The 65,757-nt window shown below is 42.0% G+C and overlaps 1 protein-coding gene across 1 annotated transcript; it reads left to right on the forward strand.

The window, feature by feature from the left end:
- The first annotated feature begins 23,167 nt into the window (after positions 1–23,167).
- YWHAQ (tyrosine 3-monooxygenase/tryptophan 5-monooxygenase activation protein theta) lies at positions 23,168–54,601 on the forward strand. The gene is made up of 5 exons (XM_052648519.1): positions 23,168–23,527; positions 49,749–49,872; positions 51,701–51,864; positions 52,495–52,590; positions 53,532–54,601. Exons 1-5 carry the CDS (start codon positions 23,234–23,236, stop codon positions 53,589–53,591), a joined length of 738 nt encoding a protein of 245 aa, XP_052504479.1. The 5' UTR covers positions 23,168–23,233; the 3' UTR covers positions 53,592–54,601.
- Positions 54,602–65,757: the final 11,156 nt, after the last annotated feature.

Here is a 65,757-nt window from a genome sequence, read left to right on the forward strand (position 1 = left end):
CAGATGGCAGAGGAGGCTGGCTGTATCAGTGGGGTCCGGAGATAATCAGGATTGTGAAGCCAAGGAAGAACGTGGGGCAGAGGAGAGGAGGAAAGAAAGTGGAAGGGTCGGATAAGGAAGGAGGGAGGACCAATGACTTGCCACCAACGCTTGCAGGCTGTTCCTACCGCAGTTGCTGCTAGTGCCTCCCCTGCCCACCTGTGAGAGGCTGGGTCAACCTATCCCGGCCCCGGGACCCCCACTCGATGCCCGTTTGCTGCTGTTCGGGGAAGGCTAACTCCTGATGGATTCCTCGGCATCTCTGCTCAAGCTCCCAGGGAACTGGGCCCTGGAGGCTGAGCAGTGCAGGGTGACTGAGTGAAGAGCCGGTGGACATGCTGCTGAGTCCACAAGCTTGGAGCTAGACCTAGGCAGGGAGTCCCTGGAAGCTTCTGGCTCTGGTGCCGGTTGTGGGACATACCTCAGAAATAGCCCCTGAACTTCCACCCCTCATCCTGGAACCAGGGGAAAGAGACACAGGAAGATGGTGGAGTGATGGCCAGGCCGATGGACAGACACATCTTAAATAACAAAGCACTCTTGTTTTCATTATTTTGTCTAGTCTCACTGGGACTTCTGTTCTCCCTTTTCACTTATGTACAAACAGAAGCTCGGAGAAGCTTGCTCAAGGTCAATCCCAGCATCACACAGGAAACATATTATAGTTAACGCAGACACATACATAGACTATACACTCTAAGGGTCAAAGCCCAGCCTGTATCTCATGGAATCTTCTCCCTGGCCCAGTGAGATAGATGCTACAGTCCTCACTGTGCAGAGATAGATGCTGAGGACCAGAGAATTAGGTAAGTGACCCAAGGTCACACAGCTAGCGAGGGTCCCAAGCCTGGTATCTTGGGCTATACCACCAATGCTGTGTCTACTCAATTTACGTGGGAAATTTTCTCCCACACAGAGAACACCCCATTTAGATAACAACACAAATAATCTGTAAGAAAAGTCTGTTCTGTTCTGTTCTGTTTTGGTGTCAGCTCCTTCGTCTGTAAAACCCTGAACAACAAATCATTTCACAGACACCCAATCAAGCAAGGAAAACATCTCTTATCGTCATTAACAAAGATTGGCCTCAATTACAGCATCTATATGAAAGAACAAATGCTTTTAGGGAAAAAAAGGCTTTGTAAGCAGAATACAAAATTTTCTGTCCACTGTGATTACCAATGAGTTTAAAAATGCTGCATATAGACAAAAGCTGGAAGGGAAATGTGAAAATTAAGTCAGTGCTGTGGCCAATGGGTGGTTTATTTTTCTTTCTTAAAAAAATAGTATTTAGTGTTTTTATCATATGTGCCATAACAAAAGATTTTGCCATCGTGCAAAGAAATTCATAATGTGAAATACTAAAGCCCTTCCCACCATCGTTTAACCCAAGATGCAGCTGCTGGAGTCCCTGGGAGTATTGCTGTTTGACTGACCATGTTTGACCTTGACCAGTTCTAGTAATGGTCACCATAGAGACAGACAAAGAGAGGGGTGAGAGAGGAGCCTTGTCACTGGGCAGTTCTGCTGATTGCTTGTTACTGTAACTTTTTTTTTTTTTTTTTAGTATTTCTCGCTCTCTCTCTCTCTCTCTTTTTTTTTTTTTTTTTGCAGTGAAGTAAGTCAGAAAGAGAAAAACAAATATCCTGTATTAACACATACTGTAACACGTTTTGAACGCTGACTGTCCCCTACCTCTTCATTTGTGTAGGGCCTCCTCTTGACAGTAGAATCAATTAAATTCTGCAGTTCATGGAGTCCCTTCTAAGTACTGAACCCCAAGAGATCACACCCAGCTCAGTCCTTGGCATTTTTTGGAGCCTATGGAGGGTGAAATCACAGTCTTCTTAGAACCCCTTCTCCAACAGCCTTCCCTTTTTGCCCCCCAAAAGCAAAGCCCTGCAGAATTAGAGGCCCTCTCTGCTCTCTTGTCCAGTACACCTAGAAACCAGACAATGCCAGGCATGTGGTCAGCACTCATTACATATTTATCGAACAAATTTCACCCCTGTCTCAAAACTACCACCCACTGATGGCTGTATGACCTTGGGGACGTCTCTCAGACCCCACTGGGCATCACTCATTACAGCTAGATGATGAAGTTGCGGGGGGCAGGCTGGGACCTTATCCTTGTATCACCAAGCCTGAAAGGATGAATCACTGTTCCAGGGACTCAGCTGAGGCCTGCTGAATTGACTCAACTTGACTCATCCTTGGAGGAGGCTCAGCTCCTTGGTGGGCATCTATGACACTCTCCCATCCGCTCAGCCCCTTACAGGTTACACGGGACCTGTTCAAAGAAGCCATTGTAGGAGCTTCACCATGAATCCAAATTTCTCTGGCTGCACCCCTTTCCCTTGTTCCTGTGTTTGTTCTCAGAAATTGCCTCCCAAGAACAAAGAGAGAGCTGCCTCAGGGGCCCAAGGGAGAGCAGTCCTCCAAAGACATGGTCAGGGGACAGCTGGCTATCTGGAAGCCTCTTTCAGAGGGAGATGTTGATGATCAACTCTGCGCTGTCTCTCTCTCTGTCTCTTAGAAGACAAACAAAATTTCAGACCCGAACTGCTCCAAAATTTAAAAACAACAGAGCCCAGAATGTACCTCCTCAGTTGTCTCCCTAATCCTGCTGAGTAATTCTCCAGGCATTTTTTTCCCTCTATGCTCCCTCCACCCCCGCTAGATGCAGATAACTATTAGGAAATATGGTCTGTATGTTATATTCTTATCCCTGGACTGTATCACCAGCTTCCAGAGAATAGGGACTGTGGTTTACCACATTCCTGGCACAGGACCTGGCACTTTCCAAAGAGCTAAGGCTCAGTGTTTGCTGAATATGTTGAGCATCCACAATGAACTGTGTGTTATGCAGAAAGCTGGAGTGGGTGGATGGACAGGAGGAAGAGTAGATGGGTAGGTGGTGAATGGATGAATGGATGGGTGGGTGGGTGGGTGGATGGATGGATGGATGTTTGGATGGGTGGATGGATGGATGGATGGGTGGATGAGTGAGTGGGTGGATGGATGGGTGAATGGATGGATGATGGATGGATAGATAGGTGAATGGGTAGTAAGACTCTGTGTCAGGAAACAGATGTACAAATTAGGAAATTGAAGGAGAGCTTACTTAAGAACTATTTACAAAGTAATGAGCAAGGGCTTAGGGCAATCAACAAGAGATGGATTCAGTTCAAAGGCAAAGGGGAAGAATGATTACCAGAACCTAGAGAGAGTAGCTGACAGGAGAGAAAGATGTGACTTCCAGTAGAGGGAAGTAGCCAGACAAGGGAGCAAAGAACAGACCTTGATTTCAGCTCCTTCTGTTAAGTTCTGGGTTGGATTGTTCAGCTGCTAAGTTGTGTCCAACTCTTTGCAACCCCATTAACCACAACACACCAGGCTTCCCTGTCCATCACCATCTCCTGGAGCTTGCTCAGACTCATGTCCATCGAGTTGGTGATGCCATCCAACCATCTCATCCTCTGTTGTCCCCTTCTCCTCCTGCCCTCAATCTTTCCCAGCATCAGGATCTTTTCCAATGAGTTGGCTCTTTGCATCAGGTGGTCACAAGATTGGAGCCTCAGCTTCAGCGTTATGGGTTGAATCATGTCCTCCTAAAAGATATGTTGAAATCCTATCCCCTAGCACCTCAGGATGTGACTTTATTTGGAAATAAGGTCTTTGGAGATGTAATTAATTAAATGAGGTCCTACTGGATTAGGATGAGCCCTTAATCCACTATGATTGGTGCTCTTATAAGCGAGAAGAATGTTATGTCAAGACAGACACACAGGGAAAAGATGGCCATGTGACAACAGAGGCAGAGATTGGGATGATGAATCTATAAACCAGGGACCATCTAGCAGAGGGAGAAAAAAATAAAAAAGGCCTGGAAATCACTTAGCAACAGCCCTGGGAGCCCAGTCTATTTCAGAAGTGAGGAAGTTTAGGTTTGGAAGGAGTACCTATCCAAGGTGCCCCAGACAGTGGGTGGCAGAGCCAGAACCAGAAACTTCATTGGCACCATCTACACCTCATTGTTCCCCAGCATGGCACCCCCAACCCATGACGAGTATGGGAGATGGAATGTTATCTCTCATACCATGCCACAGGCGCACCAGGTGCAAGCGAGGCTGGGCCCCAAGAGGCTGCCAGCTGCAGCATGCACTTGGCCTCCCAGACTTCTGGTGCCCCCATACATGTGACTGGTAGGGAGGAGGGCCTTCCATAAAGGCCTCTCCAGAGATATGTAGGCATCCATCCCAGGCTTCCTTGGGGCAAGAAAAATAGCCCTCCCATCAGCATCTCCAGTCACTGTGGATCTGGCAGGGGAGGAAATCCTGTGTGTATTTTACACTGTCGGTACATCTCAGTTTGAGCCAGCCACATCTCAAGTGCTCATGAGGTTATGTTGTGTTCTATGCTGTACTCAGTTGCTTCAGTCATGTCCAGCTCTCTGCAATCCCATGGACTGTAGCCCACCAGGTTCCTCTTCCCAAGGGATTTTCCCAGCAAGAATACTGCAGTGGGTTGCCATGACCTCCTCCAAGGGATCTTCCCAACCCAGGAACTGAATCCATGTCTCCTGGCGTGCAGGTGGATTCTTCACCTGCTGAGCCATCAGGGAAACCCATTCATGAGATTAGCGGCTACCATGTTGGACATTGAGTCTACACCCATTTCAGAAATAAAGGCTCAAAAAAGGCAGGTAACTTTTCTCAAAGTCACACAACTAGTAACTATAGAGACAAGATTTGCATTTTGCCTGTCTGACACCCAACCTGGGCACAGCCCATGGCCTCCCACAATTAGGATGCCCAAAAGTCAACATCTGGAACTAATGCCAAGAGGTGCCCTTTGACTTACAGTTAAAAAGATGGACCCCTGTATTGGGATAGGGGTAGAGAGGAATGAACCAGGGGCAGGAAAATACAGTTACAACCTTGGGCTGGCGGGGAGGACTCATGTGACAGCAGCCAAGGAGGCTCTAAGGGCTGAAGCTGTCATCCGGAGACCACTCACACAGGCAAGGCCTTCTTGCCAGCTCTGCCCAACCGTCAGCCTCCATCTGCCCCTTCCTTGTATCTCTGCAAACCCCGCCAGGGGCAGGGGCCAGCACTTTCCAGAAAAGCCAGGAGCACACAGCTTCTAATCCCCCAATATTTGCTTTCTCTGCAGACCAATAACGCTGCAGCCTGAAAAGAATGCTGATGGGATCGATAGTGCCTGAGGGTGACTTTGAACAAGAACTGGAGTGGGCCTGAAGCAGCGCACTCATGATGGTGAGGTCAGCAGGAGACTCAGGAGAAGAATCAATGCCCTGCTGGTGGATTGTGTGCAAACTGACACATACATTCGAGCCGATGCCGGGCAGCCTCAGAAGTGGACTTTGGAAGACACCTGGAAGGAGGCTTGGTGCTTCTAAACACTTTTTTTTTTTTCCAAACTAAAAATTATGCTTATACAGTGGAAATCTGTTCAACCAGCCATGGGGGGCTTCCCTGGTGGTTCAGGGGTAAAGAATCCGCCTGCCAATGCAGGAGACATGGATTCAATCCCTGGTCCAGGAAGATCCCACGTGCCGCAGAGCAAGTAAGCCCGTGCACCAAAGCTATTGAACCTGTGCTCTAGAGCCTAAGAGATGCAACTACTGAAGCCCACGTGCCTAGAGGCCATGCTCTTAAGCAAGAAAAGACACTGCAGTGAGAAGGCTGCACACTACAGCTGGAGAGTAGCCCCTATTTGCCACAATTAGAGAAAAAGCCTGCGCAGCAGTGAAGACCAAGTACAGTAAAAAATAAATCAATAAAATTATTTTTAAAAGAAAGAAGAAAAAAAAAAAGTCATGGGTTCCACTGACTTTCTGAACTTCAGATAAGATCCTGATTGCTTCATCCCGAGTATCCTTTCATCGCCCGTTTCATTCGTGAATAAACAAGGAGCTGTGTCAGTTCTCAAGGGCTTGCTTTGCAAACGTGGGCCGAGGGACTGGGACCCAACACTGGGAAATGTGGAGAGCTGAGTTCTAGTCTTGTTGCTGCCATTAATTGGGAGCTGTCAGACATCACATTAACTAGTCTGAGTTCGGTTTCCTCATCTATAAAATGGGTCTAGACTGTGTGGTGTCTACGACGTCCCCACTAGATAGTAATGGAAGTATATGAGGATTGCCAAGAAGATCAGAAGATAAATATCTTGCATATAGAAAGAGCTCAATAAATGATGAGTTGCTGTAACACGTAACTCATAGATCTCTCTGTAAATATAAAATCTGCGTATGCCTCTCATGTGCTCACTCCTACCTCCCTTTCAGCCCCATCGCTCATCTCTCTGCTCTGTACTTGATTGAAACCCTCGGTTATGTTCTCCCCACCCTTAAATGCTGGCGGGGGGTGGGGCGTGGCTGAGGGCAGTAGGCTGGCTAGGGTAGAGGATCAGGACGAGGGGCTTGATGCTACACACCTAGGGGCTTGGTTTATCCTAGGGGATGGAGAGCTGCAGAGAGGTTTAAAAGAGGGAACATCATTCTCTCTTCTCTCCATTTCTCTAATCATTTCTGACGCAGATTCTCAGTTCTCTGCAGCACACAGCTTCCACTGCTGTGAATTCATGAATGCAGCTCTCTGGTGCATTGGAATCAAACCACACTGCCCAGGAATGGTATCCAAAGTATTTAGCCAGCCAGCATGTCAGGGTCCCATTAGCTGCCAGGCTGGATCCCTCTCCCCACGCTCCATCCCAGGCAGAGCGAGGGGTGGCTGGATAGAGGGGGGTAGTCTGTAGAGTCCCAGAGAGAAGCTGGACAACAGGGGGCATTTGGGAGGCCTAGCATGTGTGCGTGCTCAGTCGTGTCTGACTCTTTATGACCCTATGGACAGAGGGATCTGGTAGCCCCCCAGATTCCTCTGTCCATGGGGTTTCCCAGGCAAGGATACTGGAGTGGGTTGCCATTTCCTACTCCAGGGGATCTTCCCGACCCAGGGATCGAACCCGTGTCTTCTGCACCTCCCACATTGGCCAGCGAATTCTTGACCGCTGCACCACCTGGAAAGCTTGGAAGGCTTAGACACCACAGCTACTTACTCTTGGGGACAGACGTGCTTCAATAGGTCCATAACCTACACTGTTATCCTGCAGCACACACACACACACTGAGATTGGCCCCATGTGACCTGCTGTAACCTCATGGTTCCAAGGTGGAGACCTGGGAGAGAGGCTCACTGAAGCTCCTCCCAGCAACAGACAGTGAGGGCCCTGGTCTGAGTGAAACGGAGTTCAAGCCAGACTCAGCAAAGCAGAGTTGGAAGGAACTCCTGTTTGCTGGAAATATTCTTCCTTACAAACCAGGAGAATAGGTCTTTGTTCTCTAGATTCTGGCCCATGATGAAATTCACCTTAAAAGAACTCTGGAAAGTGTCATAGTTTTCCTGCCTGAACTTTTCCTGAAAGCTTGTCAGGAGCCTAGAATCTGGCATCAGGAACAGGAGACAAATACTTGCTATCATCAGAAACCACGGAAATGGTTACAAAGTGACAAAAGGTGCAAAAGGTGCAAAAAGGGCTTCTGGTGAAGCGTTGATCCCTTTAATACCTGAACCATATCCCCAACCATTAGTCAGCTACCTTGGAATCAAGGAGAATGCCAGTAAACACTTACGGTGTCTAACTTGCTTGAATCAAAGACTCAGATTGTGGCTGGGACCACGTGAAGGAGAGTCTAAGCTAAACTATCTGGAATGAATAATTTTTGCGATAAAGATTCCTGAGATTAATATTTATTGAATACCTTCTATGTGCAGGGAGAGAGATAAACACTGCCCCTACCCTCAAGTTGGCGAAGTATCAAAGCACATAGTGAACAACAAAGTACTTTAAAGACCCTGAGAGATGTAAAGACCTGAAAACTAAACTACATAGGGGGATATAGAACCTCAAGCCTCATAGCCAAAGTACTTTCAGATCTGTGATGTTTAACCTTAAGGAGAAATTTTTTTTAAAGCACCTTAAAGCTTTTTCCATCAACAAATGTTTGGTTCTCTAATCAATTGGTCAGTTAGGTACATGCCCAGCCCTGTGAATCTTGCCTACAAAACAGATGATCTGAAACTACACACCATGAGGAAGGCAGCACAGGTCTCCCTCAGAAAAAGAGCCCAGTCCTACGTGCACAAACAAGGCTGAAGCCATTGCCTATTGCTGTGAGCTTCAAAGCTGCCTCCAGCTCATGCCTCATCCATCGTCTCGCCAGTATCTTCTCATTCAGCAGAGTTCACACTGGCCCCTGCTTTGTCCTGGATGCAGTCTAGCACCTGCTCACACACCATCAGCTGGCTCAGAGCTCAAAGCCCCATCGTCCAAGGCTTTAGATGAGTTTCTGTGCCCAGAATACACCTTTCAAAAGGGCACCAAAGAGGAGTGCCAAGAGCCAAGGAAGGCAGAGAGAGGCTGTGTGCAGGCTCTGAGAAAGAACCGGCAGGACAGCTGAGCTGTGGGGGAAGACAAACGGCTGTGGTCCAAGACAGCAGAGAGTGAGGAGGGCCTGAGTCCTCCACCTCCTGTTCCCTCAGACCCGGCAGGAGATACAGACATCATCCGAACAAGAAAGGAAACATCTCAGCTGCTAAAGAAGACCTGGGCAGGGTGACCGGAACCAGAGCAAGTTGGGAGAAGAAATGAGAAGCTGGAGAGTGAGGCTGGTAGACGCATCATGTTCAATGTTTTCTCCTGCAGAACAGCTAAGCCCGAGTTTTCAGGGAGGGAGACCCTGCAGAGAACGGGCGAGTCCTTCCTTTCAGAACCACAAGGAATGGACAATTCCATCTCGTCCAAGAACAGCTGCCAGGCACAGGGTTTCAGCACTGCAAGAGGCCCCAGAAGCGATGATGCTGATCATCATCACCACCATCAGGACTGTAGCAATAGCCGCACAAACCGAGCACTTACTTAGGGCAGACGCTGCTGTGCTTTATACGAATCAGCTCATTTAATCAACAACCACTTTACTAAAGAGGACACAGAAATGCAAAGAGGTTAAGTAAATTGCCCAGGGCCACACTGCTGGTGAATGGCAGAGCTGGGCTGGAATCCAGGTTTTTTTTGAGATCCACTCCAGACTCTCTGAGTAGTCAGCTGTCTTTTGAACGCAAGCTTCAGATCATTTTTCCTAGCACAGAAACTGTTCTGAATTGCCACTGACCATTTAATGATCACAAACTATTCTTGTAAATTATTTCTCTTTAATAAAGTTGATCAAAGCGTGCAGTGATCAAATCTATTCCAAAGTCACAGCATGTATCCTACAGTAAGGATGTGGGAACGTACTCTGCCATCTACATAGGCTGTAATTTTGAAATATTTGTGAGCCAATAGGGTCAGAAAGGCTATTTAAATATCAATTTTATAGGATCATAAATCCTCTCTTTTCCTCACACAGGAAGGGGTGTGGGGGTCAATATAGAGAGAATAAAATAGAAAAAGATGCCTTGGAGTAATCAACTCCTACATCTAATCAATATCTCTGAAATTTAGTCTTCCCAGCCTGTCTGGTCACCATCGCATTGCCTCCATTCAGCCTTCTTGGTTCTTCTGGAGTTTTCTGCAGCTGCTTCCTACCTTAAGTCTTCTAAGCCATCTTTCATATTGTAGTCAGAGGGATCCTTCTAGAAAATTGCATCAGTTCATTCTCTTGCTTACAAGTATTTGATGAGGGACGTTCCTGGTGGTCCACTGGCTAAGACTCCACGATACTAATGCAAGGTACCTGGCATTCGATCCCTGGTCAGGGTACTAGATCACACGTGTGGCAACAGAGTCTGCATGCCTGCAACTAAAGATCCTGTGTGCCATCTTGAAGACCCAACACAGCCAAGTAAATAAATATTTAAAAACAAATAAATAAAAGTATCTGATGACATAGACAGGAAGTAGATGGGAGTTGCCTGGGCTGGGGGGCGGGGGCAGGTGGAATGCAAAGTTGTTGTCGATTGGGCACAGAGTTTCAGTTTGGGAAGATCAGAAAGTTCTGGAGATGGACGGTGGCAGCTGGCGCACAAAGATGTGAATGTACTTAATGCCAATGAAACCTAAGTTGCAAAATGGTTAAAATGGTCAATTTTATGTTATATTTATATGAATTACCAGAATGAAAAAAAGAGAGTATCAGATGATCCCTGATGTCTCAGGATACCGCCCCCCTTCCTGAGAAAGACATTCAAGGGTTCTCAGAATGTGGTCCCCTCTTCACTGGCAACTGTATCCCCCATTCGCTTGCTGGGTTGCACGTCCCACGTCCCATCCACTCTGTTTCCCAAACATACCACAACTTCTCACGACTCCTTGCCTCTGTCTACCCTGTTCCTTCTGTCTGGAAGGCACTACTTACCCCCACCCCCCAAATGGCCAAGAACATCTTAATCTTTGAGATCCATTTAAACCAGGTCAGGAGGCTTTACACCTCCACGTCTGCACCAGCAATGATCTTCTTTTCTAAGGCACAGGCCCTGTCTTTGTCCCCTCGGGCTCCCCAAGGCCTCACAGACGCTCAATAAATGTTTGTTGACTATTAAATGAATAAGATTTTTGTCTCCATCCTAGAGGAGCTTCACAAGTCATATATAAATGAAGTGATTCATTTCTAAAAAGTATGATGCAATCTAGAGGTGAAATAGCATTCTGGACCAGAGAGAGATCTTTGTGGATCTGGGAGGAGGTCAAGCTCGAATGGGGACAAGCCTTCCAGGTAGCGGTAATGATGACAGCAAAGCAAACCCCCCACCCCTTTTTTCCAGAGAAAGAAAGATGAGATCCCTGCAGGCTAAGGCTTCTCTCAGGCTCCTAATTTCATGTACCAGCACCACCCCCCGCCCCCAACAGCTTTTGCTTTTCTTCATCATGTGGACCTGAAGCTCCAGTGTAATTGCAAGCAACTGGGCTATTTTGGGAGCCACCCAGCATTGAAGCCTCTTCTTTTATTGGAGGAATTCTTCACTTTATGAATCTTATGGGGGAGGGGAGGTGGAGGCATAGCCCACTTTCCTCTTTGGAAGACATATACTTCAGATACCAACCTGCTAGCTTGTCTTGTAGCATGACACAGCACTTAACTCAGGCCTGGCCAGACAACCCCACAATGGGATTCTGAATCTCGGGTGAATGGCTCAAAGAAGCAGGGCTTGTGGAGAGTTCTTTCTGGGGGCAGTGGTAAAGCTGCCTTGGGATTTCTGTGAGGATGAACCCAGTATCCAGGGTCCAGGGTCTGGTGCCCATGAAGTCAGTGAAGCAGGGACCGATCAAGGTCGGGGGTCCAGCCGCAGAAGCAATGGGACTCCCTCTGGCTGAGGTCTGCGGTGAAATTTTGGCCGTGGTTCTGGCTGCACACTGTCCCCAGTGCCCGCCCATCTTGGCTGACTGGCTGGTTCCCCAGCCTTCTTCACAATTGGTCAGGAGTAATGGTCTTACAGCCCACTCCAGTACTCTTGCCTGGAGAATCCTAGGGACATGGGAGCCTGGTAGGATGCAGTCCATGGGGTTGCACAGAGTTGGACATGACTGAAGTGACTTAGCAGCAATGGTCTTACATTTAAGGCAGAATCAGTTTCTGTTATTTACAACTAAGGACTCTGATGCAGAAATCAACCTTGACCAAACTGCGTCCCTGGTCTTCAGGAAGGGAAAGGGAAGCATGAATTTTCTGAGCACCTCCTAGCCTTGTGACTAAATGTGCTTTTATGTGCAGAGGCTCCAAGGACCCTGGTGGCCCCCTCATGACTCCGTCTGGGCTGGCCAGACTTCTGAGAGCAGAAGGGCTGTCAGATTCCTGCCCCCTCATCATCACATCCCGGCTGAACTTCAGCATCAGCCCCCAGTCCCTAACCCTTCAGGGACTGCCTGTGTGGCAGCTAAAATTTTCTGTCCAAGACCGCAGACTGCGTACGTTGGCCCAGTGAGCCAAGTTCTCATTTCACCGACTTCCTGTATTTTTTTTTTTTTCAATCTCTCTTACTTGATCTCGTGTTCTAAATCCATTGGCTCAAGAGCAACAGGCTGTTGCTGCCTTTTCCCCTTTATTTCAGGAAGCTTGCTTGACAGCTGTAGCAGCTGCTGCTACCGTATTCTGTTTGAACACATTTCAACGATTCGGCTGCTATAGGATCCTTCAGAGTGATCCTGGGCTCATCAGTCTGACTGGCATGTCTCTGAGTTTCAGAACCAGGAGTAGAGAGAGCGGCTGGGGATCATTTGCTTATTCACATTGATTAGAATGCTGGCCACCTCCAGGCACTTCGTGGTCCATTAAAAACAGAGCAAGGCAACATCTGCTCCTTCCTTCCAGGGGTGGCTTTTGATAGAACAGGCTTTTATGTATTTTGTTTAGATATATGACATCGCTGGGGGCTTCCCTCATAGCTCAGTCAGTAAAGAATCTGCCTGCAATTCAGGAGGCACGAGTTCAATCCCTGGGGTTGGGAAGATTCCCTGGAGAAGGAAATGGCAACCCACTCCAGTATTCTTGCCTGGAGAATCCCAGGGACAGAGGAGCCTGGAAGGCTACAGTCCATGGGGTCGCAAAGAGTCGGACACAACTGAGTGACTAAACCACCACCACCACCATGATGTCCCTAAATTTCTTACCTGGGTTTTAAGGAAATCCAGAAGAGAAACTGTCCAAATAAATCAGGGGGTTATTCATTTTTGAAAGGGATTTCCCTCTGCAACATTTTCTTCACTTCTCACCAAGTCTGTGTCCGACTCTCTGTGACTCCATGAACTGTAGCACACCAGGCTGTCCTGTCCTTCACTGTCTCCCTGAGTTTTCTCATTGGGTTCTCTTAATCACCATCCTTCTGGAGCAACTGGGAGTTTGTCTATAGAGCTGGACAGGATGGAGGGAAGGGAGAGATTCTAGGGGTTGCCTGGGGCTTCCAGCCCCTCCCAGCAAGTCACAGGTGCCTCCAGCTGGGGTGTGGGCTCTGGCCAGAGCCCGAGGCCGTCCTGAGCCTTGTCCTCAGTTCGCCCTGTCCTGTGGCTGATGTACACTTATCTGTGACTCCTCCTTCCAGCGCTTGTCCATTTGTCTCTTCAGTTGTCCAGCTCTTGGTACCCAGTCTAGCCACCAAGCACCCTGCTGGGCACTGGGGCTACCTGGGCAAGTTACAGAGACATAGTTACAGAAATATAGCCCCACCTTCCTGGTGCAGGGGGTGGGGAAATGATGTCCCATGCTTCCTGCTTGCAGAGCAGGGAGGGGAGAGGAACCCAAGGACAGCCCCAAGAGGCGGTCATTTCTGCAGACTCAGGAGATGACAGGTGAACCAGGTGAAGATGTGAGGAAAGAGGGGATGGAAGGAGCAGAGCTCAGAAGAAGCTAAAGCACAGGTGAAGCAACCGATCAGACAGAAGAGAAACTGAAGTGCCATCACTGGGGGGTTTGTGAGTTATCTTAAGGATTTAGAGTTGATTGTATTCATCTAACAAACACATATATGAGTGTGCTGCGTGCAAAGCCGCTTCAGTCGTGTCTGACTCTTTGCAGCTCCATGGACCAGCTCCCACCAGGCTTCTCTGTCCATGGGATTTTCCAGGCAAGAGTACTGGAGTGGGTTGCCATTCCCTTCTCCAGGGGATCTTCTTGACCCAGGGATGGAACCTGTATCGCTTAGGTCTCCTGCATTGTCAGACAGGTTCTTTACCACTAGTGCCACTTATATGTCACGGTTCAAAGCACATTCTATTATAAATTCATTGAATCCTGATAACAACCTCAGAGCTATGTCATCATCCCGTCTTAAGAGTGGGGAGAGTGAAGCTCTGTGCACTTAACTAACCTCCTAGGATCCCCTATCCCATGGGTAGCAGAGCTAGGCCACCTGGCTTCTGAATCCAACCACTATGTTGAGCTGCAGTTCAACGAAGCTGAAGGGTTTTAAGCAGGAAAGTAAAGCAGAGACCTGCATTTTTTATGAGATCCGCCCTGCCCAATGGCCCAGGACATTAATGGAACCAGTCTCCCCAACTCGCCGTGCACTTGTTAAGCTGTCTGTGTGGTTGGGCTGTTATGCAGAGGGAGTTAAAGCGACCGACGGGGGTCCACCTCCACACCAGGCAGGGCGGAGGCCGAGCCCTCCTCGGGTGGTCTGCACTCCAGCCTTCTGTCCAGAACCCCCTTCTCAGGGCTCAGGCCTGTCCAAAGCTGACTCCCTCACAAAGAGGAGATGCTATGGCCTCCCTGCCCTTCCAGAGGCCTCCACCGGGACAGCAGAAGATGAGTATCCACACCATCATCATCTGGGTGGCACCCTCCTTTTACCACGACCCCCCTCTCTCTGGAGCCTTCTGAGCCCTGACGTCTTCTGCAACGGCTACGGCCCACACTCATGTCTCCCTGCTCTCCACTCCCATAGCTCTCATTGTGAGAGCCACACAATCAATACTGTGTGCATTGTTCTCCGGCTGTTGTGTGTTCATTCATCCATTCAACTGTCCTGAATTGTCTGCAGATGAGTCATAATTTGGGAGATGGTTGAAGACGTGCTGCTGTATGTACCCAAACTTAAAAAAAAAAAAATCTAAACACTGCATACACATACACACAGTGTTTATATTTTTAATATCTATACATATGTATATAGTTGACATGAGAAACAACAGCAAAAAAAATAACATAATGAGCATTTTTGGTGGTAATTGAGGCTCCTTGCTACTTACCTAGACCTGCCTAAGACATATGGGTTGCGTGCTCTTTCACTAAAGGGCACCAGCCTCTTGGGCTTTCTAATTTGTTTTTAAAATAAACAATCTTGAATTTTTATTATTTTCATAATAAAACAAAATAGGAAGCTCAAAACTGGATCACTTGGCCCTTACTCTTCTTCTATCTCCTCCCAGCTCAAAATGCATGCAGCTCTTAATAGCCTGCAGTCTCTCAGATCTGCCATTGGGCTCAATGCATTCAAGCCTCAGTACAATATTTGCAGTTTTAGCCTTTTTCCAGAAAGTCGGCTTCGTCTGCCCACCACAGCCACTCTGCTCTCTGTCCTAACGCTGCTTTCCCTGGGCATACAGACTCCTTGCCCTTCTTGCACTGGGTCACGTTGTGGGGCTGGTGCTTGCCACAGCTTTTACAGAAAGTCTGGTGGGCTTTAGGAAAGCTCAGCACATTCACGAGCATGCTGTCAGCACGGCGAGCTCACTAGCTTTTCATAGGTCTGTCGTCTCTATCTGTCAACTGATTGCCTTGCACAGACCTTCCACGGAGACCGGCTCCCAGGTCAGGCCACAGGGACAGGCCCAGGCTGGCCCTGGAGCCCCAGCGCTTCCTCTGCTCTGAATCATCTGATGAGAAAGAAGGTCGAGTGGATTTCAGAGGGGCTTTCAGGAGTAATTCTATTCTGAAAGTAATTTTACTTTCTGAACAGTCACTTTGAAACCACTGCGGCTGGGAAGTCAGGTCGCTGAGCAACTGAGAACTGAGAAGCCAGGGAGAACTCCCTGCCGCCCCTCTGAGCTATCCCACCTCCCTGCTCTCCATCAGGCTGTCACCAGGCAAACGCTGTGTCTTTATTCTTTTTGGAATCCCAGCCCCGAGAGTCGTGTCTGACCCAGGATAGAGCCTTCAATATTTTGTTGAATGAATAGATAGGAAGTTGAGCCTGAGTCAGGGGTGGGCAGCTCCTTGGAGAGTTCATTCACTCCGCCATGGGTGAGCGTTAGTGTGGAAACTTTAGGACGTTTTCTGATGTTCGGATCCCTTTGGGGTCAACCTCAAGGTTCTTGGTGTGCTTGTCAAAGCAAATGCAATTCTGTGTTGATGGAATCTCTGAGGGGTATACGGCTCTGCTTCACATGGTTTCCTCTGCGAATTTACTAAACTGCTAGTGATTTCGCATATGGCTGGAAACAAAGTAAGCACATAGCACCAACAATTGCCGGTATCAGAAATGTCCTCCTTAACGGCCCAAAAGCGTGAAGTGTGAACGTGTTAGTCACTCAGGTGTGTCCCACTCTTTCCAATCATAGTCTGCCAGGTTCCTCTGTCCATGGGATTCTCCAGGCAAGAATACTGGAGTGGGTTGCCATGCCCTCCTCCAGCGGATCTTCCCTACTCTGGGAATGAATCCGTATCTCCTGCCTTCCAGGCAGATTCTTTACCATCTGAGACACCAGGGAAGCCCCAAAACAAACCCTCTATGAATGTCTTCCATTAGTCAGTCACCAGGGTCATGGAAAGCAGATGAAACTCTGCCTGCTGGAAGGTCACAGACTTAAGGGCGCGCAGGGAGAAGAGAGGAGAGACAGACATGTAATTAATTAAAGGGGACAGATAAAGGATGAAGAGGTACCCTCTCCCTGCAGAGACAGAGAGGAAAAACAGAGGCTTCCACATGAAAATAAAATCAGCCGCTGACTCACCAGCAGATATATACTTAGCCACCCACGAGCCTCAGATAACTAAACATTGTTCCCAGGCCAGCAAACCCTGGAGTTTTCATCTCTCATGGCAGGTAGTGCAGTCTTGTTTATTGTTGTAGAAGAAGATTGAAATCACCCAGACTTGTTTTTTAATCTGACCTCTGTAGTTTAGCAATTGAGACTGGTAATTTAACCTCCCTGGGCATCAGTTTATTCACCCGCAGAAGAGGGTGGCTCACCTCTGTTGAGAGGGCACTATGGATACAAGATCAAAGAAGAAAACCCTAGCTCTCAGGAAGCTCAGAGGTGAATCTGATGTCACAGGCAAACACTTAAAGCCAGTTAAAGATATCATATCATTTGTTGAATGAAAGTATTACTCAAGATTCTCCAGAGAAAAATAATAAAATATATAGGTATGCTAAGTCGCTTCAGTCATGTCTAACTCTTCGTAACCCCGTGGACTGTGTAGCCTGCCAGGCTCCTCTGTTCATGGGGTTTCCCAGGCACTGATACTGGAGTGGGTTGCCATTTCCTTCTCCAGAGAATCTTCCTAACCCAGGGATTGAACCTGTGTCTCCTGCATTGTCACCACCATATATACGCTTCCCAGATGGCACTAGTGGTAAAGAACCCACCTGCCAATACAGGAGAACTAAGGTATGCAGGTTTGATCCTTGGGTCAGGAAGATCCCCTGGAAGGCGGCATAGGAACCCACTCTAGTATTCTTGCCTGGAGAATCCTGTATACAGAGCAGCCTGGCAGGCCACAATCCATAAATTCTCAAAGAGTCAGACATGACTGAAGTGACTTAGCATGCATGCATGCATATATAAGATAATAATAAGATAGATATATAGAGAGATTTATTACAAGGAATTAGCAAATCCAAAATTTCCAGGATCAGCCTGTAGTGGGGAGATCTAGGAGAAACTATTTCTGTTAGAGTCTGAAGTTTGTGGGAGACCCAGGGAAAGCTGACGTTACAGAGCAATTTCAAAGTCCGTCTGCTGGACAATTCTCTCTTGCTTGGGAAGATCATTCTTCTTATTCTATTCAGGCCTTCAACTGGTGGACGTGGCCCACTCATATTAGAGGGGGCAATCTGCTTACTCAGAGTCCACCAAGTTAAATGTTCATCTCTCCCTGAAACACTCTCACAGAAACATCTGGAATAATGTATGATCAAATACTGGGCACACTGTGACCCAGCCAAGTTGACACATAAAAATTAACCATTGCCCTGACAAAGTGAAGAATGTAATCTTACACATGTAAAACCACATGCATGTCTCCACATGAAACCAGCAGCTGTGTCTAGAAGGAGGTTCCTAAAATGCCTGCAATGGTCCCCCTGCAGGGACAGCTTCACAGGTTCTTTTTATACTCTTGTATGTTGTTTCATTTTTAACATGATGTGTGCTGGTGGTTTAGTCTCTAAGTCCTCTCCCACCCTTGCGACCCCATGGACTGTATGCGGCCTGCCAGGCTCCTCTGTCCATGGGATTTTCCAGGCAAGAATACTGGAGTGGGTTGCCATTTCCTTCTCCAGGGGATCTTCCTGACCCAGGAATTGAACCCAGGTCTCCTGTACTATAGGCAGATTCTCTACCAGCTGAGCTACAAGGGAAGCCATGACATGTGCTGTTACATTTTTAATCAATACTGTCATCATTACTCTTATCATTACAAAAGCAATCTTTTTTTTTTTCTTAAAGTACCTTATTGACATACAGGAAATGCTGGAGAAATGTCAGAATGCTGAAGTCCTTCCCCAAAAGGCTAGTGGACCAAATGTTGGTTCAGAATGCCTGAAATTCTACCAGTAAACTTTTTTCTTTTTTTGGCCATGTTACATGGCTTGTGCCAAGTCCTAACCATTGGACTACCAGGAAATTCCCCTACCAGTGAACTTTTATTCTTCAAATGTAAGAGCTTTCTTTCTTTTAAAATGCAAATCATGGCAGAACTTATCTGTTTTTTAATGATGGAATGATTTGATTAGATTTTTCTCCCTGAGAACACACAGTGAGAGCTGGAAAACAATACATAGCCCATGGGTGTCCAGGAGGTGCCAGAAACGGGACACCCACAAGCACAGACGGATGCCTGCAGATGGCAAGAATGAGCTTTGCCCGCTGCAGGGCTGATGGGAGACTGAGTTCCATCAGCCTGACCCCAGCCCTCAGCCAGGAAATGTGTGGGAAGACCCTGCCCTGACCAAACTGTCCTGGCTCTTAGTGAATCTCATTCACCCCTCCCAGTAGAGTGGACAGTCAGGCAGTTTTTCAACCACCCTCTCAACAGAAGCACTGATGGTGATTATACAGAAATCTGCAGTGAAAAGTCCCACTCACATGTTTGTCAGTGAAATACCTGCCACAAGGCTGGAGAGAAAGAAGTTCCTCTGGACGACCCACTACTCTGGGCAAATAAACCACTGAAACAATTTATGAGAGTAAACTCAACCAGAAGGACTCATTCATTCAGAGGTGTACACTGAGTGTAGCCATTCTGCAGACCATTAACTCCACTAATTACAACAGTGATTTAAGAGATAAGCCTTCGCTAACTTTTTATAAGGCTCCAAGGCTTATAACAGTGCTGGCACTTCCCTTCCTCCCCTGCACTCTACCACCAAGCAGAGGGAAAGAAGGGGAAAAAACCCCAATATTTACTGAACATCTGCTATATGCCTAACGTTACCCGTGGGATAGTTCCACGACCTCTTTGGGGTAAGGATTGCTTCTACAGGTTAGAAAACTGAGGTCCAGAGAGGATCATGGTGTTCAAGGTCAAATGTTAGTGGCTCAGTCGTGTCTCACTCTTTGGAACCCCATGGACTGTAGCCCACCAGGTTTCTCTGTCCATGGGACTTCTCTGGCAAGAATATTGGGGTGGGTTGCCATTTCCTTCTCCAGCAGATCTTCCTGACCCAGGGATTGAACCTGCAACTCCTATGTCTCTTGTATTGGCAGGCAGATTCTTCACCACTGAGCCACCTGGGAAGTTCAAGGTCAAACTGCAAATAAATAACAGAGCTGGGATTTAGGATCTTCTGGCTGGGATTTAGGATCTTCTGGCTTTAAGCAGCTTCTTCTCACCAAGCAATTTAGAAAAAATAACAAGAACATCAAAAAGATAAGGTAAGAACTCAATGCTTTCTTAGCTCTCTGTTCCCTAGAGTTCTTCCCAGCACGTTGAATGTGGATGTTTAACACGTTTTATATTAAGCTAGGATGAAACTCCTAGAGAACAGAGACTTAGTGTGGTCTTTCCTAGCGTCCCTACAGCGGTGAGCAAAGGGCTGGCAGAGCCATTACAGGGACGGGCTTTGGTCACCAGGCAGTGCACACTGGGTTACATCCATCCAGGCTCTGCCATTGCTAGCTCTTCCACTCTGTGCTCGATCCAAGCATCGCGCCTCAGTTTCCTTATCTGTGAAATGGAGAAGGTGATCATAAGAGTAGAGTAAGTCCCCTGTGTACGAATGAGTTCTGTTCTAAGAGTGCATTCTTAAGTCCAATTTGTTCATAAATCCAACAAAGTTAGCCCAATTACCCAACGAACTCAATCGGCTGTATAGTACTGTGTTGTAATGGGTTTTAATACTTTTCACGCAAATAATACATACAAATCAAACACAAACAATAAAAAATGTTTAATCTTTCAGGACAGTCCCATGAAAAGTACATTAGTACAGTACAACAGCTGGCATACAAGGGCTGGCATCGCGGGAACAGGCAAGAAGAGTTACTGTCTGGAGGAGGGAGGCGGCAGACTTGAAGGATCGTCAATAGGAGATGGAAGACAAACTTCGGTGTCACTCACGCTTGATCTTTGTCAAAGGCACATTCACATCTTTGCAAGTTTGAAACTTGAAGGTTTGTAGGCAGGGAACTTACTGTACTACCTACTTCATAGTGGCTTTAAGCAGATTAAATGCGTTAAGTCTTGCAAAAGACTTAAAATGGTGTTTGACCCATGTGATCACTCAATAAGTGTTAACTCTTTATGTGTCCAGGGGCTTCAAGTCCCCAGAGCTTTAATTTTCTCTGAGTTCTTTCAGGGGCAGAGGACTTTAGATTTAACCTACCCCTCTGGTCCCTGAGAGTGCCATTGCTTCCAAGCAGTTTTTACCCGTGAGTTCAGGTGATTGTAACTATATGAGCTGGTGTTCAATAAATATCTGATTGGATGAAAGCAGAAATTATAGAAACTGAGTTACAGAGAGAAGTAAACCTTGCCCAAGGTCACCTCGGGAGATGGCAGTACAGTCCAGGGTTTCTGATAAAGAATTAGTGTTCTTGCCCTTACCCTCCCTCCCTACAAGAGGTTCTATCCCCTGACCATCCTGTTCCAGGGTCTCCATCCCCCACTCACCTCTGCTCGGCTGTCTCTCCTCTCGCCTGAACTGTCTCTAATTCCAGTAAGCTCAAAATGCACTGGTCATACAGAAAGCATTTTATCTGCCCTTGCACATGCAAATTCTTTCCATGGGGATTTCTCGGTGTCCGGCTCCACCCCAGCCCACATGGCCATAAACACTCGTGTGTCTACAGCCTGGCCCCAGGGATTCCAGAAATAACAGCAGGGCCCTCCATTAGAACCCTGGAACATAGTAAGGCATTTCTGCACTAAGACACAAGCCCTTTCCAGCCCAGGCCTCTCCTGTCCGTCAAAGCACAAAGCAACCTTTACAAGTCAGGATAGGGAGAGGCAGCTGGGAGGGAGTTTAGATTTCTGAGAAGTTCGCACCTTCTCCTGCTATCTGTCAGTGCTCAGATCTTCCATTCTAGAGTCTCCAGATCTGCTTCTAAGACCTCCACTTAGAATGTGAAATTCTTTCTTGGCTGTGCATTCTTTGCTCTCAATGATCTGTTTTTCCCTGGACGTGCTGGAACTGGAATCACGGCAGTGTGAGCCCAGATGGCACAAACACCACTTTCCAGACACCCTGGACAGCCACCTTATTTGGAGTCTGGTACTGGGAACATTCCGGAGAGAAGGGAGTGGCAGGAGGGGAGCGCCCAGTTTAAAGGGAAGGGAAAGGGCTGGTGATGACCCTGAATAAAAGCCATCTGAAGTGATCGCTCTCATTTCAGAGGGGTGTTCACAAGGGAAAGTCAGCAGTCAACATCTAGGGAGAGAAGTTTAGCTTTTCGATTGTCCTCTCAAAAATAATACCAGAAGATAAAAAGCGTGTACATGTAAGACAGCAGTGATGTGAAAAATAAGTATTTAAATGCATGACCTGGAGAGTCTGGAAAGAAATATAAAAACAGTTGCTTTGGCGGGGGGGAGGGAGGATTAAATGTATGATTTTCTCCCAATTATCCCTAAGGTCATCTCCCACTTGAAAGAAAGTCATAATATCTGGCATTGCCTGGACTTTTTTTGGGGAGGGGGTAATTTTCCAAGGGAATTTCAGGTTTTAGGTGCCGGTCTTAAAATGAACGTGTAAAACCCAAGCTTATGCCACTTTCTCCAGGAACTAAGTCCTCTTTAATGGGGATGGGATTATTTCTAATTCACGGTCCCCATCGTAATGTCATTAAAGGCTGGGTTCAGTGTCTTGAGCTCCAAACCTTTGTCACGAATAGGAAGGTGGTGGAAAGACAGGAGTTTCGGTAACAAAACAGCCGATGGTGTCACCCCCCCAGGCCCGACCTCACCCGGGCCGACGAGAGCCGCAGCTGCATGGGGAGCCAACAAGATGCAGTGAACTGTCTGCAACACCGCAGCAGCATGAGAACCCGGCCGCCGCAGGAGAGGTCGTGCGAGCTTCCCGCTCCCGTGCCGCGCCCACGATTGCCGGGGGTGGCTGGGAGGATGAGGGGCGTTGGTAACAGCATTGCCATGGTAACAGTGACGTCCTTTTACCCTGGATCTAATTGGAGGAAACCCCGTGGCCGAAGCCGCAGCCTGCCGGCCAACCGAACTTGCCCAAGCCGACCCACCCTCCTAGCCTCCCCTTCCCCCTACCGCCCCGCCCCCTTCTCCTCCGCCCCCGTTTCCGCGCGCTCAGTCTTCATTGGCCAGAGGTGGGGAGGGAGGCGGAACTCTCGGGGACATCTCGGCGCGCCATTGGCGGCCTCGAGGGGCGGGCTGCGCGGTGGCCCCGCCTGTCGGTTCCGAGGTAGGCTGAGACGGGAGGGTCCTCGGCTAAAGCCAGAAGAGGGATCCAAGTGGTGGGACTCGCGCCGCGGCCGCGGAGACGTGAAGGTGAGCGCTGGGGTCGCCTCGGGGCGCGGGGCCGGGGGCGGAGAAGTCCCTCCTCGGGGGTCCGGCCGGGCCTGTGTGTCCGGCTGGAGGCCTTCCCCGGGGTGCGGTGGGGGAGGCGGGAGGGACAGCGGCGGGCCTCGACGCCCGCTCTCCTCAGGGACAGGCTCCGGCGGGAAGGTGCGGGCCAACGGCCGCTTCCATCTTGGGCCCCGGGCGGGCGCGGGAGCGGCCTTTCCTCCTCACCCCTGCCTCATCTCACCTCAGCTTCTACCTCAGGCCGCGCGGCCCGGCTCGGCGGGCGCCCCCCTACCCCCCAGGCCCTCCGGGGCGCCCCGCGGTGTGGGGAGCGTGGGCGGGGGGAGGGAAATTCAACTGGGCCGCGCGCGCGGGGACGGACAAAAGGGGCTGCCGGGCGGCGGGGCGCATTGTCTGACGGCGCCGCCCCCGCCCTCCTGCCGCCCCCCCACCCCGGCGCCCGCCCTCAGGCCTCCTCGCCGCGCCCCCCCACCCCCCGCCAGCCCCCCGGGTCCGCGCTCGACCTCGCTGTCCGCTCCCCCGGCCCCCATGGAGAAGACGGAGCTGATTCAGAAGGCCAAGCTGGCCGAGCAGGCCGAGCGCTACGACGACATGGCCACCTGCATGAAGGCCGTGACGGAGCAGGGCGCCGAGCTGTCCAACGAGGAGCGCAACCTGCTGTCGGTGGCCTACAAGAACGTGGTCGGGGGCCGCCGGTCCGCCTGGAGGGTCATCTCCAGCATCGAGCAGAAGACCGACACCTCGGACAAGAAGTTGCAGCTGATCAAGGACTACCGGGAGAAAGTGGAGTCCGAGCTGAGGTCCATCTGCACCACGGTCCTGGTGAGTCCCGCGGACCTTCTCCGGGTGCAGGGAGAAGTTGGGGGCACGAGGGGCGGTGGCGGCGGCCTCCTCTCTTCCCCTCCAGCTTTGTGTGAGGCCCTCTCTCGGAACTTTCATGGCAACGGAATGGGGGCCGGGGCTTGCCTGATGGTCTGCCGCTCTGTTTGAGGTGGTTAGCTTTGGCCTCTTTGATGTGTCACTTCAGTTCTTGAGATCAAGAAGCTTTTTTTCCTCCCCCACCCCTCCCTCCTCAGCGGTAAGTAGATCTTTCCTAGATAGTGGGTTGATGCATTTCAGTTTTTAAGATCAAGAAGCTCCCCGCCCCCAGCAGTGGTAAGTAGATCTTTTCCTAGATAGTGGGTTGGTGCATTTCAGTTCTTGAGATCAAGAAGCTTTTTGTTATTTTTTTTACCCCTCCCCACTGGTAAGTAGATCTTTCCTAGATAGTGGGTTGCTCCACACCAAATAATTTTGAAACGTGCGAGTAGGTTGGTACCAGACTGAAACTCGTTCCTCAGCTTATAGAGGCTATCTGGGAACCCTTCTTCACATGTATTTAATCAATTCATAGGCTCAGGCTTCCGTTGAAAGAAAGTGCGGGACCTTTTGGAGAGCGACAGTGTAAGTCGGTTCTCCTCCGAAACCTAGGAATAATGCAGATTTACTTCGAAAACCTGAATAGATTGTTCGTTTTTCAAGTAGAGTAGCTGTTGAGCTTTTTCCTCCTTAAAAACGGCGAATGGGGAGAGTTTCTTCAATGTGGAAAAGGCACAGCTAAATAAAAAGAATAAAGTATCCTGGTTAATTTCAGTACGGGATAACGTTCCCTTGCTGCTACATAGCTACACTTAAACCCTGAGGTGTTGAAATGAATTCCAATCTGGCCTGGAGCAAACCGGGAAAGCTGTCCAGGTTTTGAACTGTCCGGTCTTAGCAAGGGTGGCTTTTGGGTGGAGCAGCCTAACTGCTGTGATTCACACTTATTACTGAGAGAGAACATTTTAGCTTTGTCATTGTATGGATCTTTTGATTAGTAAGGTAAGGTTTTAAAATTTCAGTACCAGCATTGTAATTTTTGATGTGTTTGTTACACATGTTTTATGTGGGCTTATGAAAGACACATCTTTTGGATTGGTGATTTTTCAAGAGGGACTAGAGGGGAAAATACCTCTTGCTCTCCCAACCCTTTTTTCCTTGCTCCATCAGATTCGTGGGGCAGGATTTTTTTTCTTTCACCTGCTTTTGCAGTACAAATAATAGGCGATCTGAACAAAATCGGGCTGATGAAGATAGCTGGTAAAGGGGGAAAGGAAGCAATACTGAGAGTGTACAAAGTGGAGAAAAGCATACTGAGATTTTTTTGCTTTATGAAAGTCATATGTTCATCTCTGTCTTCCACTCCCTGTCTAGTGAAGAGGAGGCATGTAGGATTTTTAAACTGAATTACTTGTATTTAAAAAAATTTGCCAACTTATAAAAGTGATTGTAGACATCGGTAGCATGTGGTAGCAGTTGTTGGCAACATCCATTGTGTCATCAAGAAGACTGTAAGAACTCCCTCTGTTAACAAGAAGCTTTTCTGCACAGGTGTTGCTTTGGGGTGCTCTCACAGTATATTTCAGTCTCTTGTTCTGTGCTGTTACTTCTTTGCAGTTTGTTACTTAACCCTGCAGCAATTCAGAATGACCACAGAATATTTCCTGTTCTCTAGCAAGTTAACTGGGAATACTTGCTTTATTTTCTGGCTCCTATAAATTTTAGTTTTTATGATGGCTTAAGTAGAGGCAAGTTTGCTTAGTTGATAAGTGACCTCAAAAAGAGACCAAGAAGTTTCAATAGGCTAGATCCCCTGAAATTAGGACAGGTTTTCTGTTTCTGTATTTTAAACTAAGTGAAATAGAAGCGTTCAGATGCCAGGGTATAAATAAAACACTTTTATTAGTAAAATGGCTTAAGAAACCAATTGTGACTTACTGGCCAGCTTACCAAAAATCCCGAGAAAGCCCATCTTCAAGTTGGCTGTGTTTGAGAGCTTAGCATGTACCAAGGCACTGTGCTAAGCAGCAGGGGAAGAACAAAGCTGAGAACCGGAGATTTTGTCCTCCAGGAATTTATGAAAAGGAGTGCATGTGAAAGTACTCAAATATAAATATGTAATTCCCAGAAGACAGTTCTGAACAAAATGCTCTGTTGTTTGAAGGAAGCAGAAACCTCAGGAAAGGCTTTACAAGTAGTGGCTTTTGGAATGAGCATCGGAAGAGGAGGATGGCAGTGGGGGTGTCAATATTTCAGGCAGAACAGGCAGAAGGAATATACAGGATCGGCCTTATTCATGGAAAAGGGTTTGTGTGAAGAGCAGGATATGTGTAGAGCTATCGTAGTAGAAAAGCCTGTACGAGTGTAGGAACTATGCAAGAGAATGTCAGAGGGAATTTTCCTTATTTGATTGACAGTGGAAAGATTTTTGAATGATGTGTAGGTGGCAGCATCTAGAATTCATAGTTTGGGTGCTAATTACCAGTTTGTAATCTGAACTGATAGATAAGAAAGGGTTGGTTAGTGAACAAGTCTGATGATTGGTAAATTAGTGATTTAATAAGGAATCCTATCAAAATAATGGGGAAAGAAAAATGAAATCTAAAATTGCTGAATATGAGTGCTAAGATTAGGTTTTCTCTTTTTGACCCCCTCTGGTAAACAGGAAGAGGAATTTGGTGTGGAGGAAGTAGATGACACTGTTATAGGAGGCTAGTAGTAAAAGAGTAACATAGAAAATAGGCAGGATTTTGGTCATAAGTAGATATTCTCAGCCCTTTCTTTCTCTTTGATAGAGTAAGTTTTGGGTGGAATTATTTGGACTATTAACTCAAAATGAACATGGTGGACAACTCTCAACCTTTTTGATAATCACTGTATTGAGAGAGAATATTGAATTGTGGAGGCAGTAAAAAATGTTGAAATGCAAGTAATCTAAAGAGCAAACGAAGTAACAGGACCCAAATGGTCAAGGCCAAGTTCTTTGTAGAATCTAAGAGAAGTTAGAGAGGAAGCTGTCACCAAGTTATCTGTCTTTGTCATTTGTGAAACCAGAGAGTTGGGCTAAAATTTCTGTTTCTTCTAATTCTGGTATTCTCGGACTATTAAAGTTATATGCTCCCAGTTATTCCACCTGTGCCCTGACTTCAGACTCTAAAATGAGTAGTTTTTATAGTCCACGTTGAAGAACATGTTGTTAGTTGTTAAAGAAATGTTAAAAACAACTTTGTATAGCACAGGGAACTATATTCAATATTCTGTGACAAACCATAATGGAAAAGGACATGGAAAAAGAATGTATGTGTATATCTATAACTAAGTTGCTTTGCTGTAAGCAGTAATTAACACATTTTAAGTCAACTTTACTTCAGTAAAAAAGTAAAAAAAAAACAATATATACAATCCAAAAAAAGGAAAAGTGTTGAAAAGCTGACGACTTCAGTGAAATACCTTTAGGAAGAGGTGATGAAAAAGTCATTGATGATCCTATTAAATGTTGGAAATGGTAAAGTTTAAGTAAAAATGATTAATAAGTTGTATGACAGCAAGGCAGTGGTTAAAAAATTGAGTAAGGTGTTCAGGAGTCATCAAGAACTTGGGTGTGAGGTAAGGGCAAATTGAAGAAACCAAAGGGGTATACAGAGCCCTTCTGGGACTTGGGAACAAACATCATGTACAAAGTCCATGACCTTGGAGTAAGAATAGGACACCTAAGCAAATGCATTATACAAGGTAACCTCTGTCTCAAACAACCCCTTGTTATCCTTTTGTTTAAACAATTTCAGGAGTTAAGGTCTGTGTTCTTATTTTTTAAAGTAAGAATCGTTTAAAATGTATAGAAACTGAAACTTGTCTCTGTTGGTGTGTAAATCGTATTATCTTAATTCCGTAATACATTTGAATTCAGTTGTGTTCTAAATGAATGTCTTATAGAAAATATCTAGTGGTAGTTATTATTTAGCAGTAAGAAACCAGTATGTACTTGATAGTTAGTTAGTCTCAACGTAAGCTTACTGACATGACTGAAAAATCACAGGCTCTGGAGTCAAGACTGAATATTTTAGGATCACTGCTCTGTAACCTTATAATTTTGCGATTCTAGGCAAGTTTCTTTCAGCCTCTGTTTCTTTATCTATGAATTGGTGAAGATGATGTTTGTCTTTATAGGCTTGTAGTTAAGATAATAGGTAATAGCTGACATTGGGCTTCCCCGGTGGCTCAGACGGTAAAGTGTCTGCCTGCAGTGCGGGAGACCTGGGTTCGATTCCTGGGTCGGGAAGATCCCCTGGAGAAGGAAATGGCAATCTACTCCAGCATTCTTGCCTGGAAAATCCCATGGACGGAGGAGCCTGATAGGCTACAGTCCATGGACTCGCAAAGAGTCAGACATGACTGAGCGACTTCACTTTTACAGGGCTTTTACTATATGCCAAGCACTGCTTTAAGAACTTGATATACCCACTGTGTTAAGAAAACAGGGACATGAGGAAGTTAAGTAACTTTTGGTTGATGTCACAAAACTGAGTTTGGAAGAGCAAGGAATCCAGGTGATGTGACTCCAGATGAAATTGTGTGAAACACATTTAGCTCTAAATAACATAGTAACTGACTGAAAGATCAGTGTTTTGAGGAATTTGTACAGTTTGATAAATGTAAGTTAGGGAGGGAGGGTAGATCTGTCGTGAACAAAACTCACCTGATCTGTAATTTTGATGCCCTCCTCAATAAAATGCAGTAACATTTTAAAACGTTTGCATTTTTTTTGCTGTTAAAATGTAAGCTCCTTGAAGCTAAGAGTTCTTTCTGAAGAGTGAAATGGAGTGGAATATTGTATATACGGATATATAAGGCTTGATCAGTGGTTCTCAGTCAGGTGAATTTACCCACCAGGGGACATTTGGCAAGTTGTGGAGAGAGTCTTTTTGGTTGTCAAGACTGAGGTGGGAGTGAGGAGGTGCTACTAACACACTGTGAATAGAAGCCTAAATGCTGCTGATCATCACTTAATGCATAGGAGAATCAGTCCCCTGCCACAGAATTACCCAACCCAAATGATAGTAATGCCAAGATTGAGGAACTCTGGGTTAGGTTATAAATAAAACAAGCAGTATTAAGTTGTATTGAATTGTATGACACCTGTCCTTTAGGTTCTTACTAGTATATTAGCATCTTGTCAGAACCTTTTGTCTAAGATCTCAGTTATTTTTTGTTTCTTTGTCACTCTGTATGCTGTTTAACTCTACAGTTTCACCTTTCTGGCAGTTACTCAGGGGACCTTGTATTTTCAAAGTTCCACCTTAGGGTTACCTCTAAGGCCTTGAGCTTTGCTTTTTTTTTTTTTTTTTAAGGGAAAAAAAAAACAACCCAACCTTGGCATAGAGAAAAAGGATCCAACTGAAATTATAGTGAAACCTATTTAGAAAGTGTCCATTAGAATTGATGAGTGGCAAGTATTTCCCTCCCTTTCATAACTGCCATTAATAGTTTGGCATATGTGGTTCTAGATGTATACCCTGTAGTGTGTTTATTTGGATGTTGTGTAATTATACTAATGCCCTATTGAACATTTAGATTGTAAACAATTTTTCTGTTACAAACAACACTGAGAAGAACATCCTTGTTGCATGCTTTATGCAAGAGTTTACTTAGTTAAGTTTTTGGAAATGAAATTTCCAGCTTTTTCCCAGATAGCCCTCGGAAAAGATTATGTGTGTTTATACTGTCATCAGCTGTTGTTGAGAATTGCCATTTCCCCTTACCCTCTCCAGTACAGATAGTTGTTTGAGGTTAACAAAAATCTAGTTACTGAAAGGGTTGAAATTTTACCTCCTTGTTCACCTCCTAAGAATGTAATGAGTACTCCCTTTGTTCTCACAAAGAGCTAGTTATCAGACTTTTTTTTAAAGTTTCATATATGGTTTCAACTTGCTATGATAAACCTAGGCCAGCGTATTAAAAAGCAGAGACATCACTTTGCCGACAAACATCCATCTAGTCAAAGCTATGATTTTCCCAGTAGTCATGTATGAATGTGAGAGTTGGACTATAAAGAATGTTGAGGGCCAAAGAATTCATGCTTTTGAATTGTGGTGCTGGAGAAGACTCTTAAGAGTCTCTTGGACTACAAAGGAGATCAACCCATTAATTGTAAAGAAATCAAACCTGAATATTCATTGTAAGGACTGATGCTGAAACTCCTGTACTTTGGCCACTTAATGCGAAGAGCTGACTGTTTGGATAAGACATTGATGCTGAGACAGATTGAGGGCAGGAGGAGGGGGGGACAGAGGATGAGATGGTTGGATGGCATCACTGACTCAATGGACATGAGTTTGATCTAACTTAGGGAGATAGTCAAGGACAGGGAAGCCAGTTCATGGGGTCACAAAGAGTGGAACATCACTTAGCGACTGAACAACACCAGTTTCACTTATAAAATGATACCATGTCATGAGATTAGGTAATTCAAGGTGCTTGACAGTTGGGAAATCTGCTTGATCATATTGATGTTTATTTCTTTATGATATTTATCAATATTAGATTTTATGTTTAGCACTAGTTCTTTCAGAGTAACAGCAGAAGGTATCTTTGTGCCATTGACTTTCTAGGTATCAAGGAGGAATGGTAGAGAAACATCATTTGAAAGAACACTTAATCCATGGGTAAATCAAATGAAGTTTTCTTGATTATTTCATAGTAAATAATTTGACCAGATTATAAATGTATGTTTACATTTTGAAGTATTTAAAGACACAATGATGGTATCTACAACTTAAAAATAGTAGGAGGGGTTTAAGGTGAAACAGGTGTGTGTGTGAATTAATATAGTAGCAGCTGGCTTTAATGAGAACTCATCGTGCTGTTCTCTCTTCTTGTATATGTTTGAGATTTTCCATGATTAAAAGGTTTTTTCCCCTAGAAATTTTCTACTCTTACGTTTTTACACAAGAGAAAAAGCCCTGTACAAGAATGACCATAGTAGCTTTGTTCTAAGATCAGGAAACTGAAAACAGTCCCTTATTAGGAAAATGAATTAACTGCGGTATATTCATAGAGTACTGCTCAGCAGTAAAAAGGAATGGACTATTGATACATACTGTAATATAGATGAATTTCAAAAACATGCTTAGTGAAGAAGTACATAATGTCATTCTAGTTATATGAAATTCTAGAACAAGCACAGATAGTCTCTATGTGAAAAATCAGAAGAGTGGGGACCTGGGGGATAGAGGAACTTTCTGTGGTGATTGTAATGGTCTTTGTGCTGATACAGATTTGAGTTACACATGTATATGCATTTGTGGAAACTTAGCGAGTCTGTGCTTAATGTTTGTACATTTCGTAATATGTAAATTTTTACTTCAAAAGAAAATAAACATTGGTTAGTGACAGTCACATACTGATACCTTCAGTTTACACAAAAACAAATAGAATTGTATAGATAGTATAGATATGTGGTAAAGTAGGGAGAAGGCAATGGCACCCCACTCCAGTACTCCTGCCTGGAAAACCCATGGACAGAGGAGCCTGATAGGCTGCAGTCCATGGGGTCGCTGAGGGTCGGACGCGACTGAGCGACTTCACTTTCACTTTTCACTTTCATGCATTGGAGAAGGAAATGGCAGCCCACTCCAGTGTTCTTGCCTGGAGAATCCCAGGGACAGGGAGCCTGATGGGCTGCTGTCTGTGGGGTCACACAGAGTTGGACACGACTGAAGTGACTTAGCAGCATGGTAAAGTAATTTGGTCAAAGGTTAATTGTAAGATATGGGTAATGGGTAAGTAGGTGCTCACTGTTGCCATATGTTAGCGGTATAATATTCTATATGGCTGTGGTTGAATGCCTTTAATACTTACACTGCAAAAAAAGAAAAAAAAAAACAAACCTAAAACAGTGAAGCCCATGTCTTGTTGACCTCAAGATAGGAGAACCTATGGAAAGGTATTGCTGTCCACTTAGAAGATTGGACTGATAGACTGCACCATTGCTTTTGTTTTTATTTGGTGGTAAGTGCTAAGTAGATTAATGGAGGTAAAGAATGCAATGGAAGACTTACATAATTGGCTATACTCTGGTGCAGTGGTTCTCAAACTTCTTGGTCTTAAGACCCCTTTGCACAAACTTAAAAATATTTTGGAACAGCAACAACAAAAAATTGTGGAACCTAAAATCTTTTGTTTGTGTAGATTATACCTATAGATATTTACATTATTAAAATTTTAAACTGAAGATTTTATAACCCATTTTAGAATAATAAACACATTAGAAATTAATGTTACTTGTATTTTTTTTTTTCAGTTGTGGTAAAATATACCTGATGTCGCTTCCCTTGTGCCTCAGACAGTAAAGAGTCTTCTTGCAATGCAGGAGACCTGGGTTCAATCCCTGGGTCAGGAAGATCCCCTGGAGAAGGAAATGGCAACCCACTCCAGTACTCTTGCCTGGAAAATCCACGGATGGAGGAGCCTGGAAGGCTATAGTCCATGGGGTCACAAAGAGTTGGACACAACTGAGTGACTTCACTTATACCTGATGTCAGATTTACCATTTTAAGCATGCAGTTCTGTGGCATTAAGTACATTCACTTTGTTGTACAGTTATCACCAGCATTTCAGATCTTTTTCATCTTCTCCAGATGAAACTCTACCCATTAAACACTAACTCCGTATTCTCCCATCCCAGGAACCACTGTTTTACTTTGTCCGAATTTGACAACTGTAGATATGTCATATAAGTGTAATAATAACACTTTTTAAAAAGAAAATTGAGAATAGTGGCATTGTTTTATTTGTTGTATCACACCTTTTGTAGCTTGTGGAAAACTCCTTTCGTGAGAGCATGACAATAAAAAAGCAAATAGTATCTTAATATGTATTATGAAAGCGGTTTGTGCTTGGGCCCCACCCCACTCAAAAAAATGGGAGGAGGGATCAGAGTTCTCAGAAAAAAGCAGAGACATTACTTGGCTGATGAAGGTCCGTCTGGTTAAAGCTGTGGTTTTGCCAGTAGTGATGTATGGATGTTGGATCATAAAGAAGACTGAACACTGAAGAATTGATGCATTTGGGCTGTGGTGTTGGAGAAGACTCTTGAGAGTCCCTTGGATGGCAAGGAGATCAAACCAGTCAATCCTAAAGGAAATCAACCCTGAATATTTATTAGAAGGAACTGATGCTGAAGGTGAAGCTCCGATACTTTGGCCACCTGATGTAAAGAACTGACTCATTGGGAAAGACGCTAATGCTGGGAAAGATTGAAGGCAGGAGGAGAAGGGGACAAAAGAGGATGAGATGGTTGGATGGCATCACTGACATGAGTTTGAGCAAGCTCCCCGAGTTGGTGATGGACAGGGAAGCCTGGTGTGCTGCAGTCCATGGAGTCTCAAAGAATCGGACACGACTGAGAAACTGAACAAGAACAGAGGAGTGCTGAGAACACATTTCAAAAATTGCTGCTCTTGGATCATTTTGTGTGATTGAGCAGGTTTCTGAGTAGCTGTGATTATGTGGTGATAATGAAATTTGTAAAACCTTCCCCTCCTTTCTCATTGCCCAGTCCCTCTACCCCCCAAATTATTCTAGGAGTATAGATTTGGAGACAGAAAAATCACAGACTTGATAATAAAGAAAAATTTATTTTAGGTATTGGGTAAGAGAATCCCTGGTTAATTCCTGAAAAACTTGCTTAAGAACTAGTATGGTGGAATGGCTTCTGCTTCCTTATGTTAGAATGGTTAAGGAAGGTTAATCTGATTTCACTCCCTGGTACCCTGCCTAGAAGCTGAGTTGGCATGAATGAAATTTGTAGCTAATGGCTTCTTGGAGATAGGAAGTCAGGTTCACTGTTATAGCCAGCGTTTGTTGAAGCATTTTAATGAAACTTGCCTTTTGCACAGATCTTGAGTATCCATTTACATTCTTTCCATCCATAGGAACAGCACTTTCCATGATTTCTTTTGTCTGCTGCACACTTTGCTCCAGATGGATTTGGCATAGTGTGGTGCTAAATATATAAAGTATCCTCAGTTAGTTTACTGCCTTAAAGCTTTGAACATCCTCCTATATGTTTGCTGCAAGCTTTACTTAGAGAAACTGGTGTGGAGGGTGAGAACAGGACAGTAATGACCCATGTAAATTTAATCTTAATGCTTGTTAAGCATTAAATGCTTTTACTTAATAATCTTAATGCTTTATTCTTAAAGGACAGTCTTAGATTTGTCTTTGTAAATGTCAGGATGATTGTGGGAAATAAGTGGGAAAGTACGTGAAAATGCTTTAAAACTGTAATGATACTGATTTTTAAATCAGACTTTGTATTGTTATTTATCTAGAATATTTAGTACTCCCATTTTCCTTCTTGTTTTGGTCATTCCACCAGACATTATTTGAACACAGCTCAGAAAAGCTTTACTCTTAAAAACTATAGTATTAGACACCTGCAATCAAACATATACGCATTAGGTGTTCCGATATTTCAACCTGGTATTATTTCCAAGTATTTGGCAATATGTTTTTTAGGCTTTCAATGCTTATGTTGCCCTCTCAGGATTCTGATGGACTAGTAAAGAGGTTAGAAAGGTTATTGTAAGGGTTTATACATTTTTGATCATAAAATACTCTAGATTATTTGGGTACCAATTGCAGAGACCAGGTATTTGATTCTTGATGAAATTTTTAATTTTTTCAAAATTAAATATTTTAATTTTAGCTTTTAATACATTTGAAAAAAATTGCATAATATTTAAACATCTAGGGACTGACATTGGAAATGGGAAATGGTGTATATTGAAGTGACTTTTATGTTCCTGAACAAATTGAGATGGGAGTCTTTTATCAAACTACTAGTGGTACCCTGGAAATTTTTATTTCCTCCTCACCTTTCTCATAGTTGCCAAGATATTTAGAGTAGAGAAAAAAAACTTGAGAACCAACTTATTAGAGAAGATGGCGAGAGTAACAACTTCAAAAGATTAGGGAAAGAGGTAGGGGAGGGTTCATTGACCGAGCTCAATAACAAAAGTTGTTAATTTTGATGAAATATGACTTTTTTTTTCTTAGATTGCTGTGCTCCTGTTACAATATATTTAAGAAACTATTAGGAATCCAGGGTCATAAAGATTTATATCTGTGCTCTCATCTAAGAGTTTTATTATCTTAGTTCTTTTTTTTTTTTTTTTTATTTTATTTTATTTTTTTAATTAATTTATTTTTTAAAAAATTTTAAAATCTTTAATTCTTACATGTGTTCCCAAATAAATACGTTCCTAGATGTCATTCTCCAAAATAAATGAGCTCATAATTTGTTGTTGTTCAGTGGCTAAGTTGAGTCCAGCTCTTTGTAGCCCCATAGACTACAGTATGCCAGGCTTCCTGTCCTTCACTATCTTCCGGAGTTTCTTCAAACTCATGTGCATTCAGTCAATGATGCCATCCAAAAATCTCATTATCACTCCTTTCTCCTGCCTTCAATCTTTCCCAGCATCAGGGTCTTTTCCAATGAGTTGGCTCTTCGCATCAGATGGCCAAAGTATTGGAGCTTCAACTTCAGTGTCAGTCCTTCCAATGAATATTCAGGACTGATTTCCTTTTGGATTGACTGGTTTGATTTCCTTGCTGTCCAAGGGACTCCCAAGAGTCTTCTTCAGCACTGCAGTTGGAAAGCATCAGTTTTTTGGTGCTCAGACTTCTTTATGGTCCAACTCTCACTTCCATACATGACTACTAGAAAAATCATGCTGCTGCTGCTAAGTCATTTCAGTTGTGTCCGACTCTGTGTGACCCCATAGACAGCAGCCCACCAGGCTTCCCCGTCCCTGGGATTCTCCAGGCAAGAACACTGGAGTGGGTTGCCATTTCCTTCTCCTATCTTAGTTCTTATATTCAATCTTTGGTCCATTTGAGTCTGTGCTCTCAACTAGGTAGAGCAGCCCTATTTATTACTGTATATTGGTATTGCTTGATAAGACTTGGCATAAAGGGAGAGAAAAGAACACTTCCCTCTGTGTTCCAGCCACATAGAATTACCTATGGTTCTCTCCTATATTGTGTAGTTTCTTAGCATTGCTCTTACTCTCCCCTGTGTAAGAATGAGTTGTTTTGTTGATATAATATTTCCTTTCCCATCGTCTAGTAATGAGACCCAATTCTATATTGTCTGGAGTTTACAGTGTCCTGAGTTACTCTGTGGCTTCCTCTAAGTCAGATCATTATTGATAAGCTGTAAGGGTATGTAAGAACAAGGACTTCATCTTTATTGTTTCTTTTGATTACTCTTAATAATTTTTCAAAATTATTTTTTGTGTTGTACCCAGTAGTTCAGTTGAATATAATCAGTAACCAATGTAAGTTTAGTGGCCAGTGCAGATTAATTTTCTTATCATGGCCTCTTAAATTCCTGTTGACCCTGTTCTTCTCTTTATGCCCTGAAATAGATTTTGTAGACTAAAGGCTAGACCAGAGGGTTGTATATAATACAGCTGCAGAGATGAGTGCGTTTGGTGTGGTTTAGCCATAGATGGAAAAGTTAACCTGCAAATAATTGTGTAATTTCTATAATGTAGAAATGCATAGACTCACAAAAGACAGCACATGTGAAAGTACACTGGTATCTTTGCTATTATCTATTTTTGGTAGTTTTCCTAGGATATAGCAAAACTTAACCCATCTACTAAGCTAGGAAGGCAATTTTGACCTATTTTTAATTGATTGAACGTATTTTCTTTTAGGATGTCTGTCCAGTTGGATTACTTATGACCAAACTAAGATTTGACTTCCTGTTCTGTTCATTTTGTTTTGTTTTCTTTTCCTTTTAAGGAACACTCTTATTTTCTCACTATCGTTTGTCTTGTTTTACTTTGCAGATTGCAGGGGCTAACATAGTTTCGGGATGCTAACATAGTCTCTTGGTTCTCTAAGGGGAAGGAAGTATGGACATTGATTTTTGCCTTGGTTCTTTCGGTAGCACTGATCTGTAAATGTTGGCAAATTGTGTCTGTGTAATTGTTTTTGATGCAGATTGGCAGATTGGAAAGCAGTATTAGTATTGCCAGTGTATGTATTAAACTGTCCTTCTAAACCTTTGTATTTTGGCCAGAGTTGGGAACTTTGAGGTGAAAGGATAACGTTCCTATCTTGCTGTTGTGGCCACTCAATATCCAGCTGCTAAAACGTGGAGAAACAGCAGGTCAGAGACAAAGGACTGGCCACTACACTTGTTTCTAAGAGTATCTGGAATTGGCTTGGCTGCTTTGGGTGAAGTAGGGGACAAAGATCGTAATTTTCTTTAATGTTGCAGTTTACACAAACCTCATTTGTCTGAGGCTAAAACTCTTTCTGTTATGTGTCTTCACCACTGCAGTTGTAACAGCTCTGTAGCTGAGTTGGAAGAGAAGACAAACGTTTTACCGGAGAGGATTTTTATTTTTTAAGTGCTCATTGTTTAGGAGAGGATGGGGGGGGGGTATTGTCCTCACAAAAGGGCCCCTAAAAGCACCACTGTGCTCCAGTAGATGCTGGCAGCGGTACTACTGTCCCTGGTGCTCGTTTTGCCTGCGTTGTGGGATGCTCAACAGCCTGTGGGCCAGAAGAAAGACTTCAGAAATAATTGGGGATAGGGACATAGTAAAGGTTTTTCTCTTTTTGTTGAGAACCGTGAATTCTTTTTTTCTGTTTCTTCCCCTGTTTATCTTCTGGGTTTTAGCTCCTTGTTTCCTTTTGCCCACAAAAATAATTAACCACACAATTGCGTGGACCACTCTGGCTTCTTTAACTGTCACTGTGACTACAGTAGCACATATCCCTTTGGATCTGAGGAATCTATATTAATTTTCTGACCATGATAACAGGTCATCATGTCACATTAATTCATATTAATTTTAGATTATTAATTTGACAGATATTTCAACCAGCATTGAATTTTAGATCTTTTGTGACTTTAGAATCCTATCTCAAAAGTCTGAACACTTTTTGTACAAGGTGGTTTTTAGTCTACACCCTTTCTCCCAGAATGGCATGTTCACATTCATGAATGCTCCAGAGCTGTTTACATTTTAGTAAATAGAAATTGGGAGATATGAAGACTTGATAATACTTCTTCACAGATTTCCCTCCCTCAGGTCAAGATAAGGAAGAATTGTTTGTTGGGTCTGTCTGTCAGGGTGCCAGATGAGCAACATAGCAGTGTACACTTACAGCCCAGTGTTTGTCCCCTTGGACTCATGGTCTCCAGATCTTCATTGGCACACAGATAGGGGAGCTGCCAGAGCTACAGGTGAGGCAGTCATTGTCTAACAGTGTTTACTGCTTGAAGACAGATTTATTGGAGAAGCCAAATTAGCATTAGAAGATGGATGAGCACAGAAACCAACAAGAAGAGGCAGGAGTTGGATGATCTTAATGACTAGTTACTCTCAACTCTGCTGTGTCCAGCCTTGCTACTTGAATACACTTCAGAGACCCAAGACCATCTTCTCTGCATAGTGCTGGAGATAAACTTACAGCGTTTGTCTTTTCACGTGCCCATACCTACTGTTTTGTTTCTTAGTGTGCCACTGTATTTCAGAGCTACCTCTCTATTCTCGGCTCCTCCTGCTAGTGCAGGAACAGTAATAACGGATATATCTGGGATGTCAGTCACCCGAGACAGTGCTTCCCAGCTTCTTTGTGTTGTGGCATACAGGAATAGCCATATATCGTATGGCACACTGGGGAAACTGGATCTCTCCCCCCGCTTCACCCGCTGCTGTGATGGCTGAGGGGATCAGCCCTTACTTATCACTTACGTTAGTCAAAGGCTCTAGGTTTGGAGTATAATCTTGGAGGACCATGTGCTCTAGGCTTTAAGTTTATTCAACAGGCCATGAGGATTTTTTGAGCAGTGGATTAACATACCCAGAATGGAATTTATGCTTATTAATCTTGCAGCAGGATATAAAATGGGTTAGAGAAAGAAGAAAACCTAAAACCTGGTAGATCAGTTAGATTATTGGATTAGTTGAAGTGAAATATGGTTAATTCTGGGTAGTAGAAATAGGAATGAGACTGAGAGGACAGGTGAAAATATTGGCCGAACAGTTGGTGGTAGGGTGGGAAATGGAGAGTGAGGAATCAGAGGTTGTGGTGATGAGCTGTGGGTAGGAGGGATGGTGGGATGATTGGAAAAGCAATGGAAATATAAAAACAGGTTTAGAAATAAATTTATTTCTGTTTAAGGCATATTGAAGTATAGTGGCTATTTATATTTCAAAAGATGTAAGAATACTCATCCATGTGACACTGCAGAGAAGTAAGATTGTGGATGGAGTGGTGGGAGGGGGTGTGCGTTACCTCTGGGAGTTTATTGTATGACCTTCAGCCTTGTTGACTCAAACACATCAGGGTGGAGCTCTTTCTCATAGATAGGTCCAGTGATAATCAGGCTCATGTAAGTGATGTATAAAACAGATAGTATTCATTTACAGTGAGGAATAACTGCCACAAAGATTGAAGTACGTGTGGTGTGACCAGTAAGTACTCATTCAGGAGGCAGGCTCACATAGGAACCAAGTCATAATGAGGGAGTTAGGTAGGAAATGTGGCATTATGACATGAGAAATTGCATGGCTGCTCACATGTTTAATGGCTGTCATCTCCTGGGTAGGGCATGGATTAGTCAGTGGATTGATTGACTGGGATTCTCACTCAGCTAAGACTATAAATTAATAGTTATCCCTTAGTATCATGGGATTGATTTACAGGAGCCTCCATGAAACCAAAATCTGCTGATACAGGTCGGTCACATAAAATGATGTAGTACAGTACAGTTGGCCCTCTACGTAAGCAACTTCCTGATTATGACTGTATATTGTATCCTTTTCCTTCAGTGTCTGTATCCCTCTTCTGTTTCCATGCCTCTGAGCACTGTTCGTTCTGATTGACTCATCCTTATTATTAAAGTATATTTACATACTGTCTTATTACACTCATCTTACATTTTTATTAATTTACTATTACAAATACGTGTGTGTGTGTATGTATGTGTGTGTGTTACTCTAGATGAAATAAAAGTCTTCTTTAGTGGTTTATAGTTAAGAGAGGGGAGATGTGTGTTCCAAAAGTGTACTGTGCTTCTTTAAGAAGGTGTCTAAAGTCTTGACTTGGAAAATACTACATCCATAGGCTTGGGTGACTAAATATGGGGTGCCAGGGGAGTGATATGAGGGCTTCCCTGATAGCTCAATTGGTAAAGAATCCACCTGCAGTTCAAGAGACCCCGGTTTGATTCCTGGGTTGGGAAGATCCGCTGGAGAAGGGATTGACTACCCACTCCAGTATTCTTGGGCTTCCCTGTGGCTCAGCTGGTAAGGAATCTGCCTGCAATATGGGAGACCTGGGTTCGATCCCTGGGTTGGGAAGGTTCCCCTGGAGAAGGGAAAGGCTACCCACTCCAGTATTGTGGCCTGGAGAATTCCATGGACTGTATAGTCTGACACTAAGAGTCTGACATGACTGAGCAACTTTTCACTGATCACTGATCAGGGGAGTGAGGCCAAGGGAGCACTAGGATAACACTCAGGTTTCTAACTAGGGCAAGGGAGTGCTTTTCTGAAAGCAAAATTTAGTAGGGGAGGAGAATTAATAGGAAATCGTGTTTGGAAGGCAAATTTAATGTTTTAGGATGAGTGAAGTCCCAGTGGCCCATCCCAATGTCCATAAATACAGATAGGAGCCCTCTGCCCAGTGCTTAAAGAGACTTGTGTGGTGGTGCTCAGTGATGGAGATTTGTGTACCAAGCAGTGTTCTAAGTAAGTTGTATTGAGTCATTCAGTCTTCACACAACAGGCTGCAAAGTAGGGATTGTCATTAATTGCAGTAAAATGAGGTAGGAGCTACGGAAGTAATTTACCTAGCTAGATAAAAGGCAGATTTTGTGAGCACTAGCGTATAAATATTGGCTAAATTCCTGCCAATAAATATCTAAAATGAATCCACATCTTGTCAGTTACCTTAAAATAGATGGTGAGCTGTTGAAATGTTTGAGATCCATAATTTTCTTAGTGAAATATTTCCTTCTGGTAGCCGATTGAACTATGATAATACAAAGTATAGTCTTAAAGCCAGACACTTGTTGGATTAAACAAGGGGGAACACATTAACTATCCTTAAAAATTTAGATAATCTTCTAAAAGAGGATTGGAAAGCACATGTCCTTAATAGCCAACTCAATCCTCTGCACATACTTAATATGAAAGAAATTTTGGCCTTCTAAATAATCTGAAATACTGTTCTCTGCAAACACGAGGTGTCACATGTGTATGTTATTCAGCATCTTGTAATGATCTATATTGCAGTTTTGGAAGAGTTGTTTTCATAGATTATGACCAGGAATTTTCCAGTTACTCTAAAATACATATTTTAGTTACTGTATTACTCTACTTGGTGACTTCTCTTGTTCCATTACTTTCTTCCTAACTCTAAAGGGGTTCTTCAGTAAAGGTCTAAGCAGGAACTTCTGTCTTTGTCTGGAAACATCTTCATTTTGCACTTGCTTTTATATGGTATTTTAATTGGGTATGAAATTTTAGCTGACAGTTTTTTTCTCCTCACTTTTAAGATCCTTGATTATTTTCTCATGAAAAATCAACTTGTCAGCCATACTGTAGTTTCTTTCCTTATAGGTAATGTGTCATTTCTCTGGTAGCTTTTAAGAATTTTCTTGTCTTTGACATTCCTCAATGTTCCCATGGTGGTCTACATATGAATTCATTTTTGTTTTATTTTTGGGGGGATTTAGTGTGCTTTTCCACTTTGAAGATTATTTATACTAGTAACTGGAAGAATCTCAGCCATTACCTCTACGTAACATTTCTTCCTCATACTAATTTCTCCTGGAATTCCTATTGCATATTGTCTTGCATCTTTTTGACTTATCCACATTTTTTCATCTTGCTGGTTCTTTGTTCTGCATTCTGAGGAGTTTCTTCAAGCATGCCTTCTCTTTTACTGCTTTTAAAAAAATAATTTATTTTGGTTGCATTGGGTCTTTGTTGCTGCTTGGGCTTTTCTCTTGTTTTGGTTAGCGGGGGCTACTCTTTGTTGCAGTACACGGGCTTCTCATTGCAGGGGCTTCTCTTGTTGAGGAGCACAGGCTCTAGGTGAGGGTTCAGTAGTTGTGGCACATGGGCTTACTTAACCTGAGGTATGTGGAATCCTCCAAAACCAGGGATGAAACCCCTGTCCCCTGCTTTGGCAGGTGGATTCTTATCCACTGGACCACCAGAGAAGTCCTTTTTTTTTTTTTTTTAAATTTAAAAAATTCTCTCCATCTCCAAGATGCTTTTCTTTTTTAAAATTGAAATACAGTTGTTTTAAAATGTTGTGTGTGTTTCAGCTGTACAGCAAAATGATTCAGCTTTACATATGCATATATCCCCTCTGTTTTAGATTCCCTTCCCACTTAGGTCACCACAGAGCCCTGAGTAGAGTTCTCAGTGGTGTACAGTAGGTTCTCATTAGTTACCTATTTTATATGTAGTGTATATATGGGGCTTCCCTGGTGACTCAGCAGTAAAGAATCTGCCTGCAGTGCAGGAGATTTGGGTTCGATCCCTGGGTCGGGAACATCCCCTGGACGAGGGCATAACAACCCATTCCAGTATTGTTGCCTAGAGAGGAGCCTGGTGGGCTCTAGTCCCTAGGGTCGCACAGAGTCAGACACAACTGCAGTGACTAACTGTAGCAGCAGCTGTGTATATATGTTAATCCCAATCCCCCAATTCCCTCCCTCCCTTTCCTGGTATTCATATGTCTGGGTCTCTATTTCTGCTTTGCAAATAAGTTGACCTGTATGATTTTTCTAGATTTCATATATAAGTGGTATTTGTTTTCTTCTTTCTGACTTACTTCACTCTGTATGACAGTCTCTAGATCTATCTACGTCTCTGCAAGTGGCACAATTTCATTCCTTTTTATGCCTGAGTAATGCTCCGTTGTACATACGTACCACTTCTTTATCCTTTCCTCTGTTGATGGACATTTAGGTTGCTTCTGTGTCCTGGTTATTGTATATAGTGCTGCAGTGAACATTGGGCTGCATGTATCTTTTTGAATTAGGGTTTTGCATTATTGTATCCTATCTTTGGACTTCTGTTATTTTTTTTCCTCTCCAATATTTTTGGTTGTTTTAATAAAAAAAAAACTCCCTGTGTAACATTACTCTGCCCTGGCAATTATGAATTTTCTTTATATCCGCACAGACACACATCCATTATTTTGAAGCCAGTCCTGGGCATCATCTATTTAATCTGTAAATACTAAAATATATATCCTTAAAGGATTCTTTAAGAGTTTTAAACATTTTTCTTATATTTATGTTTTAATGCACACTGTTTCATTTAAATTTTGGGGTACTTACTGTCTGTTTGTTGATCTTTCATCATGGTGTTATCTGTTCCTTGATTAGTATTGTTATTTAAAAAAATTTGAATGTGGTATTTCCTGTGGAACTTGCATGGGTACCTTGGATTATGGAAGTAGTTTTGATGATTTGTTTCTGCTGGGCACAGTAGGCCACGGCCCAGTTTTACACACACTTTCAGCTTACAGAGTCACACATCATATATGAGATAAAAATTGGAATAGCACCTGCACAGATTGTGTTTGGTTTTTAGTTTTTCATGGGAAACTACACCCATAACCCCCAGAAGTCCAGGAAATAGCTTTCTTGCTACTTCTCAGCAATGACACAGTTTTTCTAGGGTCCTTACTCACTACACATTGCTGTGATTGTATTGTAAATTTTTACTTTTTACTCTAACTTTGCTTCATCTTCCTATCTAGCACTTTAATATCTCCCTTCCTTCCTTTGGAACTTTGCTATAATTTTTTCTTCTATTTTATCTATTTCTGTTTAGCATTTTGATTATTTTCAGAAGGGCAAGTGCTTGGTCTTACTATATTGCCCAACCAGAAAGTTACGTTTCTACCTGTCTATTTAAGGTGATGAGTTATAAATTTATTAAGTACTTCATACAGCAGTGAATGAGAGGAGTGTGTGTGTATCTTTTAATCTGATATGCTAGTATTCAGTTCACATTTATTATGTGTTATCATTTCATCTGGTCAGGTGGGCAGAACCTAAACACACATTCAGACTTGTATTTCAGTTAAGTCTTCTGCTTGTACATTTTGTTTGTGTTAGAATCAAACAGTCATTAACTTATGGGTCAGAAATGTTGGTAATATTATGTGTCTGATTTAATATAATTTATTGCTAGATAGAATCTTGGAATACATGAAGTTATATGAGATACATCTGAAAAACAGACTTTTTATTAATATATATCTCTACATAACAGTAAGGGAAAAAACTCATTGGGAAAATGGCAAAGGATTTAAACATACTGTTTAAAGAAAACTGTAAATAAAACTATAGTAAGATTTTTTTCCTTATTAGATTGGAAAAGATAAAAAATGTTTGATAATACTCTGGGTTCAGAAGGATGCTGAGAAATTGGAACACTCACACATTGCTAGTGGGGATGTAAATTATAACTGCCTGAGGAAGGACACTTCAACATCTTTCTTCCAAGGATCAAGTGTACATTTGGTACATTGTTGGAAATATCACCAGATGGGAATCAACTTAATTGTTCATCAGAGTAGACTAAATAATTATGATATGCCCATATAGTAGGCATACACAGTGCTCTTCAGTGTTATTATATATTATAGAGTGAGACAGTTATAAACATGTGAGTAGGGAATGATCTCAGAGGAATTATTATATGGAAAAGGCAAGGTATAGAACAATGTACATGGTAGACCAACATGAGAATGGGAATGTATGTGGATTTTAAAATGTATAAAATATTTGGAAGAACGTATAAGAAAATGATGGTGGTGGTTGCCTTGGGAGGGGAATAACTGGCTGTCTCAGGATCCAGGGAAGGGAGAGAGAGTTTATTTTTCACTTTTGAGTTTCAGGTGATGACATGTATTACATATTATTTTAATGGAAACCAGAGTCTTACTTTGTGTGAAGATCCAAGTAAAGGAAGAAGAATCCTGTGAGGTTGAATTGGAATTCTGGATATATTAGTATGAAATCATGATTTTTCACAAACACACACGAATTTGCTGAAGGAGTTAAACAGGGACTTTTAAAAAAAATTTAGAATGCTGGTTAATTAACGATTGTACATTATTACTTTGATAAAAATAGAGAATTAGAAAAATAATTCAGGAAGAGTCCTGTGCCATTTTAAGCCCTGTACTATGTGTGACTTTTTTTGGCTTTGCATTGATTTCATTACCATGTTGCTATGTCACGGTTAATGTTCATTTAACAAATAATGAATCTTACTGTGTGGTAGGCAATGTGCTAAATGTTTAACATCGTATTTACAGAATTTTGTGAATGAAAAATATTAAGGAAACATTTTTATCTGAAAGTTGCTCTACTTAACAGGTTGCTCCTTTGATTTAGTACCTTAGAATTAGCATAGATTATTGAAACTAGAAAATACTTCTGTTATTTTGTAGAAGAAATTAAGGAACTTGTTCTAGATGGAAAACCAGATTTTTGGTTCAGCATTCATTCCACTGAGGTTCGGTTGTAATTTATGATCAATACTGTGAAATTTGATTCCTTTTTCAAATGTACTTTTGGTATCTTAGGCAATTTTTTCTACTTTTTGTTTTAAGAAGATTTTACCATCTTCAAGTGACTTTCTACCTATTTGTACAGTCGTGCCTTTTCCTATGACGTGGGCCCTGTGCCTTGGAAATGTCCTCTTCCTCCATGTGCTCTGCCTGTTTATAAAATCCAATAGAATTTCCTGGATGAAATATGACTTCCTTCTTGAGTATTGAATTTTGCTTTGATTTTGGTCTCTTGGAGTTAAACCTAATAGAGTTTTTTCTAGAGACTTAATTCTTCCTACTTGGCAGTGGTTCTTTATACTGTATATAATTCTTGAAGTTGGGATGTTATAAAAAAATAGCTTTAGATAAATGTTTAGATAAGTAGCTTAGATAAATGTTCCATTTGTTGAACAGTTATGTTGCTCTATATTAATTTTTTCATTTGCTAATTTACTAATTGAATAACTTAAGGCCAAAGCCTTATCTCTGTTAGATATGCTCCATTGTTTATAGGGTGGTGCTTAGAATGCTAGCTTTATTTTCAGATTCTGGTGCCATCTAATTAATTATACAGCTTTGTGTAAGTTTCTTGATTCCTTGGTGATTTTATTCATTTGTAAAATTTATCATAATGGTTCTCTCTATATAAATAACACATTCAGGAGTGGTTAAGATACAGCTTGACACAGTTTAACATACTGTGTTAAACTCAGTTTAACATATTGAACACTTAAATATTTGTTGAATGAATAATCTTTTGTGATAATGTGCTGATAAAAATATAGATAGTGACTAGTATATATACCCTGAAGTTAGAAATTGAACATATTAGTAGTGTTTTTATTTAATGAATTTCAGTAAGCTGATAGGAAATTGAAACTGCTTAGAACATTTTTTAATTTACTGTCAATTATTTTGTTTGTATTTTAAGATTCTTAATTGGTTATTTGCTTACTTAAAAAATCAGTTTGATATATAAAGTATAAACTATATAGTGAGGAATATGTTTTGTTTTGTCTATAAAACAAATCACTTATAAGTAAATTTAAGATAAAAATATTTGTTGAATGCCACAGACTATTAACCACTGCAGCCTAATGAAGTACTTTGGAAAAGTTAATTGAAGTGACGGTATGTAAAAATAATTCACTCCTAGAGATAGAATTAGTATTGGAGTTTCGTTATTCCTAACCTTTTCTCTAAGATATGGGGTTGAGGAATTAGTTACTGTACTAAATTTGCATCACTTATTTCTTGACAGTTTAATCGTCTTTATTGTTATTTCCATCCTATTTTTCTGAGATTAAGCTTATTCTAAGGTCTGTCAGTGTCTCCTGAAACGACTTCTATAATAATGGCTTAAATTATTTCCTCTGACTTTTGCTCGTATTTGAGTTTCTTTGGTCTAGAATGTTCTGTTTCTAGTACATCCTGTAATTTTGGGTAGTAAGTGCACTGACTTAGTCACGTGTCTTTCAAAAAGGCATGTACTTCTTGGTTCTGCCTCTTGGTCAAGTGACACTCAGCCCTGTAGGGAACCCCGATTTAGCTCTCCAAGCCTCCCAGGATCATAAAATTTGCTGGTTGAAGAGTTACAAAGGGGAGCGCCTGTTTTATTGACAGAAACAAGTTAGTGGAAGGGACTTTTAAATACATTAATGTTAAAAATTGATTCACTTCCTCTCTACTGACTTTTTACCAATGACCTTATCTAGGAAGATTTTCTCATTCCAGGGAGCCACTTGTCATTATCGTTTTTACTGTCTAACCTGTTTTGAGTCTTTCTTATAATTTTTTTTTACAAAAAAATGTATACCTGTGCTATATACCATAAGTATTTTTAGCCTTTATTCTGTGTGGTATTAATCATGACTAACTGATATGCGTAATACCTGATACAGCCATGATCATTTTGGTAAGACATGAAGCAGAATCCAGTATCTTTTAATTGGGCTAAAAACTGCATGGCTACTGCTGACAGCACATGGAAAGACAGAGTTATTCTGTACCTGTTGTTTCCTTCACAGAGAGCTAGTGGCATCTGACAAAGAACCATGACCTGGCTGAACTCCAGGATGGAAGTAATGCACAAGTCACTTAATAAAAGCCAACACTGTAAATCGTACGTAATGGCTATATGCAAACTAGTGATCAAAGTTAATCATTTTAGAAGGGAAGAGTGTACAGTTCGTTTAATAAGTGGCTGTGTAACCACTAATGCAGTAGCTGTTTAGCAGCTTTCTGAATCCTTGGAAGGCCAGTGTGTCAGTAAGACAGTCCTCATGAGCATTCCCACATTGGCTCACGTGATGGAGGGGTGATGAGAGCTAGAATCACGTTTCTCTCTCATCTCCCCACGTCCTCATTCAGTCAGGCTTTTCTGAGCTCCTGCTCCCACATTTCTGCCATACTTAGTCACAGGGATCTAGGTCTTAAATGTTCCTAGTAGCTTTCTTTTTTTCTTTTTCTGATTGTAAGTACTGTTTTTTCCAGAGCTGGCACTGTTTTGGAGATCCTCTGTGGAATCTCACTTGGAGAAAAAGAAAAGTGAGAGGCGCTTCATTTTACATTGTAGTTCCTTAGTTCAGATGCAAGCAGCAGTGTTGGTTCCCACAGTAGAAATACTGTGTTGGCATTGTTTGATACTGCTTCTCAGAATCTACTTTTGGTTTGCCTTTTTTTTTTTTTAATTAGGGATGACTGAGTCAGTTTGAGATTTAGAAACTTAGAGAACTTTTTTGTGGCTGTCTTACCATTGCACCCCTGTCAAAAAAAAACCCCTAAATTCCAGTGTTCCATAGATGTAGTTTTAAAGTTAAAAGTCATCCATGATATGTAAAAATGGCATTCTAGGGATAAGTTCCAGTAGTAAGATTTTGTACAATTCTGGGAAAGAGTTTTTCTTCAAGTTTGTTTCAGTACTATTAAAATTGTATTAGTGATGTCCAGCAACAAAAAACTCATAACATGAGCCTTCAATTAAGAAGCAACATTTAGTTTCAGTTGACTTTAGTGTTTGGGTGTGGCCCTTCTGTTGCTTCGGCCTTGGCCCAGCAGCTTTCCAGATGTAAACCACACTGTTGATAGTTGCCACTTTTATAATGTATATGGTTCTGGGGCTTCATTAGGTAATTTAACTGTAATCCTAAATTTAACTTCCCTTAAGCTTCAGACCCTTTTAAAATTTATTTTTTTAACCTAAACATATTTTTCATTAAAGGTTTAAAATGTTTTTATTTCCTTTAAGGTAACATGCATATAATCACTGCATTTTGTTTAGGTGCTTTTTATTCAGATAAACAAGAAAGTTCTTGAGTTAAAGGTGTATTTTCTAAGTGATTCTTCACTTCTTCAGTGTCTATTTGTTGATTTTACTCCCAAAACAAATCTGTGAGTGTGTTACTCTTTTAAAATTTCTAAAATAATTTTATTCTCTATAATATTTTTTATTACAGAAAGATTTTTAAATTACTTAACATCAAGTAAAATTGATAGTCCAAGAAGGTATCTATCATGTTTGTTTTTTGTGACTTTTTAATACTCCTAGGGGCACCTTGTACAAATACCTCAGTTTGAGAGGCGCTGGCTCATTGGATCAAGCGGACATTTCTTGATACAAAATGAGGGAAAAAAAGACATACTTAAATATTAACCCAACTTAAAAAAATAGTTTCACATGAGGGACATGACTCTTGTATTGCTCGAAACGTTTCTAGAGCTCTTCCTCTCGACCCCTGTACTCCTCCCCTTTTTGGATGAGCCTCTAGTCTGCAGAGGACACTGAGTAGCCCTGCTCTAGGCCATAACAACTTACTTTTTCTGGGACTGTAGTCTTCTTCATACTCGATGTCTTAGACATTTTATTTCCTCTCTCGAAAATGATTGCACATCCTTGTTTTCTAACTGCTGCATTCCCTCTGTAACTTCTTGACAAGTCAGACACTCTGTCTCCAGGGAAGCCTGTCTTAACAATGACCATCTGCAATAGAGCGAGACATTCCCTCTGTGCTTCCATGGCCTCTTAAAGAGCTGCACTGTTAATGGTGTACTCACTTCTTTTTTTATTAGACTGTGGACTCTTGAGGGTAGGGACTTTATTTCCCCTCTGGTCAAGTAGAGTGCCTAGCACCCAACAAGTATCGTGAAAGTGAAGGTCGCTCAGTCGTGTCCAACTCTTTGCAGTCCCATGGACTGTAATTCTCCAGGCCAGAATACTGGAGTGGGTAGCCTTTCCTTTCTCCAGGGGATCTTCCCAACCCAGGGATCGAACCCAGGTCTCCCTCATTACAGGCAGATTCTTTATCAGCTGAGCCACAAGGGAAGCCCAAGTATCAGGAAATGCTTGCTTAAATGAATGGGTGAGTAGACAGACAGGCTCTTTCTAATTAGTGTTTGATGTAATCTAGCTTTACCGTTATGACTTCTTGTGATCCCAAAGCATTCAACTAATGACAACCACCTGACCCCTGCTTTCTAGCCATGCTTCCAGTCCTGGGTGGTATGGTGTGAATTACTGTGGCAGTTGTTTTTACTAGTGCCTAATGTTGTAACTTATTTCTTTCAGGAATTGTTGGATAAGTATTTAATAGCCAATGCAACTAATCCAGAGAGTAAGGTCTTCTATCTGAAAATGAAGGGAGATTACTTCCGGTACCTTGCTGAAGTTGCTTGTGGAGATGATCGGAAACGTAAGTGTATTCAGTTTATGGGTAAAGCTAAAATATAAAAGGAAGGGAGAATAAGTTTGTAATGTTATCTTGTGTTCTCAAAAATGAAAATACAGTCATGAATTTACATTATGTGCTCTTTATGAAAAATTCATAAACTCTGATTATAATCTGATAAGAGATTATTAAAAACAAACGTAATCTTTCAGGCTTTAGAATTTCGTTCACCATATTTTTAGCCCCAGAGTTCTTTACATATGCTTTGGATGATTCTGTTATGTCATGTGGTCTTCAGCATCTTGTATCTTAAGATAACTAAAAATTACATACATACTATAAAACCAGGACGTTTTACTTCTTCTGCTTGACACATTAATTTATTAACTCTACTACCTGTTTTGAGGGCTCATAACATTGACTAATTACACATAACCAGATACAGAGGAGAAATGAGATGAGAGTATTAGTGCTGGTATATAATTTATCACAGAAAGCAGAGATATGGGGAAAAGAGGAACCAAATTTCCTAACTTGACTGTTAAAAAAGGCGAAGTGAATTTATTAGTAGTGAACTCAGTCTCTGGAGTATTGGTAGTTGAGTATACTATAGTATGTTATGTATGTGCCTGCTGCTAAATTTATCAAGGAAATTTTAGGTACAAGTATCACATAACTCATTTTTTTTTCAATTAGTTTATTTTGTTCCTAATTTTACCCCATCCGAAAAGGGCGTGCCCCTGAAAAAGGTAGTTACGGCCTCTTCTCTTTTCTACAAAGAGTTACTAAGTAAATGTGAGTTTTACTATCCCCTTTATCAGTGTAATTGAAGATAGGAAGAGAAAACTTTTGTACTTTGCTGTAACAGAGTCTGTACACTTAAACTGTTGTGTTCACCAATGTATAATTTCTGTTGCCACAAAGATAAGCAAACTGGGATGTGACAGGTGTTTGCACAGACTGAGCATTTATAAATGTCAGCTCATCAAGGGATATCTTTGAAGACTGGGCCATAGCCCCAGCGTTAACTGATCTAACCCTTGCTGGTTTATTGGGATTCTCTAGTCCTAAACGTAGAACACTCCAGCAGTCTGGGACTTGTAAATAGTCTGTATTTACAGTCTGGAAACTGAGACACCTCAGTGCCCTCATTGCGCGCACCTCCTTGTGTGCCAGAGAGCAAGCTCCTTAGTTCAGTGTGAGGGCTATACTAGCTATGTTTAGATCAGTAAATGTGCCATTTCAGAGGAGAAAATAAAGCACATATTCGGGCTCTAAAGGGATAACTTAATTTCTGTTAGGTCAGGCTTTTTAGAGCTTGTAATGGGCATGGCGGCCTCATTCAGAAAAGCTAACCTTTTCGAGATATGACATCATCTTATTAATGTTGGTAGTATTTCCTGAACTTTTTTTTTCAGGAAGGTGACATTTTTATTAAGCCAGTCATCAAATTCAGATCAGATTGTGATTATATACTGGCACTTTTATATTGCTTTTCACATTAATATATCTTGAAACCAAGGATCAGTATTGTTTTTACAGATAAGTCACAAAAATAGAGGCTCTTTTGTTGTTGTTGTGTTGATGGTGTTTTCAACTAAGCTGAGTATAGGCAAGCAGCCTTATAAACTAGTGTTTTTTAATAACCTGGTACAAGATAATGTTTTGGATTTACTATCGTGGTTTCAAAAGAATGCTGCAGAGTGAAGACTGGTTCTACCAACCTAGTAGCATGTGTAAATGGTGTGACTGTATACTACCAACCTAGTAGCATGTGTAAATGGTGTGACTGTATACTAGATGGGATATTTTCAGTATCATGCTTTTTTATTTTGTTTTTTTCCCTTCATAGAAACGATAGATAATTCCCAAGGAGCTTACCAAGAGGCTTTCGATATAAGCAAGAAAGAGATGCAACCCACACACCCCATCCGGCTGGGGCTGGCTCTTAACTTTTCTGTGTTCTACTATGAGATCCTCAATAACCCGGAACTGGCCTGCACACTGGCTAAAACGGTAAGACGTGCATCCAGAAATACCTTCCTTAAGTTATTCGAGATAGCAAGCGTGTTAATTTCTAGGCGTTTTACTTGGATAGCCAGGTATGATTTCTCCTACATTTATTTGGTTATCTCCTCCTTTTTCTTACCATCATGAGACCTACCACTACTATACTCTCCCAGCTTTGGTTGTATGCAGTAAGATCTGTCTAAAGAGCATATTGGTCAGAATAACCAAAAAAGTACGAAAGAAATGTAGAGGGTCGGAAAGTAATGCCTACCAGGTGTGATTACTAGAATCTCTGTACTCCTGAAAGTGTTTTAAAATGGATGCATTCAGAGGGATTTTGGCATATAAATACTAGTTGTTATTTGTAAGAAATATATTGGGCATAGCTACTGTGCTCTCTGTCCTATAAAAGAACTGAGAAATGCTTGTGTAACTAAGTACATACATCTTTATAAATTTCAAGTCATCAAAAATTCTTACGTTGAGAATCTGAGAAAGTGATTTGAGTTTTGTTTTTAATGGATAACAGAAAGTAAGGTGGCTGTTCATATATTACATAAAAATGGTCTGTGATCGTAGAGTATCAGTTTGTGTTGATGTTGAGTATTGTTCATCATGGATATTGATATTTGTCAGGCTTTTGATGAGGCTATTGCAGAACTCGACACACTGAATGAAGACTCGTACAAAGACAGCACCCTCATCATGCAGCTGCTGAGAGACAACCTCACAGTGAGCGTCCCCTTCTTCTCATTTGCATTTCCTGTTTAGGGACAAAAGTGTCAATATCTATTCAGGCTCTCTGTCTTCCGGGGAAGCTATAATAGAACTACACCTAGTCTTAGAGAACAGATGTATAAAAATTACACAGAAATGTTAAATACACATTAGTATTTTGTATAGGACAACTCTTTCGTAGGCAGATTTTGTAGGCAGTTGAATAGGCATTTTATCAAGACCTTCCTGAGAAAATACACCAAGATTTTAGGGACTTATAATATTAACATTATTGTTACACTGGTATGAAGATGTTGATAAATTATGTTAATATGGAGTTTGTTTTAATTTGTTTTTTTTTTCTTTAGTTTTTCACCCTACCTCTTGTATAGAAAGGGCATCAAGGAAAAACTGATGGAGAAAAAAGTACAGGTTGAGTTTTACTTAACTTGTGTAGGTTCAAGAAAATTTGGTATGTCAACATCTTAGACAAAATGTGGAAGAAGGAATTCACCTTTTAATATAAATGTAGTTCTCCTGTGGCCCCTCCCCTTGCCACAGTTTTGATGCTTTTTCTTCTGCTAGAAAAATTTTTTGGCCTTATTACTCTCATAAATTATATTTCAGTAATGCTTTTTAAGAATAGCATTGAGCTGTCAGGAATTGAAAGAGCATTAAATTCTAAGGATGTTAGTTACCTTCTTTTTGACTGATATTACAGTAAGCTTTAAAAATGTTCTCAGTATATCACTTTGCAAATATACAGTGAAAGGTCTCCTAGAATACACTTTGGGAATAGTTGATGATATTTGGGGTTTTGAGAAATATAACTTCCAATCTTAGTCACAGTCTCTATTTGAATAATTTACTGCTCTCACAAATACATTTTTATAATTGGACCTGAAGTCATCTAGAAATAGTAACTTAATGTGATTTTTTTTTTTTTCCCTTTCCAGTTATGGACATCAGACAGTGCAGGAGAAGAATGTGATGCGGCAGAAGGGGCAGAAAACTGAGTGCATACAGGGTGTCACCTTTCTTCCCCTTGAAACCTTTTTACTCATCTCCATTCCTTACTCCATTTGGATTTCCTATAGCAAAGAAACCCATTCATGTGTATGGAATCAACTGTTTATAGTCTTTTCACACTGCAGCTTTGGGAAAACTCCATTCCTTGATTTGTGTTTGTCTTAGCCTTCCTGGTGTGCAGTTACTGCTGTAGAAAAGTATTAATAGCTTCATTTCATACAAACATAAGTAACTTCCAAACACTTATGTAGAAGATTAAAAATGTATCTGGTATTTAAGTAATCTGAACCAGTTCTGCAAGTGACTGTGTTTTGTATTACTGTGAAGATATGAAAATGTAGCTAATTACAATTTAAAGAGTGTTCTACATAACTTTCTACATTCCCTCCCTTACTCTTCTTCAGAGATTTCCTTTCAGTAAGCAACTTTTCCATCCTCTTAATGTATTCCTTTTTAGTAGGAATCCAGAAGTATTAGATTGAATGGAAAAGCATTCTACATTTTGGGGCTGGGGGATCACAGATTTAAATGCCTCCCATATCATATGTGATGGAGGTCTTGTGTTTCTGTGACAATAGGGAGTTTCCTTCTTCACTCTTCATTTGCTGCTGTTTAAGTTGACAACTTCCCTTCCCAATAAAAACTCACTTACACCTCCTGCCTTTGTAGTTCTGGTATTCACTTTACTATGTAATAGAAGTAGCATGTTGCTGCCAGAATACAACCATTGCTTTTGGCAAATTAAAGTGCATGTCATTTCTTAATACACTAGAAAGGGGGAAAAAAAGCCCACAGTCCAGTCTAAAACATTAGTACTTTTCCATGCAGATTTGTGCACATGTGAGAGGGTGTCCAGTTTGTCTAGTGATTGTTACTTAGAGAGTTGGACCACTATTGTATGTTGCTAATCATTGACTGTAGTCCCAAAAAAGCCTTGTGAAAATGTTATGCCCTATGTAACAGCAGAGTAACATAAAATAAAAGTACATTTTATAAACCATTTACTCTGGCTTTGTAACACTTGCGTATTCACATTTAAGGGACAGATGAGTGTACTGCCTTTTGAAGTTTGTTGCTGCTTCCCTTCTTGCTTCTGTGAAATGGAGTGGTGCTGCCCGGTTTTCTGTGTTGTGATCACTTGTCTCGGGGAGCCTGGACCTGTGTAAAGCTGGATTGCATTTCTTCTGAGTTGGTGTTTTACCTCAGATCTGTTTCGTGGACACTCACTCTCTTCCTTAGATGTACAGGATATTAGTAAATTGTAAAATAAAGTGGGCATTTTAAAACTAGACAAGTTAAAATTACGTGATTGTGAGTGCCTTGGCTGGTGTTAGAATTATGCTTCAGTGGATATTCCAGCAGAATGTTAAAAGCTTAAGAATACATTTAGTTTTCATATGATTCTCTTTGTAAACAGTTGATGAATTCCAAATAATTCTGGTTTTATAGTATCACCATGGCTATTATACTAGCCTGTCTTGAGTATTGGCCTGAGAATTTAAAGTCAGGAAATAATCTGTGACTATGAAACAAGGTTTCATTTACCCTTAATTTGTTTTCTGAGGGAAAATGAAAAGACAGAATTGAATAGGACAGTTATCAGTCCTAACCAAGTTGTAAGTACTAAATAAAGTAATCACTCCACTACTTAAGTGAGTTATGAAAGTACCTTCCTTCTTAAAGAGCTGCTTAGTCCCAGATTATCTCCTTGCTGCAGAAGAAGTGAACATCTTTAAGAGTAGGCCCAGGCAATGGTATTACCTCCAGATGTGTAGAGAATATTTATAGAATACTGCAGAGAACTCAGTTGGGGTAGAGGAAGGGTTTGAAGCCACATTTGAGCTTTCTTTTATAATTACTTTCTGAGACAGTTCAGAACATCTAAATGTTACATCTATTTTGTAGTTAGAATTTTTCTTTTTATTTATCTATTTGGCCACGCTGTGTGGCATGCAGGAATCTTAGTTCCCTGACCAGGGTTCACATCTGCACCTGGTGCAGTGGAAGCTCAGAGTCCTAATCACTGGACTGCCAGGGTATTCCCCAGTAGTTAGAACTTTTTAATTGACAGTTTTCCCTTTAAAATGTCATTTAGGTTTTAATAACTGGAAATAATAAAGGGGGGATTACATATTAATGCTGATTATCCAGAATCGAAACATTAGGGATTCTCTTCCAACATTCAGCTGTGATTATTAGAGCTTAGATTGGGAAAGAACAATACTTTTTTGGGATGGGATTGGTAGACTACATTCATGTCTACAAGTTTATGAGTAGAGAATGTTAGTTTTTTAAAAACCATAAAAAGTAGGGAAGCCCAAGTGTAAAAATTCTAATAAGAGTAAAACAATTTGAGAAGATCAGAACTCTAGTCACTTAAATAGATTGATTTGTTTTGTTTTTAATGGCATTAAGGAAACCTTTCAAAAATATTTTAGGGCCTATTTTAAGCACAAATGTGATCAGTTCAGTAGCACAGTCATGTCCAACTCTGCAACCCCATGGACTGCAAGCACACAAAGCTTCCCTGTCCGTCACCAACTCCCGGAGTTTACTCAGACTCCTGTCCGTAGAGTCAGTGATGCCATCCAACCATCTCATCCTCTGTCGTCCCATTCTCCTGCCTTCAATCTTCCCCAACATTAGGGTCTTTTCGAATGAGTCAGCTCTTTGCGTCAGATAGCCAAAATATTGAGTTTCAGCTTCAACATCAGTCCTTCCAATGAACACCCAGGACTGATTTCTTTTAGGATGGATTGGTTGGATCTTGCAGTCCAAGGGACCCTTAAGAATCTTCTCCAACACCACAGTTCAAAGATATCAATTCTTTGGCGCTCAGCTTTCTTTGTAGTCCAGCTCTCACATCCATACATGACTATTGGGAGAACCATAGCTTTAATTAGATGGACCAAAGTAATGTCCTGGCTTTATTTTAATATGCTGTCTAGGTTGGTCATACCTTTTCTTCTAAGGAGTGAGCGTCTTTTAATTTCACGTGTGCAGTCACCATCTGCAGTAGTTTTGGAGCCCCCCAAAATAAAGTCTGTCACTGTTTCTACTGTTTCCCCATCTATCTGCCATGAAGTGATGGGACCGGATGCCATGATCTTAGTTTTCTGAATGTTCAGCTTTAAGTCAACTTTTTCACTCTCTCATTTTCATCAAGAGGTTCTTTAGTTCTTTGCTTTCTGCCATAAGGGTGTTATCTGCATATCTGAGGTTATTGATATTTCTGGCAATCTTCATCCCAGCTTGTGCTTCATCCCGCCCAGCATTTCTCATGATGTACTCTGCATATAAGTTAAATAAACAGGGTGACAAAGTACAGCCTTGATGTGCTCATTTCCAGATTTGGAACCAGTCTATTATTCCATGTCCAGTTGTGTTGCTTCCTGACCTGCATACAGGTTTCTCAAGAGGCAGGTCAGGTGGTCTGGTATTCCTATCTCTTTCAGAATTTTTCACAGTTGTGGTGATCCACACAAAGTCTTTGGCATAGTCAAAAGCAGAATTAGACATTTTTCTGGAACTCTCTTCCTTTTCTGATGATCCAACAGATGTTGGCAATTTAATCACTGATTCCTCTGCCTTTTCTAAATCCAGCTTGAACAACTGGAAGTTCATAGTTCACATACTGTTGAAGCCTGGCTTGGAGAATTTTGAGCATTACTTTACTAGCGTGTGAGATGAGTGCAATTGTGCGGTAGTTTGAGCATTCTTTGGCATTGGAATGAAAACTGACCTTTTCCAGTCCTGTGGCCACTGCTGAGTTTTCCAAATTTGTTGGCATATTGAGTGCAACACTTTCACAGCATCATCTTTTAGGATTTGAAATAGCTCAACAAGAATTGCATCACCTCCACCAGCTTTGTTCGTAGTGATGCTTCCTAAGGCCCACTTGACTTCACATTCCAGGATGTCTGGCTCTAGGTGAGTGATCACACCATTGTGATTATCTGGTTCGTGAAGATGTTTTTTGTATGGTTCTGTGTATTCTTGCCAACTCTTGTTAATATCTTCTGCTTCAGTTAGGTCCATACCATTTCTGTCCTTCATTGTGCTCATCTGCATGAAAAATTCTCTTGGTATCTCAAATTTTCTTTCAGAGATCTCCAGTCTTTCCCATTCTATTATTTTCCTCTATTTGCACTGATCACTGAGGAAGGCTTTCTTATCTCCCCTTGCTGTTCTTTGGAACTCTGCATTCAGATGGGTCTATCTTTCCTTTTCTTTTGCCTTTTGGCTTCTCTTCTTTTCATAGCTATTTGTAAGGCCTCCTCAGACAGCCCATTTTGCCTTTTTGCATTTCTTTTTCTTGGGAATGGTCTTGATAACTGCCTCCTATACAATGTCATGAACCTCTGTCCATAGTTCTTCAGGTACTCTTATCAGATCTAATCCCTTGACTCTATTTCTTACTTCCACTGTATAATTGTAAGGAATTTGATTTAGGTCATACCTGAATGGTCTAGTGGTTTCCCCTACTTTCTTCAATTTAAGTCTGAATTTGGCAATCAGGAGTTCATGATCTGAGCCACAGTCAGCTTCCGGTCTTGTTTTTGCTGACTGTAGAGCTCCATCTTTGGCTGCAAACAATAAAATCAGTCTGATTTCGGTATTGACCATCTGGTGATGTCCATGTGTAGAGTCTTCTCTTGTGTTGCTGGAAGAGGGTGTTTGCTATGACCAGTGCGTTCTCTTGTCAAAACTCTTTATTAGCCTTTGCTTTGCTTCGTTCTGTACTCCAAGGGCAAATTTGCCTGTTCTTCCAGGTATTTCTTGACTTCCCACTTTTGCATTCTAGTCCCCCATAATGGAAAGGACATCTTTTCTGGGCATTAGTTCTAGAAGGTCTTGTAGGGCTTCATAGAACCATTCCACTTCAGCTTCTTCAGCATAACTGGTCGGGGCATAGACTTGGATTACGGTGACATTGAATGGTTTGCCTTGAAAACAAATGTGATAATTTTTGTTAAGCTACTAATATGAGCCAGGTTTTATTTGTACTGATTATAGATAGGTGTTGTCTGATACATACAAGCCTAACACTTAAACTCCTCATTCTTATGGTTTAGGAAGACATCTACTTTACAGTGATTAAGGCAATTATGTTGTCTGTTTTATTCTGCCATGTATCATCTTCCCTTGTATAATTTGTGTTTTACCAGCTTTGCAAGAGGACAGTTAACCATGTATGAATATCATATACATTGCTGTTGAGTTTTGAGGCCATCACAGTTAAGTATCAATATAAACAACCTGCCACAATAATGTTTTTGATCCATTCAACAGGTGCTTAAGAAACCTGTAGTACCTGAAGATGAGTCCAGACCATCATGAAGTCCAGTTCACAGCAGACTTGCCACTTACTGCTTAGCCACATTTACTTACAAAAGCCTCAGATCTGATGCTTAAAGGGAGTAAGTAATAATAAATAGTCAAGGGGAGAAGCTGGAGACTGAATCATCGTCAGTTTATAGCACCTTGAGCATGGCCATAAATGGTCTGGCCCTTTTGTTTTAGTTACAGGGAATCTGCATTGATTGAAATCATTCTGGTGCAGGGTCATGTACCTTCATATTTAATCCTCTCAGCTGCCCTACCAAATAAATTTCCCTTTGACCAATAGGACATCTGATCAGAAAAAAATGAAATTATTTGTCCAAAGTTATGTGTCTTAAATGGCAGAACTATAGTTTGAAATCAGACCAAATTCATTTCTGTGCCACTGTTGCCAGCTGTGGATGCTTCTGCTTGATTACCGTGGCAGATAAGTAGAATTAGTTTCTTTTCTCCCGTATTTGGAGGATTTGTTATTTTAACTCTTGCCCAACTTACCCCTTAATCTGTCAGCTTTGCCTTTGAGGGAAACCTTAAAACCAGCTCAATATTAGGACATTCTGAACCTAACCCATGGTTATGGAAACAAGTCCAAAAAAATCAACTGACTTTCCCAAGATCCCAGCTAATGTCTGACCTGAAACTAGACCAAAGTAGACAAAAACAGGTGAAAATAGCTCCAGATTCACAGTAGTTCTCTACTGCATAAAGTGAAAAGAATTTTCAATGAAAATTGTTTCTTCTGCCATTCAGATTTAGAAATTGGAGGCTTTAGTTTTTATTTCTCTCATAAGTCTTTTTAAAAGGTGTGATTTTCAGAAAGTAAGGGAAAAAATAATGTTTATTACCAAGCATTTCGTGTGGTTCACATTGAAGGCCCTTGTATAATCAATGTTAATCATATACCTAATGCTGTAGTGTGGCAGTAAGGCCATTGGCAGGGTTCTATCCCAGGGTCCCCACTGGCAGCTGCATGTAATCTTGGGTGACCGTACTGAGAGCCGGACTTACTCATCTTCACGGGTTATGTTTTTAAGTATCTTTACAAATTCAACTCAGTTTCATAAAATTTGGGGGATAGATTTCTCTCCTGATTTTTGAATGAGGAAACTGAGGCACGGAAGCTAATGACATGCTCTAGGACTTGAGTCTCATAGCTAAGTGAGTATTCGTATCAGGATTCAAACTTGGGTAATCTACCTGAAAGTTGGTATACTTGCTACTGTGTTAATGTTGCCCTTTTTTGAGATTAAAACTGGGATAGTTTTTTTAAACTTTAGATATGACCAATTAGTGGACAGTGGAAACCTAGTGGGTCACAGCCAGCCCCTCCCCTTTTTTTAATAGAAATAGGGGCATGTTAATAAGGGTAATAGTTTGTGAAATCATTTCAATTTATGTGAACAGTGGGTTGTGATGTAAAATTGATTTCAACTGAATTTAAGAACGGTTTCTTCTAGATGAGCTTAAAGGTTTCTTGACAAGATTCATGTCCTAGGATTGCAAGTTGCTCATAGTTTTACTGTGGTTAATGGTGTCAGAGTTTTAATGGTGGCACTGCTGGGTCCCTTCCACTAAACAGTATTGTGATAATGGTGCACTTTCTACTTTAGACTGTGCTGAGTAGTGAGTCCCTTGATGCCCTTTTAAAGAAAAAAAAGGAGATTCCTTTTGAGAGTGATACTTTTATTCCATTTGCTGGAGGGATTCTGTAAAGATTAATTCTTTTGTCTTTTTGTTGTCCTCAGACACTGATTCTGCAACATATTGCAGCCTTGGCCTAAGACCATCGAGGAGGTACTTAACCACTAGCAAAGAGGCTTATTAAGGGGTTTCATGAGACATGAATTATTAAATGGATTTGAAACTGGGTTGAGTCCCAAGTAAAAATCAGTACAAAAGGGCTTACTACTCTAGGCTCTTAAGTTCTTTTAGTTGAGCTGAAATACAGTTCTGTGAGGAGTATCTGAGGTTCTTATCCAAGTGCCTATCAAAAAAGTTGTGTAATGACTGTAAGTTGAACTAAAGACTTAGGAATTTCCTTGCTAATTTAGACAAATGAACTAACATACTGTAGACTGATGTGTTTGGGATGCTGTGCTGTGGCACGCTGATTAGTTCTCTCTCTCTCTCTCTCTCTCTCTCTCTCTCTCTCTCTCTCGGGTAGTCACTTTGCTCCTGGCTGTGATGGTCTGTGCCCCTGAGGTTAGTGTCCACTGTCGCCTAGGCTATTGGGAAATGCCCTGATGTAGTTATTAATAGTAGAAATTTGCCTGTATATACAGGATCACAGTTTTTCATTCTGTGGCAGCAGAAAACCAGAAAAGGTTTGTTGAAAACCAGTTTAACTTAGAATACAATAAGAAAACTTAGTGGTTTTTTTTTTCACTATGGAAATATAGGGGAGCTAAACCCACTCAGTGAGGCTCAGGTTAACCTCATTTCTGAGGACGTGTGTATACATGAGGAATTGACGTTTATTGAAAAAGATAGCTCATTTTGTGAGTGCCACTCCACACTTGGCCCATGAAGGAGATCAGACTACTTGTTTCTCATTTTCTGCTGGTGTTGCCAGGTTTTTTGCCCATTTGGAATTAGTGCTGAGACCTGTAGATCTTTAGACATGGCCCTGAGCATCTAAACAGAGCCATTCTCTGTAACAGGTGGTGTTCTTTCAGCTGTTCTGGAATTTAGAACCTTGGAGGATTCACTGGAAAGATTTCTGAAGACTGTTGTTTTCTGAGACTGAAGCAATACCACCACCTAGGAGCTAGGAGCATAAGTGGGGCAAGATTACTTGTTGATTCACGTGAGAGACATGTGATCTGTCAGAAAGAGATCTAGCTTACATGGTCATTCTTTTATTCACTCGTTTAACTTGCAGCTTTGCTACTTTTTTAGTTGTAGGCCTCATCTCTCAGCTTCAGTTTTCTTGCCTATGAAAGATAGACACCTTCCCTGCCTTTGAGCCAGTACATGAAAGTATTTCTAGGTGTAAATATTTGTGGGATGCATAGATGAGGACTACTTTGATACAAACCAACCCCACCTGGAGCAGACCTATTGCTCTAGATTTTCAAGGACGTGGTAGACACAAAAAGAAAATGACAATGTAACTTGGGAATGCAAATTAAAAAAAAAAACTATTAAGCATTGGTTTTGCTTCTAATTAGCATTCTCTGATGGAACAGATGGGGAAAGGTCATTTTGTTGAAATAGGTAGAGAATAAAGACCCAGAGAACAAGTACCAAGAAGAAATGCCTTTTTTTCTCAAGAGTTAACTGTGGTTAAGTGATTGTAGTGCCACAAGGCCATAATTATCAAACTTTAGCATGCATCGTGATCACCTGGAGGGCTTACTGCAACAGTTTTTGATTCAGTAGGTTTGAGGTAGGGCCCATAGATAATGTGCCTTTCTAACAAGTTCCCAGGCCATGCTGATGGTGATGCTCAGGATTTGGTTCTTAGGAAACCATGGCTTTAAGGAAGCGTGGACAATAAGGCCAAAGTAAAAGGTCAGGTGATTTTCACAGCAGGGGAATAAAAAGGAGTCACTTTCGAATCTAGCAGCACACTTGAGAGTTGTGCCCACCTGAGGCTAATGAATGAGGGCCTTCCTCTCAGCAACTGAGATTGTTGGGTTGATAGGCATATGAGCACAGGAGGTTCTGTTTCATTCTGCCTTGACCCTCACAGTCATACCCATGTTAATGGTTTTTGTATTAAAGTAAAAATGCAGTTATAGCCTAGTAACTGAGCAAGCAGATTGTATGATTTGACAGGCTGCTGAGAGGGTGACTTAGAACTGATCCTGAAGGTGTTAGGTAACGAGGATCTATCTGGGTGGTGGACATGCGGTTAGAGGTCTGTGTTCAGAATTAATGGGAGATCAGCGTTGGGAGATTGAGGCAGGAAGCCAGGGATGTATAACATCTCAACCATGGGCCGGAAGCCTAGAAATTTGTTAGGGCCTCATGTGAGCTGATCGGTGGCTCTGTGGGTCACGAGAGGCCTGATATTTTTCTTGCGAGGTAGAGCAGTTGAGTTCCTTCTGTGTTTATTCTGTTAATCCCTCTAGTTCTTAAATTGTTGATTCAAGGCAAAAGTAAAGTTTGAATGAGCTTTCTCTGTCAAAGATAAAATGGGAAAAGTAGTATGTAGGCATTTACTGTTGTGTTGTGTTGACGTATTTCATTTGCTTGTAAGGTGCAGGGCCATAGCCATCGATTAGAATGCTTATTTCAGACCAAAGCACAAGTGTTTCTTGCAGGGTAACGGGTATTCTGAGTTTAGCTCTGCAAATTTTGCTTAAACATCTACTAGATCAGATAATGAAAGGAATAATGTTTCAAAGAAGTGATTCAAGTTGTTGCTGACCTAGTATATTTCCAATCCTGTATTTGGCAACAAAGGCTCTGGAGACATACAGAGCTGGCCTCACTCAGATTTGTAATCTGACGAGACATGTACAATGAACATATGAAGCACCAGACATACCAAAACACAGTGCCTGTTCCATGCAGCAGCTCAGTCAGTCCCAGTGGATGAAATGTGTGTGGGTGTCTGCATTTCGGAGTGGGAGGAGAGCAGTGTGGAGAGATGTGGGGAAAGGAGGGTGATGCAAAAAGCCTGTGCTGATCTTTTGGTACCACCTGCTGATACGGATCACGGCTGAAGTTACGCCAGATTTCCTATAGTTGCTTGTTGTGAAGGAAGTAAAGTCAGAAGACTCTGGATTTGAATCTTGCCTCCACCACTTTGTAGCCATGTGACCTTGGGAATAATGCTGGAAAATAAAGTAGAATAGGGATAATGCTTCAAAGGATTTTTAGCGGAGTCAGTGCAGTAATTTATGCCTCCTTTGTGTAGTAACTATTAACATCTGATGATGATATGCCATGCATTATGCCAGGTGAACAGAACAGACAAGGGCCTGATCCAGGCAGTAGTAGGAACCTAACAGATGTCTACCTTAGTGTTTCACGTTGCTATATCATTTTGCTTTTGTTCAGTTGTGACCCCATGGACTGCTGCACACCAGACTTCTCTGTCCTTCACCGTCTCCTGAAACTTGCTCAATGATCATTGAATCAGTGATGCCATCCAACCATCTTGTCCTCTGTCATCCCCATTTTGCTTTAATTCTTTATTATTAAATAAAATTACTTCTCTTAAGTGTTTTAAAGCAAATAACAGGCATTATGTCTTTTCACTATACAAATTTAAGTGTATATCTCTTAAGAAACATAGTATTTCCTTTCATAATAACAATGATCGCACCTAACAAAACTACATTCATTGTTTCGCATCATTTATTATTCAGTTCATATTTATATTTCCCCAGTTGTCTCAAAAAATAATTGTAGTGATTTGTTGCCGTCTAGGTTTAAAAAGGGTCTACAAATTGTGTTTGTTTGCAGGGGGTCTTATCTTTCTTAATGCAGAACACGCTTCTCTTTTTTGAGGGGTGGGAGCGTCATCTTGTGCTGAAGTCAGGTTCTGTTAGATGTCCCCATTTTGGACTTGTCTCTTGCTTCCTGTGGTTTTACGTAGCAGGTCCCTCCGTTCTATCCATATCTCCCTTTGCTGCTTGTAGTTTTCTGTAGCTGGTTTTTCTCTGCCCTCATCCACATCTCCTGTAAGTGGAAGTTAGCTCAAGAGGCTTTACGAGAGTCACATTCAGCTTTCCTGGCAAGAAACCTGTGATTGTGCCGTGTGCTTCATAACACAGCACATCAAGGACCGTGCTTGTGTATCTTTGTAAGTTTTGTTCTCTATGTCTAGAACATCCAACTGTTCCCTTTCTGCCTAGCAAATTCCTATTCTTCCTTCAAAATCTTGTTTCACTCAGCTATAGCTAGAGAAAACTCATCGCTAACTTACTCAGTTTGAAGTGCAGAAGATTCCTGATGACTCTGGAGAGGTAGTACTTAGCAGAAATGAGTGTGCTAAGGGAAAGGAGAACGTCAAGGCTATATATTGTCACCCTGCTTATTTAACTTATATGCAGAGTACATCATACGAAATGCCAGGTTGGATGAAGCACAAGCTGGAATCAAGATTGCCAGGAGAAATACAAATAACCTTAGATACGCAGATGACACCACCCTTATGGCAGAAAGCGAAGAAGAACTAAAGAGCCTCTTGATGAAAGTGAAAGAGAAGAGTGAAAAAGTTGACTTAAAACTCAACATTCAGAAAACTAAGATCATGGCATCCAGTCCCATTACTTCATGGCAGATAGATGGGGAAACAGTGACAGACTTTATTTTTTTAGGCTTCAAAATCACTGCAGATGGTGACTGCAGCCATGAAATTAAAAGACGCTTGCTCCTTGGAAGAAAAGCTATGACTAATCTAGACAGCATATTAAAAAGCAGAGATATTACTTTGCCAACAAAGGTCTGTCTAGTCAAGGCTATGGTCTTTCACGTAGTCATGTATGGATGTAAGAGTTGGACTATAAAGAAAGCTGAGTGCCAAAGAATTGATATTTTTGAACTGTGGTGTTGGAGAAGACTTGAGAGTCCCTTGGACTGCAAGGAGATCAGTCCTGGGTGTTCATTGGAAGGACTGATGCTGAGGCTGAAACTCCAGTACTTGGGCCACCTGATGCGAAGAAGTGACTCATTTGAAAAGACGCTGATGCTGGGAAAGATTGAAGGCAGGAGAAGAGGACGTCAAAGGATGAGATGGTTGGATGGCATCACCGACTTGATGGACATGAATTTGAGCAAGCTCTGGGAGTTGGTGGTGACAGGGAGGCCTGGCATGCTGCAGTTCATGGGGTCACAGAGTTGGACGTGACTGAG

This window comes from Budorcas taxicolor, chromosome 11 (assembly GCF_023091745.1).
Source record: "Budorcas taxicolor isolate Tak-1 chromosome 11, Takin1.1, whole genome shotgun sequence".
Classification (NCBI taxonomy): Eukaryota; Metazoa; Chordata; class Mammalia; order Artiodactyla; family Bovidae; genus Budorcas; species Budorcas taxicolor.

Bases quoted from the DNA above. Each gene is read 5' to 3' on its own strand.
- YWHAQ (XM_052648519.1), top strand. From the start codon at position 23,234: ATGGAGAAGACGGAGCTGATTCAGAAGGCCAAGCTGGCCGAGCAGGCC. The intron at 49,873-51,700 runs GTAAGTGTATTC...TTCCCTTCATAG, and splicing joins TTGTGGAGATGATCGGAAAC to AAACGATAGATAATTCCCAA. The intron at 52,591-53,531 runs GTGAGCGTCCCC...TTCCCTTTCCAG, and splicing joins TGCTGAGAGACAACCTCACA to TTATGGACATCAGACAGTGC.